The following is a 72,089-nucleotide window of genomic DNA, read 5'->3' as shown; positions in this document are numbered from 1 at the left end:
AGTATTTTGCAGCTGTGACTTATTAAACTGATAGTTCGGTAATTTTCACATCTGTCAACACCTGCTTTCTTTGGGATTGGAATTATTATATTCTTCTTGAAGTCCGAGGGTATTTCGCCTGTCTTATACATCTTGCTCACCAGATGGTAGAGTTTTGTCAGGACTGGCTTTCCCAAGGCTGTCAGTAGTTCTAAATGAATGTTGTCTACTCCTGGCACCTTGTTTCGACTTAGGTCTTGCAGTGCTCTGTCAAACTCTTCGCGCAGTATCATATCTCCCATTTCATCTTCATCTACATCCTCTGCCATTTCCATAATATTGTCCTCAAGAACATCGCCCCTGTATAGACTCTCTATATACTCCTTCCACCTTTCTGCTTTCCCTTGTTTGCTTAGAACTGGTTTCCATCTGAGCTCTTGATATTCATGCAAATCGTTCTCTTTTCTCCAAAGGTCTCTTTAATTTTTCTGCAGGCAATATCTATCTTACCTCAAGTGCTACGCACCTCTACATCCTTACATTTGTCCTCTAGCCATCCCTCCTTAGCCATTTTGCACTTCCTGTCGATCTCATTTTTGAGTCGTTTATATTCCTTTTTGTCTTCTTCATTTACTGCATTTTTTATATTTTCTCGTTTCATCAATTATATTCAATACCTCTTCTGTTATCCAAGGATTTCTATTAGCTCTCGTCTTTTTACCTACTTCATCCTGCTTTCACTATTTCATCCGTCAGAGCTATCCATTCTTCTTCTACTGTATTTCTTTCACCCATTCCTATCAATTGTTCCCTTATGCTCTCCTTGCAACTCTGTACAACCTCTGGCTCTGTCAGTTTGTCCAGGTCCCATCTCCTCAAATTTCCATCTTTTTGCAGTTTCTTCAGTTTTAATCTACAGATTGTGGTTAGAGTCCACATCTGCCCCTGGAAATGTCTTACAATTTAAAACCTGGTTCCTGAATCTCTGTCTTACCATTATATAATCTATCTGATACCTTTCAGTATCTCCAGGGTTCTTTCTTGTATACAGCCTTCTTTCATGATTCTTGAACTAAGTGTTAGCTATGATAAAGTTATGCTCTGTGCAAAATTCTACCAGGCGGCTTCCTCTTTCATTTCTCACCCCCAATCCATATTCATCTACTATGTTTCCTTCTGTTCCTTTTCCTACTCTCGAATTCCAGTCACCCATTACTATTAAATTTTCGTCTCCCTTCACTACCTGAATAATTTCTTTTATCTAATCATACATTTCACCAATTTCTTCGTCATCTGCAGAGCTAGTTGGCATATAAACATGGGCTACTGTGGTAGGAGTGGGCTTCGTATCTATCTTGGCCACAATAATGCGTTCACTATGCTTTTTGTAGTAGCTTACCCGTACTCCTATTTTCTTATTCATTAATAAACCTACTCCAGCATTACCCCTATTTGATTTTGTATTTATAACCCTGTATTCACCTGATCAAAAGTCTCCTTCCTCCTGCCAATTCCCACTATATCTAACTTTAACCTAACCGTTTCCCTTTTTAAATTTTCCAACCTATCTGCCCGATTAAGGGATCTACCATTCCACGCTCCGATCCATAGAACGCCAGTTTTCTTTCTCCTGATAACGTCTGCCTGAGTAGTCCCCGCCCGGATATCCGAAGGGGGGACTATTTTACCTCCGGAATATTTTAACCAAGAGGACGCCATCATCATATAACCATACAGTAAACCTGCATGCCCTCGGGAAAAATTACGACTGTAGTTTCCCCATACTTTCAGCCGTTCGCAGTACCAGCACAGCAAGGCTGTTTTGGTTATTGTTACAAGGCCAGATCAGTCAATTATCCAGACTGTTGCCCCTGAAATTACTGAAAAGTCTGCTGCCCCTCTTCAGGAACCACGTGTTTCTCTGGCCTCTCAACAGATACCCCTGTATTGTGGTTGCACCTATTGTGCGGCTATCGCTGAGGCACACAAGCCCCCCCCACCAACGGCAAGGTCCATGGTTCATTGGGGGGGGGGGGGGGGGGGGACATGTGTATAAATGTGTATACAGAAACAAAAAATCACTTTAAGGTACAGTTAACTTGTTTTGTCTAACTGACACTAATCAACATCATTTTAAATCGAAATTCAGTAGGAATTCTCGCGAGTTAAACGTCAGCCAGTAATATACTTTGATGAACATGACAATCTATTAACGGGAAACTTGCAGAAGGTTTTAAATCGTCTTTATTAGCTAACGACTAGTCTACAAGTATTAACTACAGGTACAGAATACAGTGTCTTTCTGTGTATTTTTATCAAATTTTGGAAGGCTTTATTTGCCCTTCAACGTGAAGAACACAGAGGCTTGCACCAGAACTTTGGCAGCAATTGAATTTAAACAACCGTACTGAGTGGCTTACAATCTAGGTTGCGCCATAGTGCCACACCAGTTGGTACATGCATACTTAATGTTGGCCTTAATAAAAACCAGGAAAAGTTTGCCTTTAACCAATGATTTCACGGCTTTGGAGTTACCCACAGGGAGACGCAAAGACCTTATGGTGGCTTCAGTCACTGTCCATATTTCGTGTTTCCATGCTATTCGGATGGAACCACAGTCCTATAGATTCCTTGTCCGCTATATACAGCAAGACGACCACTCATTCAGTTACTGACGAGTAATTCAACAGCATTCAGTAGTGGGAACAGAACATTAAAAGCGCCAATGTCTGAAGATACTAATCTCAACTAAAATTAAATTTAATAATGATAATGCGACAACATTTTACTTAAGCACCGATTCCTTAGAAATCGTGATCTGAGCTACACTTAGCGATCTTGTTCTGGCCACCAGTACACATAGGTACTGATGTTTTAATAAGCATAAGCTAAAGGTCGTTATAAGTGTACCGAAGCACGTACCCATTGAGTTGTTATTTTACTTTATTGCGATCAAGGCTATCAATATTTTAATGAACATTACAGATCACTGTACCTCCTTCACCAGAAGATGTCAGGTTTCACAAAAAGCTCAAAGTGTTAAACACTCTATAAACATATTTAATATTTATTTTATTCTATTCTATCTTTCTTTGTTTTTGTTTTTTGGCATCTGAGCAAAGCTGCTTCAGGCATCATCGCAGACATGAGGTTCAACACATCAACATAAATACAGAATTATATTGGAATCGTATTACAAGTTCACCTGATCTTCCACCAAATGGACATATAAAAGGATATATTTTTTCAAGTTTTCCATGCAGAACAGTGCGGTTGTACTGTGTCGGCGTGCACACCAGAGTCGTGTTTACGTTTAAGTTGTTAACAACAAGCTAGTCACTGTAGGAGACCTTACACTGTGTTTAACTAAGCTTCCTGCTGCGATACTACTGAGGTACACCTGCGTCCAGCACATCAGAAACTCTACAATATTTATAATAGAAGACTTCCTAAGTCGTTATAGCTGACTTTTCACGTCAGACTCCAGGATTCTTGACAATCCCAACAGTTTCTTATTGAAAGTTGAAAAAGTAAGTAAAACCCTGCTACATGATCCAACTCCATTTCAATGACTATGTTGCTTCTTGTGAGGAAGGGAAATTTAGGGTAAAAAAAGAACATATAACGAGCTTTTTTACACTACACTATGCAGGCTTAAAATACTGATGTCAACAATTCACTTATCACAGATCCTACTCGAGACTAATGAACTATTAATAAATCGGCTCAGTCCAATATTAAGAGGCAACACCTTTAGAGGCGAATATTTACTTATTAGCAAACACTTTGAAAACTCGCCCTAAAGAAATATGTAAATATTTTTCTTCTTTGTTGATAGCGATAAATATGGTCGTGGCAAATAAGTCGTATGTTTGAGCGTTTAGTCTCAGATGTTCCTCAGCTGGTACAGAGAATTGGCGATTTAATTTGACGTGGATTGTTTTTCTATTAATATTGGTATGAGAAAAACTGATCTATCTTTCTTTGTAATACGATGTAATCGAAATCGTAGTGAAATTTTTTTATTGTAAAATTGTTGTCTCTCCTTAATTCAGAATACTTGTTTCTTAGTTGGACATAACATATCGCAGCGGTAATGCAGCCTCCGATTATCTGTGATCAGTTTCAGTAACTTCGGAAAAGTATAACTTTCTAAATAAAATTCATTTCCAGTTAAAAGGGCTTTCAATTAATTTCCTTTAACGATTTTTATTTTTATTCAGTCGTTAATTACGTAATAATATCTCTTTCCCCACTTTAATTATGATAATAGCAAATGTACGGACAAACGACTTTCCACCGACCAGTGATATGAACTCTTTACTCGACATTAACCAGTTCTTCTCAGTTACGTTTCTTCTACATTTTCACCATCGTTAACGAAATTAACTCAACAATAACAATGGATTTGGCTTTCCTAGGTAAAAGTGAAATTTGTAAAACTCTTTTTCTCTTAGTAAAATTAAGTTACCTGACAGATAGTAGTATTTATTTCTAGTAGAGACCAAAAAAGTTACTATCCACGGAATTATACAATGAACACAAATTATTTTAGTTTACTTTTCTGCAACACAAGTAGCTTTCTATATTTGAACTTCACATATCTCACTTCTGTAAAACGTACCTTTGTGTGCGAGTGCCAGCAACAAGCTTTCCCCCCCCCCCCCCCTCCCTTTTTCTCGCCCACGAACGTTAATGAAAAGAGAAACAAAAATCCTACTTGCCTTCACCTCTTTGATCCCCAAAAATTATACAATAGAACAAAGCTCTGCCTCTTCAAGCGCTGGCGATTCGCAGCCCACTACAGTTCCTGAAATGAAATTTGGCCACTCGTTTTTCACAGTCAGTCAAGTCTCAGTTTTGCTACGTGCCGTTGGTGCGTTGATTTTTCTTTACTTTGTTTTACTTTAACCAATGGTCAAGCACAGGATAATTCCAGTTATTGTGAGCGTAAGTCAACATTAACTAGCCAAGTAATTACAGTCGCAATTTGCTACTCTTATAAATCCAACAATACGCTCTCCATTCTGTACCTCACTCGAAGCATCAAAAGACTATCCAGCTCTCCATAAAATAAGAGAAACAACACAGTTACGTCAGACACGTAGGATGACGACAAGCACAAAGTTCGGATGGTTTCCGATACAATCAACTGTAAACGAAGAACTGGTTGCTTCGGTTCCTTCCACGTTACACATGAACGATTAATCATTACTTCCTCCCACAAAATACTGACCATCAATAAAGATCTCCCTTGGCATTAGCAAAACAATTCGAAGGAGCGAATACTACCAGCAGAACCTAGTCGAACAACGTCAGTTATAAGTCGGCCTTGAGAAAAAAAATCTCGCAGCCACACCAGTTAATGGAAGTATCTTCACCATTTTAGCCTTACCGAATCCTTATACCTGCTTATCAGAAAGCCTGGCCCCACCAGACCGCAAATCAGACTTCAACCAAGTCGCTCTATGACCTATGGTCTTTTGACGAACTGACTATCAGGAAGCTCATACGTGGACTGCCTGTCCTTCTCACGTGAAAGTCGTTTTGATCCATCATTGCGAGCAAACATACAACGCCACCTCTTCTTTTGACAATGATTTCATTATTGTCGTCGCTTTTCGGCGAGCTCGAGCGGTGTCCTGCTAATTTGCAGTGTTGTTACACCTATGGTTTCTGCAACGACCAATGGCTGCTTCGCTGATACTTCGTACGTTAATCTCCTTTTGGCTTCCAACGGACCGTGTATTTAGCATATTGTTACGACAAACACTCACGGTATATAACACGCATATTTTTACATACGAGAACCTTGTTACTAGACCCATATGCACTCTTATGTGAAACAAGAGTAAAGGCGAACTTACACAGAGTCCATGACACAGCACACGTTGACGCATGTCGGTAAACAGCAGCCGAAAACGAGCAGACGTTGTAGGAGGTTGATTACGGCGCTGTATCTGCTTGTGTAGCCAGAAAATCTGTGACGGGCGTCGTCTTCTTCACAACAGTCCCACACTGAGGATGTGGCCAGACCAATACGATGTACATGCTTCCTGCAAACAGCCTCCACCACAGGGTAGTATGTCTGCTATTTCATTACCAGATGTGCCACAGTGTTCTTTTACGCAGTCCATGGTAACTTGCTCATTTTTATTTGTGGTTTGTAACATCAAATTCATGATGTCGTGTGCTACTGGTGACTGAATCTTTCCCTGTGCAGATGTCTTAATAGTCCCAGAGTGATCTGGAAACAGAGCGGTAATGGACTCAGAAACCAAATGCATGTAAATAAAAACCGGTTCAAAATTTTTCTGTACAGGCAAAGCTTGTACCGTGACACGTTACATAAGGGCTCTCGTTCGTAACGAAGAGAAGTTATTAAGAGCTCAGCGTACGTTTTTAATGTATTAGTATCAATCGCACACCTTTGTAGTACTGTAAGGGTGAGTTGTTATAATATGGCGTCCTATATTACACCTATGAGACCATGTTAGGTGCCATCTTTGTTGTGTGGCAGCATATAAGGAAAAATCTGTATGACAGAAAATGGTTGCAATATGAGGAAAAAAAGTCAGTGTTAACTTTAAAATCACCAGCAGCCATTTGATATGCACTGCTGGCTGAAGGTCCCCTCTAGACTTAAGTTATTCCTGTATGTTGACTAACAACATCCACTCATCTTCCATCGTCTTCAACAGAGTACTGTCTTGATCCATTTGCTGTCAGTTCATCTGGCTACGTTCCATTTCCATCACGGTCATTATTACGCCCTCCACTCCTACTGCATTTGTTTTACTGTCTCCGCTAGTAATTTCGAACATGCGTGTCTCCAGTTTTTCGTTTAGTTTTTTTTCCCTTCAGACATTAGCTGCTTTTTCCTTGAACTTCTTTTTGTTTTGTTTCATGTTACGACTATTAACATAACTAAACTATCTCGAAAGTGGCTCTCTAAAAATCGCTCATTGTCCTCCTAAATTATTTCAGCAACAGGTCCTCATGAGCATTTGCGATGAAGAAAATATTGTGTGTTAGAATGTAAAAAGAAAAAAAGTAGAAAAAACAGTTTCAGTAGCAACTATTTGTGCTTCACTGTATTACACAGCACATTTTGGTCTCCGTTGGCCAATGATAACACGTTATTTACTTTTCATATCATTTATCTTGCTGTTTAGTGAGATGATGGTATAGTTAAATTCATTTCTATTACGACAATATTGTCGCTGTATTAAACAGGACAACACTTCCTAATTTCGTGTAAAAATTTTGCAGAACATTAGAAAGTGTTTTCCTATTTAATGTTATTATTATGTTCTGCCAGTCAGCGATGTAAAATTCAGTTAATGCTAGAAGGTGGTCAGCTGATTTTTTTGAAAATCACATATGAAAGAAAACAAAAGAGTAGGAAACGAAAATGAGAAAGTGTAAACAACTAATCAATCAATCTGAAAGTCAAGTTCATTGCTGTTACTACCGCGTTCGGTTGAAAAAACTGTAATTCACAGTCGGACGATCACCTGTCACCTCGGCGAAGACTCACATATTTACCTATCGTTGAAAACAATTTACATATACTGAAACGTCCCTCGGAGTTTCCGTAGCGTTGGTGGATCGCTTTAGTAGCCACGCTCAGAATCAACGTAGCATGGCAGCTTCGCCAGGTAAGGTTACCATCGGGAATACAGAATATCCTAAGATCAGTGCATTTCGTAGCGGATTCGCTTCGTAAGCGTGAAATTTTTTTGTCTGCAGTACCACCATTTGTCTTATTCTTGTTATGTTTTATATTAATGGTTAAAATTTAATCAACATTAAACGGGCCTCTAGGGCTCTCGGTCGCTGAAGGTCTGTTGAGGTGTTGTGCTTTATTCATTGGGTTAACCTGCTTTGCCTGCAATTGCACATACAAGAATTACATATTCCAGAGGAGACTCGCTCTCCAACAAGGGAAGAGGGACTTAGAAATATGGAAAAGCCACAAAATAATTTCGGAAATTATGAACGAATTGGCAAAGTGCAACGAATTTTGAGATGGAACCGCCGACAAGACGTAACCATGACCGACATGTGACTCGCCGACACAATTATTTTGACTATAAGCTGTTCGTTACTACACGTAAATTCAAAACATTTAAGAATTCTGGCAACGACATTCATCCACAAGTGTGGCTTCATCAGTTCTCTTATTGTTTTCCTCTCAACTGGTCATTAGAGCACAGATTAGAATTTATGTGTGGCTATTTAGAGAATGAACCAGCTGTAAGAATGCGATCGGTCACTCACGATTGTCACAGTGAAGGAGAATAAATGTATCATGCCTTCCTCTCAGCATATTGGTCTCAAGCTACTCAAGACCGAGTAAAACATAGCATCATAATGATGAAACACTTTGAACAATCTTAATTTCCAAGTTTTGTCAAATATATTGAAGACATGTTGCACAAGAATCGGTATCTGTCAAACCCATACAGCCCCTCAGAACTCATCCGCATTTGCTTAATCAAATTGCCTGAATATTTACGACATATAATTTTGGCAGGACGTTGCAAAGACGACATTGAGGCTTTGTCGTATTTTGCTCTTCATACGTAGGTGCAAAACTATCCGTCTTGTGAAATGGATTATGTAAAAGGCCATTCGATCCTTGAAGAGCTGTTTTCGGAGATTTGGTTTCTTTGCATATTGTAGTAACTTCCACTCAACGCTCATGTGTAGCTGAATGATATTCGTTCGGATATCCCAGAGTTCTCTTCTCCAATCAATGGCTCTTCAATGAAGATAACGAGGCAGCCAGTTCATTTCCCGACGTTCGGCCGGGTTTCTTGACGCTACCTTCTTACTCCACCTCTGTTCTTTAATGTTGTCAGGTCCTGGAGAAATGAAGAAAATTAATCGTTATTAGTTGTGCGATGCTGCAGTGATGGAAGACTGTTCACGTGCTCTCTTGATTTTTCCGACTAGTGTTGCTGTAGCACCATATGTTAGTTCAATAGAAGTTCTAAGGAATCTCGAAAACTTGTCCCGGTTTGTGGTAAATTAAACTGGATTGAATGGGAGCTCAGTCGCATCCGTTACTTTTCCCACTACACAGTAGTTATTGGATGATAAGATGTTAATTGTTTTTAGTTCTGGGCCTATTCTCAAGTTTTCAACATTACGGTATCTGTCCGAGCATTTGGCTTGTATACGCTCTCAGAAGAGAAACGAAGTGCTTTGAGTTTAAATCTCCGCCCGAGTATGTAACGTGTCTTTCTGTATCATGAGTTACACTTACGCTTCAAACCAAATGTTGGGAACACGAAATATTACGATTTAGAAGCATTTGGATTGGTTAATTAATAGGTAACGGTGACTTTTAAATATCTCAAGTGCGCCAATCTTGTTCGCACAGGCGAATCGGACTAAGTTTCATATCAGTGTACACTCCGCTGCAGAGTGAAAATCTCATTCTGGATTACTATAATCTGTTTATTGGTTAGCAATACGAGGCTCTGACTACCAATCCATTCTGTGAATGCACTTCCCATTTCTGCAATATCTGCGCTGCACGTTTTAGGTGTTTCATCCTGTATACTTATTTTCTGGAATTAACTAACCTGCCTGAAGCAATATGAAACAGGATTTCCAAAATATAAATATATGCATTAACTCACACTAATAGTGTCTGCAATGAAATTAAATGCATACAAAATGCTTAACATTAATCTCAGCTGACTGTGACTGCACTATTCTCCTACTAATTAACATCTCACAATACACCGACGGAAAAAAGTCGCAGCTCCAAGATGGAGTTGTGCGACATAAACGAAAGTTGGTAAACGTGTTTCTACATCTGAAATACGATTATTGAAATTTGACGCCAGTCACACAAGAGAAGCGCTAGTAGCACCACACGAGCATCCAACTCAACTTTGCTTTAAATACGCGATGTAACGGTCATGTGCGTTAGTTATGTTTGAGATTGGACGTGGTAAGCTCATGTTTGACAAGAATGCCTTTAAGGCGGCCAAGACACCATTGTCAACACCTCACTGAGTCTTACGTCATGTTGTAGGGCTACGAGAAACTGGATGTTCCTTCTGCGATACTGCACAGAGATTTTCCAGGAATGTAGCCACTGTACCTGATTACTGGCAGCGGTGGTCACGAGAATCTACAGTCGCAAGAAGACCGGGCTCTGGACGCCCATTTGGGAACATCATCGTGTTCGGTGTATGCTTCTGACACACCGTGCTGCATCTGCAGCAGCAATCTGAGAAGCAGTTGACAGCACAGTGAACACAACGAAGTGTTACGAATCTATTATTTCAACGAGAGATCCGAGCCAGACACCCTGTAGCGCGCTGACCCCAAAACACCACTATTTGCGGCTGTGAACCGACAGCTCACCGGAGGGCAGGCTCGACGTCTGTAAGGTGGTTCTGCCTCGGTGTCAGTGATGACAGTGTGTTGATTAGGAGGAAGCCGTTGAGGGTCTGCAGCCAACCTGTCTGCGTGCTAAATACATGGACGTACATTTGGAGTTACGGTCTGCTGTGCAATTTCGTGGACCAGCATTTCGTGGTTATCTCACGTACCCTGACAGCAAATCTGTAAGTCAGTCAGGTCATTCGACCCGTTGTGCTGCCATTCACAGTCCCTGTGTTGACTGACCAAATGCAACAGGCGTGAAATTCCAACCCACAAATTGATATCTGGCACATTGCATGCACGTTTGCATGATTTTATTCAAGATTCTGGCGGTTATACTGGTTATTATTATATAATAGCATTTAAAATTTACAATGATATATCGCTCGCTTACATTAATCTGTAATCTTGCAATGTAAATGACTTACGTATGTTACCTAGACAAATCTATTGCCAAGATTTCATTTCTCCACCTTAATTATTTTGATGCTGCGATTTTTTCCGTCAGTGTTCAATATTTTGTACTAACACGAGTGAATCAAATATATACATTCATCAAACACTATATACAAGATTCAGTTCTGTTAGCTGTATGCATTGAAGCTATATACATTGCTGTATGGTACATACAGCTCCTCTGCCTTGTGCCTTGTTAGTGGAACATCTTTACGTCGTGATAGGGATATAGCTCCTTCTCTCTACATGGCTCAGGATGTACTAGCACATAAGTGCCGAGTTATGTTACTCTAGCCATTACATGAGGCCCAGCGCACAATAATTACTACTTTTCGTTCCATTTTGTCAGCAGAGTTGCTTGAGAACTTTGCCACCTGCTTGCTATATACGCATCCATCCTCTCCCACTGTCGAAATACTGCTTACATAGCCCAGCTTTGTCGTGTGCGCTCAACACTGAGATTATCAGTGCCGATACACATTCCTGCTTTGTCAGTGAGCATAATTTCAACATTTGTAAGTTTTTCCGTCTTGCATTGTTTCGTCACGTGGTAGTTTAGGGTTAGGCAAATTCTACTCATTGTTCATCAGCTGATCAAGCATTAAAACTCTCAGAGCGGTGTTGGTGGAAGAGTGAGGTGGCTGTAAATATAGAAAAATGTAAGTTAATGGGGATGAGTAGGAAAAACAAACGAATCATGTTCGGATTAGTAGTGTCGCGCTTGCCATAGGCACAACGTTTAAACATGTGGGCACAATGTTGCAAAGTGATGTGAAATGGAACGAACATGCAAGGATTACGGTAGGAAAAGCGAATGGTCGACTTCGGTTTATTAGGAGGATTCTAGGAAAGTAGGAAAGGCGAATGGTCGACTTCGGTTTATTAAGAGGATTCTAGGAAAGTGGTTCATCTGTAAAAGGAGACCACATGTAGGACACTAGTGCGACCTATTCTCGAGTACTGTTCGAGCGTTTGGGATCCGTACCGGGTCGGACTGAAGGAAGACATCGAAGCATGTCAGAGGCGGACTGCTACGTAGATTTGTTAACGGTAGGTTCGAACAACACGCAGGTATTACGGAGATGCTTCGAGAACTCAAATGGGAATCCCTGCAAGGAAGGCGACGTTCTTTTCGAGGGACACTGCTGTGAAAATTTAGAGAACCGGTATTTGAATCTGATTACAGAACAATTCTGTTTCCTCCAACATACACTGCGCGTTAAGAACTCCGAAGAGAAGATACGAGAAATTAGGACTCATGCAGAGGCATGTAGACAGTCGTTTATCCTTCGCTCTATTCGTGCGTGGAACAGGAGAGGAAACTACACTCCTGGAAATTGAAATAAGAACACCGTGAATCCATTGTCCCAGGAAGGGGAAACTTTATTGACACATTCCTGGGGTCAGATACATCACATGATCACACTGACAGAACCACAGGTACATAGACACAGGCAACAGAGCATGCACAATGTCGGCGCTAGTACAGTGTATATCCACCTTTCGCAGCAATGCAGGCTGCTATTCTCCCATGGAGACGATAGTAGAGAGGCTGGATGTAGTCCTGTGGAACGGCTTGCCATGCCATTTCCACCTGGCGCCTCAGAGGGACCAGCGTTCGTGCTGGACGTGCAGACCGCGTGAGACGACGCTTCATCCAGTCCCAAACATGCTCAATGGGGGACAGATCCGGAGATCTTGCTGGCCAGGGTAGTTGACTTACACCCTCTAGAGCACGTTGGGTGGCACGGGATACATGCGGACGTGCATTGTCCTGTTGGAACAGCAAGTTCCCTTGCCGGTCTAGGAATGGTAGAACGATGGGTTCGAAGACGGTTTGGATGTACCGTGCACTATTCAGTGTCCCTCGACGATTACCAGAGGTGTACGGCCAGTGTAGGAGATTGCTCCCCACACCATGATGCCGGGTGTTGGCCCTGTGTGCTTCGGTCGTATGCAGTCCTGATTGTGGCGCTCACCTGCACGGCGCCAAACACGCATACGACCATCATTGGCACCAAGGCAGAAGCGACTCTCATCGCTGAAGACGACACGTCTCCATTCGTCCCTCCATTCACGCCTGTCGCGACACCACTGGAGGCGGGCTGCACGATGTTGGGGCGTGAGCGGAAGACTGCCTAACGGTGTGCGGGACCGTAGCCCAGCTCCATGGAGACGGTTGCGAATGGTCCTCGCCGATACCCCAGGAGCAACAGTGTCCCTAATTTGCTGGGAAGTGGCGGTGCGGTCCCCTACGGCACTGTGTAGGATCCTACGGTCTTGGCGTGCATCCGTGCGTCGCTGCGGTCCGGTCCCAGGTCGACGGGCACGTGCACCTTCCGCCGACCACTGGCGACAACATCGATGTACTGTGGAGACCTCACGCCCCACGTGTTGAGCAATTCGGCGGTACGTCCACCCGGCCTCCCGCATGCCCACTATACGCCCTCGCTCAAAGTCCGTCAACTGCACATACGGTTCACGTTCACGCTGTCGCGGCATGCTACCAGTGTTAAAGACTGCGATGGAGCTCCGTATGCCACGGCAAACTGGCTGACACTGACGGCAGCGGTGCACAAATGCTGCGCAGCTAGCGCCATTCGATGGCCAACACCGCGGTTCCTGGTGTGTCAGCTGTGCCGTGCGTGTGAGCATTGCTTGTACAGCCCTCTCGCAGTGTCCGGAGCAAGTATGGTGGGTCTGACACACCGGTGTCAATGTGTTCTTTTTTCCATTTCCAGGAGTGTATTATTAGTGGTACGGGGTATCGTAAGGTGGATTGTACACTATCGTCGCAGATGTAGATGTAGATCATTTACTACCTCTTGTAAATTTCCTAGGTACTAGCAACAGTAGGTTCGAATGAACCGGTTAAACTCGTTAAACACTTTCTCGTATTTTTTTCAGGAGGTAGCTCTGCCTCTGTAGATATACACCTGTTGCTGTTGAAGGTACTGTCACATTGCTTCGGGCTGCCTAGATCGAGATATGTAGTCATATTTTCCTGATGAGTGTCTGTTTTATCTCGGTAAGGGTCACACATAATCGCACATACTTTGAAAATTTATCACGCATCAGGAACATTCCTGTTCTACTTTTGGGAAGGGGCCGCAGGTGTAGAGGCCCACTACCGGAAAATATTTCGTAGGTAGAATCGTGTGTACCTCACCCTTCCTACAGACGTTCTAACGTTTCACCTTCTGACAACGTAGACATGTTTTCAGTTGTTGGTGCAACTTTTTCCGCGAATTATTGAGATAGCAATATTTGCTCATTTTCTTAGCTCATTTAATCACCGCAAAATAATCCCATTTAGTGTGGCGAATGATTCTCTCTTTTGCCTCTGCAGATATAAACACGCACCAGGTATCACATTGAGGATTTCTCCTGTAGAAGATATGGTGCTTTGCTTGTGGTCTGAATGACTGTGTTTAGACAGGCTGACTTTTGGTTAATCACTTCTACCTTGTCAGATTTCATGTAACCAAAATGTGTGGAACATCAAAGTTGTGAAATCTGATAGTGAAAGATTTCTGTGATAAACGTGCTGATCCTTTGTCAGGAAGAGACTTGATTACAGAAAGTAATTCATTCACTTTTGAGATCCCCTGCTATATCCGGAGGACAGGACAGATGGTTTAATTTGTGGAAAGGGGCCAAAATGAGGAAGCCAAACATTAATTTTAGAACATAATTCCTGGCTAAATGCGCCATTCAATCTCACGCCTCAGGGGCAAAAAAACTTTAAAATCGGCTGAAGACTTCAAATGGTTCAAATGGCTCTGAGCACTATGGGACTTAACATTTATGGTCATCAGTCCCCTAGAACTTAGAACTACTTAAACATAACGACATCACGCAACACCCAGTCATCACGAGGCAGAGAAAATCCCTGACCCCGCCGGGAATCGAACCCGGGAACCCGGGCGCGGGAAGCGAGAACGCTACCGCACGACCACGAGTTGCGGACTCGGCTGCAGGCCAATAACTTAACAGTCGGAAGGCCTTATCTTCAAAAATTTCTCTAAAGTAGGCTGTAAGCCCAAACAATCTCACGCCTCAAGGGCAAAACAACTTTAATTTAAAATCGGCTAGAAGCCATGCATAAATAAACAACAACGACAAATAAGAAAAGGCAGCACATCAAATGGCGCCCAGAAATTTCCAAGCGTCAGACCGGAATTCAAACACTAACGCTTGCTTAGGTGAGACAGGCAGTCGGCCCAACAATCCGACGGCAACCCAACCGACAGACAGCCAATGGACCAAGTGACAGGATAACATCCGCTCCACCCGACCAGCACACAACAGGGAGTTCAATGGAACAACGCAGAAGGTATCGGCGCCCACAATGAATTACACATTCGGCTGTCAAACTACACGCCGTGCTGGACAGCCACAACACGAAGAGGAAAATACACTGCCTGAATTTACGTCAACAACCAGGGCAGGTAACCGGAACGTTAATGGCCACAAGGCAGAAAATTCCACTGGTGCACTTCAATTCAAAAATAATCAAGCTAAATTAAACTCCACAGGAGGGCGGCTAGAATTTCGCCAACTTGAAAACACACGTTGTTGCTTTCGGGAATGTCCCAAAAGCCCACAACGAAATTCAAACGACACAATGTGATCAGTTGGTGCTCGCTGGTAGATTGAGACTCAACTTTCATGTCCGGGATCGGTGAGCCACGGGTCTCGTAGCGCTGGGAACAGTCCCCTCACACTCCGACCGCGCGTAGACGTTGCCAGCCGCCCCGGCCAGATACGCGCCATGGAGACTTCCTCGCTGCTCCACGCCAACAGACCAACTACGTCACACGGCACAGCCGGAAACTACAGGGTGTTTCAAAAATGACCGGTATATTTGAAACGGCAATACAAACTAAACGAGCAGCGATAGAAATACAGCGTTTGTTGCAATAAGCTTGGGACAATGGTACATTTTCAAAATGGTTCAAATGGCTCTGAGCACTATGGGACTCAACTGCTGTGGTTATCAGTCCCCTAGAACTTAGAACTACTTAAACCTAACTAACCTAAGGACATCACACACATCCATGCCCGTGGCAGGATTCGAACCTGCGGCCGTAGCAGTCACATGGTTCCGGACTCCGCGCCTAGAACCGCGAGCCGGCAGTACATTTTCAGGCAGACAAACTTTCGAAATTACAGTAGTTACAATTGTCAACAACAGATGGCGCTGCGGTCTGGGAAACTCTATAGTTCGATATTTTCCACATATCCACCATGCGTAGCAATAATATGTCGTAGTCTCTGAATGAAATTACCCGAAACCTTCGACAACGTGTCTGGCGGAATGGCTTCACATGCAGATGAGATGTACTGCTTCAGCTGTTCAATTGTTTCTGGGTTCTGGCGGTACTCCTGGTCTTTCAAGTGTCCCCACAGAAAGAAGTCACAGGGGTTCATGTCTGGCGAATAGGGAGGCCAAACCACGGCGTCTCGTGTATGTTTCGGATAGCCCAAAGCAATCACACGATCACCGAAATATTCATTCAGGAAATTAAAGACGTCGGCCGTGCGATGTGACCGGGCACCATCTTGCATAAACCACGAGGTGTTCGCAGTGTCGTCTAAGGCAGTTTGTACTGCCACAAATTCACGAAGAATGTCCAGATAGCGTGATGCAGTAATCTTTTCGGATCTGAGAAATGGGTCAATGATTCCTTTGGAAAAAATGGCGGCCCAGACCAGTACTTTTTGAGGATGCAGGGACGATGGGACTGCAACATGGGGCTTTTCGGTTCCGCATATGCCCCAGTTCTGTTTATTGACGAAGCCGTCCAGGTAAAAATAAGCTTCGTCAGTAAACCAAATGCTGCCCACATGCATATCGCCGTCATCAATCCTGTGCACTATATCGTTAGCGAATGTCTCTCGTGCAGCAATGGTAGCGGCGCTGAGGGGTTGCCGCGTTTGAATTTTGTATGGATAGAGGTGTAAACTCTGGCGCATGAGACGATACGTGGACGTTGGCGTCATTGGGACCGCAGCTGCAACACGGCGAACGGAAACCCAAGGCCGCTGTTGGATCACCTGCTGCACTAGCTGCGTGTTGCCCTCTGTGGTTGCCGTACGCGGTCGCCCTACCTTTCCAGCACGTTCATCCGTCACGTTCCCAGTGCCGGCCGCGGTGATCTCGCGGTTCTAGGCGCGCAGTCCGGAACCGTGCGACTGCCACGGTCGCAGGTTCGAATCCTGCCTCGGGCATGGATGTGTGTGATGTCCTTAGGTTAGTTAGGTTTAAGTAGTTCTAAGTTCTAGGGGACTAATGACCACAGCAGTTGAGCCCCATAGTGCTCAGAGCGATTTGAACCATTTGAACGTTCCCAGTCCGTTGAAATTTTTCAAACAGATCCTTGATTGTATCGCTTTTCGGTCCTTTGGTTACTTTAAACCTCCGTTGAAAACTTCGTCTTGTTGCAACAACACTGTGTTCTAGGTGGTGGAATTCCAACACCAGAAAAATCCTCTGTTCTAAGGAATAAACCATGTTGCCCACAGCACACTTGCACGTTGTGAACAGCACACGCTTACAGCAGAAAGACGACGTACAGAATGGCGCACCCACAGACTGCGTTTCACATCACTTGCAGCGCCATCTGTTGTTGAAAATTGTAACTACTGTAATTTCGAAAGTTTGTTCGCCTGAAAATGTACTGTTGTCCCAAACATATTGCAACAAACGGTGTATTTCTATCGCTGCTCGTTTAGTTTTTATTGCCGTTTCAAATATACCGATCATTTTTGAAACACCCTGTATAAGCGCGAGGCCAAAGATAGTACAGGGGTGCGAATATCGATGCACGCTGCTGCTGCCACTCACGGAGAGAGAGGATAACAGCATAATCGCGATAACCGCAGGAGACTGATCACAGAATAGCAACCAAGGTTTAAAGCAAAGCATAACACGAGCCAGCCACGGCTCAACTTGTTCTCTTGAAAATATGCTATTCTAGTACTTATCAGTCAAGGATTCTGTACATTGGTCAAATTCATGCCGAATTCCATTATCACAGACTGTGATCGTGACTTCAATATATTTTCATGACTGAAAAATTTATTCTTCTAGTAGCACCAATCCATGTTTGTATACAATTAGGATATGAACTGCCGTTTAATCTTTCTCTAATAATAAATTAGCTTCTATATTTCAAAAGTAAATACAACTTAAAAGTAATTTTCAATACTTTTATTGACTCATTGTACTTAAGATAATATGTAAATCCTGAATGGCAGACAACAGTTGACAGTTGACTGTATATCATTACCATTTCATTACAGGTATTATTAGATTTCCTTTTTTTCTTTAAATTGCAATATGATAAACTGATGATCAATGAACGCCAGAGTTTCATGTCACTCACCGGTAACATCTTCTTACTATCACTGGCTGTCACGACGAACGTAGCAGCGCACAGTATAGCATCTCTGGCCGCAGCAGCGAAGATACTGGCGTCGGTGTATTGCATCACCCTCGGTCTCAACAAAGAAAACAAACATTTGCTCAATAAACACTTGCAATAGAAGTAAAACTGAGTGTTTTAGAAGTGATGCTCAATATTCAGGGATATGACAGGAATGATCACTCGAAACAAAAATGTCAAGTAAATATGGGCTCCAAAATGCACACCTTAAGAGCTATGAGCAATTCTTGATATTTGATACTGTGAAAGAGATATCTTCTACTGCAATCTCTTTGCATATTGGTAAGTGGTAGTATCGACCAAAACAAGAAAAAAATGTCCAGTAAAATGGGCTCTAAAATGCATACCTTAAAAGCTATGAGCACTTGTTCAGGAGAAGAGTTGTGTTTCAAAGTAGCGAAGATGAACAAGTGCCCATGGCTCTTAAGGAATGCGTTTTACATCCCATGTTTCGAATGATCATTCCTGTAATATCCCCGAATATTGACCATCACTTCTAAAACACACTGTATATGAATTCAGATGAATTGCCTTTACGAGCTGTAATTTGAATTAGGTCATCTTCTGTTTTACATTTGCCAAGGGGATAAAAACAACAGTGTGACAGCTTCCAGGATGCTGCTACACCACGAAGAGTACACTACCGTGTGCCTGATAAGGAGAACTGAGCTTTACAAATGCGTTCTCTAGCAAAAGCTTTTCGACTCTTAGCCAGTTCGGGTCAGTATCTTGCGTCTGTGCCATATTTCTGCATAGATTCAAGAAATACCGCTCAGCTGGTCTCATCTTTCAGTAGGTATAAGGGTAATGCCACTCTTCATCACTAACCATTTGTCTATAATCTAATCGCTCAAGAAGCTCAGATAGGGCGTGAGCCCTAATATTACCTTAGAACGTGACATGATTTTGAAACTGTTCTTCTGCGAAGCCAGCAACCATCTCACTGACGTGACATGTAATAGTTTACAGGTCAGCAGAAAACTGAGTGCTTGGTAGTTACAATATATATTAGCATAAAATCCTTTCAGCGCCCACACTATAGCCAGGTTAGCCGACAGCGCTACTGCGCTGCTTCCTGGGCACAGGTAGGCCGGCTGGCCCCGGATCGATTCTGCCTGGCGGATTAACGACAGGGACTGGTATGCTGGCCAGCCTGGATGTGGTTTTTAGCAGGTTTTCCACATCCCACTAGGTGAATACTGGGCTGGTCCCCACTTCCCGCTTCAGTTACACAACTCGCAGACATCTGAAACACGATCGCAGTATTTCATGGTTTACACTAGACTCAGACAGCAGGGGTACACTGATTCCGTCCCGGGGGTGTGGGGTGGCGGCAGGAACGGCATCAGGGCACCCCTTCAATTAACAATGCCAAATGCGATAGGAACCACGACGACCCTGCGAAAACTGTGGGACAAAGGCGCAATCAAATGCAAAAAAGCAGTATATCCAGAGTATGTAGTACTGTAGTGACATAGGATCTCTCACAGCAGATGAGAATCCTACATGCAAAATCAATGATACAGACTGTTGGCTTACAATCAGTAGAGCATACCTGAAATAGGCAGGCTCCAGACCAATATTCGCTTCATTATTTGACAGGCAAAAATCCTGGCTTATGTTAGTATGACACAGTCATAGATCTGGAAAGTGCTTGTTTAATTTTCTTCAAAGTCACATTGATATCTGCTTGACCAGTACTACTGTGCATGCTTCCTTAGCAAGTGTCAAAGAGCTTCTCTATTTAGTAACTCGTTTCACATGAAACTATGATAGAATGATAATAATATGAGGAACAACATTACTTCCTTTCCAGATCAGGAAGCAAGAAAATTTCTCACAGCACTTTACTGTTTGGTGTCAGGTTGCGTGATTCTCCGGCCAGTGGAATATGTCAACGTGACGCTCTAAGATCGATACTTCAGAGGTATTGATTTAGTGTTTTACCTGATACTTCCTGCACACGAGAAATTTCTTACCACACTTGAGACGTTTCGGTAATTTTCGTCAATAATTCAGTTTTTGTTGCTGTTTGTTCTTTTTACTTTCGTCTGTAATTCGTTTTTAGTCGGTTCCTGTCCAACTAGCGCCGTTTACATTGCTAATGTTGAGGTCTGTAATTTCTTTAACATTTCATTGACCTGTCTACCAGAGTTCACTGCTGGCGTTTCCTCGCTTTAAGATTCAGTTTTGACTAGATGTTAAATTTAATTCACAACCCACAAATCACTATGCAACAACTGTAAGTAGGCTGTTTAGGTTTTCTTACTGGTAACGCCGCTTAGCACTCGGTATGAAAAATCACTGGCTGTGCTGTGCGCAGTCTGTGTTTAGTTTGCATTGTTGTCTGCCATTGTAGTGTTGAGCTGCGGCAGCTGGATGCTAACAGCGAGTAGCGTTGCGCAGTTGGAGGTGAGCCGCCAGCAGTGGTGGACGTGGGGAGAGAGATGGCGGAGTTTTGAAATTTGTAAGAATTGGTGTCATGAACTGCTATATATATTATGACTAGTGAGGTAAATACATTGTTTGTTCTCTATTAAAATCTTTCATTTGCTAACTATGCCTATCAGTAGTTAGTGCCTTCAGTAGTTTGAATCCTTTATTTAGCTGGCAGTAGTGGCGCTCGCTGTATTGCAGTAGCTTGAGTAACGAAGATTTTTGTGAGGTAAGTGATTTGTGAAACGTATAGGTTATTGTTAGTCAGGGCCATTCTTTCGTAGGAATTTTTGAAAGTCAGATTGCGTTGCGCTAAAAATATAGTGTTTCAGTTTAAGCACATTCGTGTATAATAGTTCAAAGACGACGTTTCACATAGACCAGTCGTGTACAATTTTTCTAAGGGGACGTTTCATATGTCGACCCTTAGCCAAGGATACCTCACTGGAATCTCCAGATTTTTTTCTTGTAGTTTGTGTAATTAGTGTAGCTTTTGTTTATTGCTAGCGTGTAATCATAGAATTTCCTTTGTAGTTGCAGTCTTTCATTGTTGTACAGTAAAACAGTTGTGGCATGCATGTAGTTTTGCACAAAGTATTTCGCAGCTGTGCTTGTAATTAACTAGATATTATTTTCAGTGATATGTTAATGTGTTCTCTTATTTTTGCTTTTCAAATTGTGCTTTTTTTGTGTTTTCGTGTGAAATATTGTGACAATAATGGCGTGTGAAAAACGTAATACTAGGCTCCAAAGTAAACTGAGAAATGACAGTGAAGACGAAAGCAGTGTGTTAGCGCCACCATGTAATGAATTAACTAATGTTCAAAGTAGTAATTTGGTAATTGTGCATAGGGAAATGGAGAGGGTTGCAAATAATGGTGTAGGCAGTGAAACAATTAGTGAACAGGAAAGCGTTATCTATCGATCGGTCGGCAACAGTTCGCCTCAGGATTCCGAAATGACAGGACACAATGTTGCAAATACTGTACATTCAGGTTTTGCGTCCTCACCGTTTTCTCAAATAAGTCAAGACACATTTTCTGTTTTTCAAACTGCGAATATTGCCGGTGCAAATGCATTGCCGAATAGGACTACGGAACATGTTTCAGACACCAGTGCATTGTTATTACAATTAATGCAACAAATGGGACAAAAGCTTCAAAAGTTAGACACAATGGAACAAAATCTTCAAAAGTTAGACACAACGCTTGAACAAAATCAGAAACAAATGGGACAGAATCTTCAAAAGTTAGACGCAATGGAACAAAATCAGAGACAAACACAGCAAAAGCTTCAAACGTTAGACACCACACTTGAACAAACACGTGAAGATTTAACTAATGAGTTACATAACATCGAATCGAAATGTCAAAAAGTCTGTAATGACGTAAAAACACAAATTTGTGAGCATTTACAACCTATTTTTTCGCGGCATGAAAATGCATTACAGAATCACGAAGCAGCCATAAAAGAACTGCAAACTATTGTTCATGAAAGTCATGAGACCTTGCAAGCTAAAATTGACTCAGTTGCATCTACCGATTCGGTTACGCAACTTGCAAAAACTCAAGCGAACTTAAAGGACACAGTAGATACTCTGAAAATTGGTTCAGAAAGACACACAGAGGAAATAATTTCACTGTCGGATAAAGTAGCCGAACTTTCAGATCAGTTCACTAACTTATCTACGAAGGTAGATGATGATCTGAATGACACAAAACCTGTAGCCTTCACTGACACTGAAGAGTATGAACAAATTAGGAAATTCAAACAGAATCAAAATCAAATCAACACACAGTACAAAAGAGAAATGCGGGAAGTACAAGATCAGTTGGCTCAAGTAATACAAGAATTACATATTTCAGAGGACACTCGCGCCCCAGTATGGGAAGAGGGACATAGCAATACAGAACAACCACAAAATAATAACACAGGGCATTTCGGAAATCATGAAAGTAATTGGCAAGGTGCACCGAATTTTGAGACGGAACCGCCGATACGACGTAACAATGACCAATATGCTACCCGCCGACACGATGATTTTGACTATAAGCTGTTCATTACTGCACGTAAATTCAAAACATTTAAGAATTCTGGCAACGACATTCATCCACAAGCGTGGCTCCATCAATTCTCTCATTGTTTTCCTCCCAACTGGTCATTAGAACACAGATTAGAATTTATGTGTGGCTACTTAGAGAATGAACCAGCTGTAAGAATGCGATCGGTCATTCACGATTGCCACAGTGAAGGACAATTTTACCATGCCTTCCTCTCAGCATATTGGTCCCAAGCCAAACAAGACCGAGTAAAACATAGCATCATAATGATGAAACATTTCGAACAATCTGAATTTTCCAGTCTTGTCAAATATTTTGAAGACATGTTACATAAGAATCAGTATCTTTCAAACCCATACAGCCCCTCAGAACTCATCCGCATTTGCTTAATCAAATTGCCTGAACATTTACGACATATAATTTTGGCAGGACGATGCAAAGACGACATTGAAGCTTTTCAGGGACTGTTACAAGAACTGGAAATTGACACTGACAATAGCGGAACGCGAAAACAGGAACACAACAATTACAGGTCACACCTGTCACAATTCCGCAATGACAGAAATAATACACGACAAGGCTATTCGTACAACGTAAATCGTGACCAAAACAGACACCAACCGTATGACAACCACTGGCAGAGTAATAGTTACAGAGAAAGATCGTATTTCCGTAGTAATGAACATGACAGAGACAATCATAGAAACAGACAATATGGCAACCAGAACTATTATTATCACGGGAGACAGAATAACTTAAGACGCAACGGTCCAGCGCGCAGTTACGATTCAGGGAGAAATTCTCCACCACTTAACCGACAAGAAAGAAACTATGGAATCTACCGACATGACGACACACTATATGATCGGAACGACAGACCTGAATTGCAGCAGAACTGGCGGGATTCAAACAGAGCAGAGCCCTCTCGACAAGGTGAATTTGTAGAAGTTAGGTCTCCTAATCCCATTAACGACGCGCGCCAACAAAGAAACAGACAATGACTCGCACCGCAGGCAGCCGCGTGCGCCGGCTGGCTCAGAGAAAAATAACATAAGCTAAACTTGAGCAAAATTCCAGTGTTCCTTACCGACGTAACCACATGATAATTGCTTTACAGTTGACAGTCTGCGTACTAGGAAGAGTAAAGGTTTACACCACATTTCACATGTAAAACCAATTATTGAAAGATAATCTGCTTTTTAACTTTGTCTTTGCCATAAAACGTTTCACTTCACATTTCTAGTATGCTTTGTCACACTTAGAAACTGTTAACATGTAACAATGTTTTGAAGTTCACTATCTAGTCTAGAACCTACGGAACATATTTAGGCAGTATTTGCGAGTGCATTGTTATAGTGAACAGACATCACTGTGTTATTTCGTGTGTACATTCTTGCTTGTTAGTTGCACGATTACGTAACGACTATAAGGCTCACATACTTAGAACATTTACCAGTATTGCTAATGAGATTTTAATGCAACATTTTGGTTTACTTGAAAATAAATTCTGGATTTTAAGTACTTTCTGTGAGATACCAGATGATACAGTGGTCAGTTTATGTGACAGCTACACGATTTTATCACGACTCTACTAATGAGTGACAATTTACAATGTTGCTTTTGCAGTTTATCTGTTTTATATCTGCACAGTTTTTCTGAATTTTTCTGGAAAGTAAAACATGTTTTAGTAGTAACGTTTGTGGTATAGCTACAATGAGACAGCCTTTTCTGTAGCACAACAATACGTACAGTACAGTACTTACTTCATCACGGCAATAAGCGTAATAACTAAGATATCTATACGCAAAGCATTTCAATTTCGTTTATCATGAGGTAAGTACATTGGCTTCTGCAGAACTTAGCTTTCGGAGGACAATAACTACGACACTTCCACAGAGATTGTCTTACAGCAAGACGCACATTTAGCGCTACAGGACACGAATTAAACTATTTATTTTTCAACATATTTGAATTCCAAAGAAAGTTTTCCGTGATACATTTCATTCCATTGCTGTAATCTGTAACACCTGAGGATATAATTACATTAATCCTCAGGGGGGTACACGCCTACTTTGTGTACCATGTGTGTGGCAAGCACAAGGAGCCCTAGCTAATATGGTATTTGCTTATACAACTTTACACATCGGTACCGTATTTCTCTAACACATTAATTACACAGCTATCTGGTCATTTAACTGAGAGATAAACATTTTTTCTACTACATCATCAGTGACACATGTTTACGTAATTACACTGTTGGATAACGTCACACTTATGAAATTGTATTTGTCTGTACTTTGTGAACTGTTCATATTTTTTCGGAACCATTGTTATACTATGAGAGCTTTGAATGATGTATTTGGTATGGGATCACGATTTTTAAAGTACGTTTGAGGCAGATGACACTTTTGACATGAGCAGAGAATTTTTTTTTAGGTTTTGAAATTATTGGAGGAAGCTACGGAGATTTTGAGAATTTGACTGTGGTGTTATGATGTTATTATTACGATGACGATGTGAATTATGCTGCTGAGGTATGTTTAAGCTGATGTTATATGAGTTATTTGGTTATGCTACGTATATGTTATGATGAAATATTGAAGAAGTGTCGATGAATATATATGTGTGTAATAAGGTAAGAAATAATGAGTAGTGGTTAGGGACTCTGATTTGTGAAAAAGGATGTTGGAAACCGAGAATCGTACTTTAAGGGTTATGAAATGAGTGTATATGCGTGAATGTATCACTATGCTGGCGAAAATTATTTGGACACTATTCTATTTAAAGGCTTTTGTTTCTACATATTTGTAACGCAAATTCTTGACTTGTAAATTTTTTTATATGAGACTGCCACTGTAGCGGAAACTGGTGTCGTAAATATTTCGATAAGACAGTTAAGTGACCACCTGCATGTAATGCGTCGTGGGCACCCAGCTGCACGACAACCACCTCACAAAAGAAAGCCATTAGTGTGTGCCTGTCAGAGGCACAGGTGGAGAAAAAAAAAGACGTCATTATCCTCGCTATTGAGATTCCTTTGTAGAAAGCATCGCAAATACTACACGCCCAAACGTGAAAACATATGATTACACTGTGGAGCTCTTAATTTATGATATTTACTAAAATGCCTAATGAAACGACGAGAAACATTTCATGGCTATTGTCCTGCTAGTTGAGAGAAATGTCATGTGGCTTGCTTTATGCATTTATTTACTCATTTTGTTTAATATCTAGTTTCTAACTGCACTGAAGCATTGGTTAAAATAAATTTTATGGATGTACTAATATAAATATTTTATGCCTACAGATCCAGTAAGTAATAACTTTATGATGTACTTAAAAAAAAAACGAAGTAGCACAAAAAGACATTTCCCTTCACAGAAATTGCATACAGAATTGTCTTTTCAAGTACATGGTAATATTTTTTTACGATAAATTTTTGTGGTGCACCACTTTAATTACATAGACATTAAGATGTGACTATAACTTTCCCTTATCTGCATTGTTGTCTTTAGTATACTATTTTTTCTGGTTGTGGGTTTGTCATGTTTAGGTATAAGTTATTAAATTTATTGCTGCTTGCTTTGGTTAGTTGCATTTTTTTGTCCTTGTTGTTTGTGTTAATTGTTTTGTGCTGCTGCATTGCGTCGTCCCTTAGTTTAGCATCTGAGCTCAGTAGATTTAACTTAGCTTAAGAGGGGGTAGACCATATAAGAAACTAACTATGATGAATTGGAAGAAAAGCATTGAGAAGTTATAAGAAAATGGTTTGGCCAAAAAAGTAGTGTACAGTGGAGGGAAACTATTTTTGAAAGAGGATGAGAACAGAATGCAGAAAGCATGCTTGGATAGGATTTTTTTTTTGGCTGGAGCAAATGTTGAAATAAGAGGGGCGATCTATGGAATGACGTTTTCGGTTGGACTCCAGTACCAAATGTTACCCTGAAAACATACCCCATCCTTTCCTTTTGTGTTTGTGTACCCTTGTGTATTTGATCCCACTATGTGTTTGTGTATTTATTTTCTTCCTGTCTCTGTGTACTGTTTCATAGAATTTTTTCTGTTCTAATACTAAGCTACATTCACTATTTGTATCAATAATATGTTATTTACTTTGTAAAGATGTTTAGACATTATTTATTCTATTTTGTTCTAATGCTCATGTGTGAAGTTGATGTTTCAAAAGTTATTCTGATCTTTTATGTATGTACTTATGTCGTAATTTTTGTAACACTGATGTATTTGCTATTTCGATTCTTTTGTAAAGCTTGTACTACTGCAAATGTTATCTGTATTGTTATGTTCTTTAAAGATGTATTTTGTACCTTTGTTATTGTATTTTCATGTTATAAAATTGTAATTGACACCAGTTCATCAAATTAAGTAACTTGTAAATTACATTTCACTGCACACATTTCTGTTGGTCATAGTATATGGACAATATGTGAGAAGTAGGGACTGATAGTGTTTGCACGTGTGTTAATAATTCAGCAAGGGACTGGATAACAGCATTGTTGGTTCTAAGGACATTTCAAAAACAATTTTCGTGAGTGGACAAGTGGTGGTTTATGGACTTGCTTTATTCTCTGCAAGCCTCTTCAATAGTGATTGTGCGCCTGCACAGTCAAACCGATGGCTGCTGGCCATCTCTACCAGGACTACAGTGGGTCTGCTCTGTGATGACCTACCTACCGATAGTCTTCAATGTCGACTGACTCTACTGTGGCCCATTACCTGTCTGCATGTCGAGAGTCAGCACTGTCTTTCGTTGGAAGGACAACACTACTTCTTCAAGACTGCTTAGAAATCCACTACTTCCAAGTGCAATTTCTTTTATTGCTCAGACTTTGAAAAAAAAACACTGCAATTTTACTATGATGAACGATCAGGACTGTCTTTATGGACTGTGAGAAAATTTTAGCTTTTGACCAACATTGTATCAATAAGTGTGTGCATTTGATACTTTTGTTACAGTAATTATGAAAAATTTTATCAAATCATTATTGGCCACTGCCCAAAACAATTTGCAAAAATTTCTTGTGGGGAGCATGGGGGCTATGTAAGTAGGCTGTTTAGGTTTTCTTATTGGTAACGCCGCTTAGCGCTCGGTATGAAAAATCACTGGCTCTGCTGTGCGCAGTCTGTGTTTAGTTTGCATTGTTGTCTGCCATTGTAGTGTTGAGCTGCGGCAGCTGGATGCTAACAGCGCGTAGCGTTGCGCAGTTGGAGGTGAGCCGCCAGCAGTGGTGGACGTGGGGAGAGAGATGGCGGAGTTTTGAAATTTGTAAGAATTGGTGTCATGAACTGCTATATATATTATGATTAGTGAGGTAAATACATTGTTTGTTCTCTATTAAAATCTTTCATTTGCTAACTATGCCTATCAGTAGTTAGTGCCTTCAGTAGTTTGAATCTTTTATTTAGCTGGCAGTAGTGGCGCTCGCTGTATTGCAGTAGTTTGAGTAACGAAGATTTTTGTGAGGTAAGTGATTTGTGAAACGTATAGGTTATTGTTAGTCAGGGCCATTCTTTCGTAGGAATTTTTGAAAGTCAGATTGCGTTGCGCTAAAAATATAGTGTTTCAGTTTAAGCACATTCGTGTATAATTGTTCAAAGAGGACGTTTCACGTAGACCAGTCGTGTACAATTTTTCTAAGGAGACGTTTCACAACCAATATTCATCTCTACGAATGCGACAAATTCAACAGTGAAGCACACATTGTACTAATTACATATAATGGCAGCTAGTTGGCAAAAACACAATCTCGGAGCATTCTGGTTCGAGATGCTCCTACACAATATACCGCCATTATGCTCTAAACGGAGGTAGAATTAGTTCAAATGGTTCAAATGGCTCTGAGCACTATGGGACTCAACATCTGTGGTCATAAGTCCCCTAGAACTTAGAACTACTTAAACGTAACTAACCTAAGGACATCACACACGTCCATGCCCGAGGCAGGAGGTAGAATTAATAAACTTGTAAATTTTCAAATTAAGCGCTACTCTATGAGGAGATCTAGCTGTTAATAAAAAGAAAAATCCGGACTTCGTCGTTAGATTAGCTTAGATTAGATTAATACTTGTTCCATAGATCATGAATACGACAGTTCGTAATGATGTGGAACGTGTCAGGTTAATGAAAGATGTCTGTACAAGATATTACATTACACAAAATATTGCATGACACTAATGCTTAAGTTAGTTTTTTTCCCTCCCTTAATTTATATCTAAAAATTCAGCCAATGAGTAGAAGGAGTTGCCATCTAGAAATTCTTTTAATTTATTTTTAAATGTTAGTTGACTATCTGTCAGGCTTTTGATGCTGTTTGGTAGGTGACCAAAGACTTTTGTGGCAGCATAATTTACCCCCTTCTGTGCCAAAGTCATATTTAACCCTGCATAGTGAAGATCATCCTTTCTCCTGGTGTTTTAGCTATGCACACTGCTATTACATTTGAAATGGGCTGGATTATTAACAACAAATTTCATAAGTGAATATATATACTGTGAGGTTACTGTGAGGATCCCTAGATCCTTAAATAGATGTCTGCAAGATGACCGTGGGTGGGCTCCAGCAATTATTCTGATTACACGTTTTTGAGCAATGAATACTTTTCTACTCAACGATGAATTACCCCAGAATATGATACCATATGAAAGCAGTGAATGAAAGTAGGCATAGTAAGCTAATTTACTGAGATTCTTATCACCAAAATTTGCAATAACCCTAATAGCATACGTAGCCGAACTCAGACATTTCAGCAGACCATCAATGTGTTGCTTCCAGTTTAACCTCTCATCAATGGACACACCTAAAAATTTTGAAAATTCTACCTTAGCTACAGACTTCTGTTCAAAGTCTATATTTATTACTGGAGTTGTGCTATTTCCTGTACGGAACTGTATATACTGTGTTTTATCAAAATTTAAAGAGAGTCCGTTTGCTGAGAACCACTTAATAATTTTGTGAAAAACATCATTTACAATTACATCACTTAGTTCTTGGTTTTTGGATGTTATTACTATACTTGTATCATCAGCAAAGAGAACTACCTTTGCATCCTCGTCTGTACAGTCTCGGAATGTCGCGATCTTTCTTTCTGCTTGGTATATTTCGGCCGCAAATACGTGTTCACAAATTCGAGAAAGCATACAGAGATATATTAGTATACAGTAATGTTAGCCCCTTAACCGATCGCCAGTATTTCGTCCGTTGATCAAACTTATTTAATTATTAATTACCATATTACTCTACTGCAATTATTAATTGCTATATTTTAATAGTAAAAGAAGTTCAGGTTCATTCAGGATAGTAATGAAAATATTAATCATATATAATCTCCCACTCAGGTCATTCATGTGCATCCATGTTTTTTCTCTTTTAACCTCAGTTAACAATACTGTGTGTCTGAGTAGTCTCTCTTTTATGCTTGAACAAAAGTTGTAGTTTGCGGCCCAAAATGTTCTCATGGCTTTGAGCTGTCGCTGTTACACAGCATCGCTCACCACAATAGATAAAACACTGAAGAGCCAAAGAAACTGGTACACCTGCCTAATATCGCGTAGGACCCCCGCGAGTACGCAGAAGTGGCGCAACACGACGTGACGTGGACTCGACTAAAGGCTGAAGTAGCGCTGGAGAGAACTGACACCATGAATCCTACAGGGCTGTCCGTAAATCCGTAAGAGTACGAGGGCTGGGAATCTCTTCTGAACAGCACGTTGCAAGACATCCCAGTCTGTCTGGGGAGTTTGGGGACCACCGAAATTGTTTAAACACAGAAGAGTGTTCCTAGAGCCACTCTGTAGCAATTCTGGACGTACTGGGTGTCACAATGTCCTGCAGCATTTGCCCAAGTCTGTCGGAATGCAAAATGAATGAATGCAGGATGCAGGTGATGAGACAGGATGCTTACATATGTGTCACCTGTCAGAGTCGTTTCTAGACATATCAGGGAACCCATATGACTCCAGCTGCACGTGACTCACACCATTACAGAGCCTCTGCAAGCTTGAACAGTCCCCTGCTGACATGCACGGTCCATGGATTTCGAAATTGTCTCCATACTCGTACACGCCCATCCACTCAATGCAATTTGAAACGAGACGCGTCCGACCAGGCAAATGTTTCCAGTCATCAACAGTCCAATGTCGCTGTTGTTGGGCCCAGGCGAGGAGTAAAGATTTGTGTCGTGCAATCATCGAGGGTACACCAGTGGACCTTCTTCTCCGAAAGCCGATATCGATGATGTTTCTTTGAATGGTTCGCACGCTAACGTTGATGGTCCAGCAATGAAATCTGCAGCAATTTGCGGAAAGGGTGCACTTCTTTCCCGTTGAACGATTCTCTTCAGTTTTCGTTTGTTTCGTTCCTGCAGCATCTTCTCCGGCCGCAGCGATGTCGCAGATCTGATGCTTTACCGAATTCCTAATATTCATGGTACACTTGTAAAATTGTCTTATGGGAAAGTCTCGGTGATGCTATGTCCCACCGCTCACGCGCCGACTATAGCACTACATTTAAACTCATTTAACCTGCCATTGCAGAAGCAGTGAGCGATCTAACAACTCCATCAGACACATGTTGTCTTATACAGACGTTGGCGACCGAAACGCCGTATTCTGCCTGTTTACATATCTCTGTATTTGAATACGCATTCCTATACCATGTCCTGGGGCTTCAGTGTACTTTTTACCACAGAAATCAGGTTGACCATCGACAGCGATATGTTCATGGGATACAAACTACGGATAGTGAACGCAGCTTGAGCTTTAATCTTAGTAGACTCCAGATGAACACTCTTTAACTGTATCATAGTACATCAATTTCGCGCCAGAGAACGCCATTCGCTTGTGCTCATTACATACAGATGTGGCGACATATGTATTCAACGTGCGTAATGAATGATATTATCACGGGATACGAGCTAACTGTAGTCACCACAGCTTGAGGTTTTACCTTTGTTGACTCCAAATGAACAATGTTTCATGGTATTATAGCACAGCAATTTCTCGCCAGATACCCAATCGACTGTGTTCATTATGTACGGATGTACCATACATGTAACCAACGTGTATACTGAATTCAGATCAGCCACGCTCGCATCCTGCTCCTTCGAAGGCAAAATTCCAGCAGAATCGACAAAGACCACTCCTCTCTCGGATAACGAAATTAACAAAATATGAACGAAATTAACGATGTGACGTTCTTAGCTTTGGCAGTTACTGAGCTACATGGAGCTAAATGGAGCTGAGCTGAATGGAAATGTAGCAATGTACTAGAAAAATCGTGTTGTGGGGACACTGGGTGTAGTACTGTGAAATAATATTGATCAGGAAGGTTTGGTTGTGGCTATACGTGTGCATTGATGTGCAAAACGTTTGCGACAGTAATACAAAGGACACTTGCTATCAGTGCATTATCGACACTGAAGTGAGAGAGCTGGGTTTGGATACCATAGTTAGTTCAGTCACACGTTAACGACATTCAAAATGAGTAAATTTTGTAAAACCGTGTTAACCAATACCGTAGTGGGAGGTAGCTTAAATACTATTCCAGACTTATAATCGCTTTAGTCCTAGGGCTTTTCTGAGCCGTCCCTACAGATGAGTCACTGGGGGCGAGATGTGCTGAGGCATTCGAAACATTCAAATTCTATACACAGTATTGTTGCTGTGGTTGAATGGTGAGTATGAGATCAAGCACTGTCGTCGGGAGTTGTCGAAATTGTAGGGTATATGACATTTCATAGGAAATTGGTCACTGTCAATCTCCTTTCTATGTAATGCTCCAATATTGCTCCTTTTGCAGCTCAACATAGAGTGAGGATGACTTTTACTGTTGCGCGGAGTGGCCGTGTAGTTTGAAGCACCATGTCACGGACAGCGCGGCCCCTTCCATCAGAGGTTCGAGTCGTCCGTCCGGTATGGTTGAGTGTGGAAATTTTTTGTTCTGGCGAAGAAACAATTCCTAGGTCGATCTTTCCGTTTCAGTTTTGTGAAACACACTTTCATCTCCGCTACGAGTCGTATACAGATATTCACTACATTCAATTATGCTAAAGTTCCTCACGGATACGAATTCGACCATCTCTCAGTTCACCAGTCAACTGATGTGGCACACATCTTGCGGGCAGTTCATTAATTCGCAGCACTTCGTCGACAATATTCTGTGCTGAACCAACACGGCTCACGAGCTCTTCCACTGTGACAATGTTTTCGTCCGACACGACGGTATGTGCCAGGCCCGGGCGCTGAGGGTCTCCCACGGATGTTATTGCATGTTTTTAAACTTGCTGCACCGCTCATACAGGGTGACATTTGTTGAACTATATGAATAAGAAAAAAAAAATTGTTGCGAAGTACGGCGTGACACACTTTATTCAACGTACAAACGTCATTAAGATATTCCGATTTAGGCTATGACATGTTAGATATGCCTACCGTCATTGGCGATGATGTAGCACAGACGAATAACGAGATTCCACATGACCCGCTGAAGTGTCGGAACATCGATGCTGTCGATGACCTCCTGAATGGCTGTCTTCAGCTCAGCATTGGTTTTAGGATTATTGCTGTACACCTTATCTTTAATGTAGCCCCACAAAAAGGAGTCGAATGTCTTCAGATCCGGAGAATATGGCGGCCCATCGAGGCCCATACCAGCGGCCTCTGGGTACCCCAGAGACAGAATGCGGTCCCCAAAGTTCTCCTCTAGAACATCACTCTCCTGCTCCGATGGAGTCGAGCGCCATCTTGCATGAACCTCATCTTGTCGAAATCATGGTCACTTTGGATAATGGGGATGAAGTCATCTTCCAAAACCATAATGTACCATTTAGTAATCACCGTGCTGTGAAGGAATGTCGCACCTATTATTCCGTGACTGGACAGTGCAAACCACACAGTCACCCATTGATGGTGAAGAGACTTCTCGATCGCGAAATGTGGATTTTCAGTCCCCCAAATGTGCCAATTTTTCTTATTGATGAAACTATCCAAATGAAAATGGGCTTCGTTGCTAAACCAAACCATATTCACATCAAAGACATGTTCGTCAATTCTGTGGACAATAGTTTTAGCGAAACACAACCGCTGTTCCATGGCCATGGGGCTTAACGTCTGATGGATTTGAATTTTATATGGAAAGAGATGCAGGTCTTCAACAACAGTTTGTCACAGTGTCTCCCGGTTGGTTCCCACCTGTTGTGCAGCTCGTCTGATCTATTTCCTGTGGCTGGTTTGAAACACAGTGGGTGTCTTCTCGATGTTTTCAGGCGTTTTCACCCTTTTTAGACGACCGACATTGCCAACACTACCCATTCTCTCAAACTTGCGTATTAAATCCTTTATTGTTAGCACACTTTGACTGATTGTCTTCAGCCTGAACTCGGTTGCAAACAACCTTTGAGCCACAGTTGGGCTGTTATTGCTCGCATAGTAGGCCTTCACAATCGCATTTTGCTCAGGCACGCTGTACCTTGACATTTTCACGTTCACGTACAAATGGCCGACAACAACAAGGCGCGAGCCCAAGCGCATACTAATTCCCATCATGCCACACGGCCAACCGTGGAGTTTGAACGCCCTGACGCGAACCGTTCTGAAGTTATGACTACTTTATTTCATATGGCACAATAATTGTCACTCTGGATATTGGCTGAAGGGACACACAAGGCGCTGTATAATTCTTTCATCGTGCGACGCATTTCCCCAAATGTAACATCACTATTCAGAAAACAGAATCAAAAATAGCTGCTCCAACGGAGCGCAAGTCGATATGGGGCGGGCGTCCCACTGACACAATGTCCGTGTCCTTAAGCAACAACAGGCTACCAGCTGTTGGTGATTTGTCGAAACACAGTGATAGGTGCTGTGAACTACCAAACTGATAGTACAACTTTCAGCAATCTGACTGCACTCTTTTCATCTGAATCACCCTTACAGAGGGTATTACTTGTGTAGTGCTTGATACATCAAATCTATTAGCAGCTTCGCTCTCAACAGATATTATCTTCCACGGGTTGCTTTCGAGGAGACTCGAACCATGCAGAACAAAACCTAAGTGGCTAGCACAGCTTTCTCTATATGCATGAAGAAACGGGCAGCCCATGAGTCAGGAGAATGCATCAGTTGCGCTGGCCAGCTGCGGAGACGGTTATAATAGAAAGCCTAGGAGAGAGGGAAACAGGAGAACAGATGGCGGAAGAAAGGCGGAAACGCGTCGAGAGCTGCTATAAAAGCGGCGCCCGTTCTTCAGGGCGTTTCGTTTCGTAACAGCACCGTCTCCAGCAATGCAGATCACCGCCCTGGTAAGAGACGTCACTACTCTATCTCCACCGTTGCCACTGCAGGTGTCAGTTGTTTACCGACTATCATACGTCTCAGACGAAGAAGAGTGTCTCATAACATGGGTGTTCCGTATATGCTGCTAACAAGAGATAGACTTGCATGCTTTTAGTAAACTATGTAGCGAGCACATTGCGGTATTCCTGAATGTACAACAACCAACGAGATAGACACTCATGTCGTTTGAAAGTCATTGCTGAAACACTGCAACAGATATGTATTTTCATGTATAGGACTCTGCGTTCGAGAAATGAGCCCCATTAACAAGTGCAAATATTTACATTAGTATATTATGTTTGCGTGAGTTGTTCAAATTCTCTTGTACTGCAGTCGTATTTTTTGTTTCTACTGCAATCAGAAAATGGAAAAACATAAATTTTGTGTTTTTCCAAGGTTCTGTTAGAAACTAGTATTTCTTGTCTGTCTACTTATAATTAGTGCACCTCTTTCATTGTACATAAATCCACACACACGAAACCCATCACTCAAATGGTTTATTTCTGTGAAATCAAATTATATTACAAATGTATTACGACAGTTTGGGTCCCTAAAGAGTTTAAATACAAAGTTATCCAATTTATCTTACATTACATTATTTAGAATAAGTTGCTAATTATGACTTATATCCTAACACTAAAAAACTATTTAAATTATCGATTATGATTTATATTCTATTATATATTATTTTTTTGCAAATATTGAGTACAATGTAGGAACGAACGAATATATTTTTGGATTTTCTGTAGCTGTTACATACAGTAGAGATATTTGAAGAAATTAATTGATGCACCATCAGAATTATCACTGAGAATTTTTTCTCCTTGCCTTTTGTGGCGTACAAAGATTTCTTGCTCCACCATTGGCTCCAATGGGTCTGAGCACTATGGGACTTAACATCTGTTGTCATCAGTCGCCTACAACGTAGAACTACTTAAACATAACTAACCTAAGGACATCACACACATCCATGCCCGTAACAGGATTCGAACCACCGACCGCAGCGGTCACGCGGTTCCAGACTGTAGCGCCTAGAACCGCTCGGCCACCCCGGCCGGCTGCTCGACCATTAATCCATGGTATGTGCAATTAACAAGTCATGGAGTATCTTAAGATATCTTCTTCGAATGTTTTTTTACTCACATCTGTGTTGCTCAAATGGTTCAAATGGCTCTGAGCACTATGGGACTCAACTGCTATGGTCATCAGTCCCCTACAGCCTAGAACTACTTAAACCTAACTAACCTAAGGACATCACACACATCCATGCCCGAGGCAGGATTCGAACCTGCGACCGTAGCAGTCGCACGGTTCCGGACTGCGCGCCTAGAACCGCGAGACCACCGCGGCCGGCATCTGTGTTGCTATGGCTGATTTTGTGAATTGGTTGTGTTTGCAACAGTTGATGTGGGTTGGGTTGGGTTGTTTGGGGAAGGAGACCAAACAGCGAGGTCATCGGTCTCATCGGATTAGGGAAGGATGGGGAAGGAATTCAGCCGTGACGTTTCGGAGGAATCATCCCGGCATTTGCCTGGATTGATTTAGGGAAATCACGGAAAACCTAAATCAGGATGGCCGGACGTAGAATTGAACCGTCGTCCTCCCGAATGCGAGTCCAGTGTCTAAACACTGCGCCACCTCGCTCGGTCAACAGTTAATGTGTTCGATGTATGTAGTATGAAAGTTCCTGCCAGACTGCCCCATGTAGTAGGTTAGCACGTTTTACATGAGATTTTGTGTATACCTGAGTCTGATAATTTATCTTCTTTTTGTTTAAGATGTGAACTAATTTCTGTTGTAGTTTGTGGAGAAAGCTTATTTCCCTTTTTATGATCTAAGTAGGTTTGTTTTTTGGAGGGGAGTGGGGAAAGGGCAAATATTAGTTACAAAAAGTATTCCGGTAACCAGTTCAATTGAATCCATATAAGTAGTTTCGTCCATAGAACGAGCGATTTCATTTTCTTTCTACATTTTGTCTATCATTGAGTAATGGAGCTGTGGAAATCATTAGGCAGTAGAATTTGCTTAAAAATGTCCAACTGTGTTTCTTTGTTCAAGGGAACTTTCGTTTCTTTTGCAACCTTTTTGTGTGTATCTGGGTGACGTGATGTGGCAGGAGTTGTGGTGCTGAAAGATATTATTTTCCGTTATATCTTGACATTGAGCCAGTTGTTGTGATTTTCCTTGCACAAATTTAGAAAATTAAGCCTACTAATTATCTGGTATACAGACACGGAATTTATTTTCTTGTTTACGTTACTGAACAAGTTTATGGTGGTTAGTGGCGTTATTGGTGTGACATCTGACTAAAATTAAGGTGTCGTCTATGTATCTTTTGAAGTATACTAGTTTTTGAGCAGGTTTCCTGGTTTCTAACTATTTTCTGTTCTAGCTGATTAATGAAAATGTCTGCAATTGCCCCAGATATGGATGAGCCCACGGCTAACCCATTTCGTTTTTGATCAATATCACCGTTGAATGTAAAATAATTGTTGTTGAGAATTTAGAAGTGCATCGTGCTATACGTGAAAAAACGTAAATGTTGCAGTGTATTGTTATTTACGTCATGACACTCTCATTATCTACATTCTTTGTATGAGCACTGCACACTTTGAGTTCATTATCAGCAGCCTTAGAGGCAGATTCGCGCATTTCTTTCAGTCTCCCGGATCTGATAATGAGCAAGTATTGGAAACATGTCCACTAGATACAAGCAAGATTATCACAATGAATTCAATCATGTCTGACGTACCGCCTTCAAACGTTTTGCTTCCTCCATCTCTCCTTCAGTCAACCGATCTTTCTCCTTCCTTGTTTTGACTTATAATTCAGCAGTGGCTTAAGTCTTCTTGTTTGTTTATTACTTGTTACAAATTCTTTTCAGTTGTTCTGTTGTTTCTTCATTCAGGCCGCGCGGGATTAGCCGAGTGGTTTATGGCGCTGCAGTCATGGACTATGCGGCTGGTCCCGGCGGAGGTTCGAGTCCTCCCTCGGGCATGGGTGTATGTGAAACTTCCTGCAGATTAAAACTGTGTGCCCGACCGAGACTCGAACTCGGGACCTTTGCCTTTCGCGGGCAAGTGCTCTACCATCTGAGCTACCGAAGCACGACTCACGCCCGGTACTCACAGCTTTACTTCTGCCAGTACCTCGTGTCCTACCTTCCAAACTTTACAGAAGCTCTCCTGCGAATGTATGTGTTTGCCCTTAGGATAATTTAGGTTAAGTAGTGTGTAAGCTTAGGGGCTGATGACCTTAGCAGTGAAGTCCCATAAGATTTCACACACATTTGATTCTTCATTCAAATTAAATATGTTTAATTCTTTCCTGATATCTTCAGTTCCTTCTTGTTAAGTAATGTGTAGTCGGCTACTGCTCTTATAAATCTCATCACTGTACATTGCATCATTTGATTTGTTATTTAATATGTGTGCAACACTAACGTCCACAAAAGAACGTTAGTATCTCCATTGCTTTACAAGCTTTAAGCAGTATACCTTTTCTCCAATCTAGAAAACGCCGTTTGTGTCACACAGATATTACTGTGCTTTTCGGTTCACATCGTCATTTGATAAACGAATACTGCTACACCCAAGATACAGGAGCTTGCTAACGTATTTTGATACTCTGTCCTTAATGACTACTTTGGCCCTAACTCGTTCATAACCTCTAAACGATCTGATGTTTCCGACCTAAATACATTAGAGCTGTAGAGGAGGAAGTGTCGTACTTGGGGGGACAGTGTTCCTACGTTTCAAGCTAATGATGGACTTTAGAATCACGTGAAGGATTATACACTGGAAAACGACGTAAACAGTTTCCCACGTTTTACACTCCCCCTTTTTTTATTTTATATTTTATTTTATTTTATTTTTTAGAGATATGTGGTCGTGGTTTGTGCAGCATCTGTAAATATCTCGAGGAGTTCTACACATTTAAGTGAAGTGCTACTGTTTAGAAGATAATGTTAATTTTTCAGTTGCACAATTTTACGGCAAGTAAAATTCTATATATTTTATAACTAGTTTTATAACGTTTGGACAGCTGAGTCATACTTCGTCGGCCATGCACCGTCTTGAACCTTGAGATGGAAGGAGGTCTTAAACAAGGAACATGTGATATTTGCACGTGCAAGGGTTCCCGGGTTCGATTCCCGGCGGGGTCAGTGATTTTCTCTGCCTCGTGATGGCTGGGTGTTGTGTGTTGTCCTTAGGTTAGTTAGGTTTAAGTAGTTCTAAGTTCTAGGGGACTGATGACCATAGATGTTAAGTACCATAATGCTCAGAGCACTGACTGTCGATTTCTGGTAAAGTTATCATGTAACAGGCGGCCTATTAAACACAATAGTGACAATGTTTTCTCGATAGCAACATCTTCAAATTTCAATGGAATATTTGTTTCTCGGTACATGGCCATGCTATACCTTGGACTCTTTCTTTGAATTTGGAAAAAACTTACTTTCCTGGAGTAATTTTATAAGAAGACTGCAGCACAAAAAATTGAATACCATCATTAAAAGTAGAATAAGAAAATACATTTTAAATTTTTATTACTGGAATGGCTATAGGCATAAGCCCGAAAATAAGTCTGAATGTGTTGGAAGGGAGAACACTGTCCCCCGCTCATTTGCTTGTTTCACAAGCAGGTGCACGCAGGTCTTCTCCGGTTACAGATAAAATCACTCGGTCGCCAGCAGAGAGCATTGTGTCTTGAGGAACGTTATTATTTTTAATGTAATAATTATTGTCATTTATTTATGATACAACAACATATAAATTTAACTGAGAAGATAACAGAGGCTATTTCCAGTTGCGTTGTATATACACTCCTAGAAATGGAAAAAAGAACACATTGACACCGATGTGTCAGACCCACCATACTTGCTCCGGACACTGCGAGAGGGCTGTACAAGCAATGATCACACGCACGGCACAGCGGACACACCAGGAACCGCGGTGTTGGCCGTCGAATGGCGCTAGCTGCGCAGCATTTGTGCACCGCCGCCGTCAGTGTCAGCCAGTTTGCCGTGGCATACGGAGCTCCATCGCAGTCTTTAACACTGGTAGCATGCCGCGACAGCGTGGACGTGAACCGTATGTGCAGTTGACGGACTCTGAGCGAGGGCGTATAGTGGGCATGCGGGAGGCCGGGTGGACGTACCGCCGAATTACTCAACACGTGGAGCGTGAGGTCTCCACAGTACATCGATGTTGTCGCCAGTGGTCGGCGGAAGGTGCACGTGCCCGTAGACCTGGGACCGGACCGCAGCGACGCACGGATGCACGCCAAGACCGTAGGATCCTACGCAGTGCCGTAGGGGACCGCACCGCCACTTCCCAGCAAATTAGGGACACTGTTGCTCCTGGGGTATCGGCGAGGACCATTCGCAGCCGTCTCCATGAAGCTGGGCTACGGTCCCGCACACCGTTAGGCCGTCTTCCGCTCACGCCCCAACATCGTGCAGCCCGCCTCCAGTGGTGTCGCGACAGGCGTGAATGGAGGGACGAATGGAGACGTGTCGTCTTCAGCGATGAGAGTCGCTTCTGCCTTGGTGCCAATGATGGTCGTATGCGTGTTTGGCGCCGTGCAGGTGAGCGCCACAATCAGGACTGCATACGACCGAGGCACACAGGGCAAACACCCGGCATTATGGTGTGGGGAGCGATCTCCTACACTGGCCGTACACCTCTGGTCATCGTCGAGGGGACACTGAATAGTGCACGGTACATCCAAACCGTCATCGAACCCATCGTTGTACCATTCCTAGACCGGCAAGGGAACTTGCTGTTCCAACAGGACAATGCACGTCCGCATGTATCCCGTGCCACCCAACGTGCTCTAGAAGGTGTAAGTCAACTACCCTGGCCAACAAGATCTCCGGATCTGTTCCCCATTGAGCATGTTTGGACTGGATGAAGCGCCGTCTTACGCGGTCTGCACGTCCAGCACGAACGCTGGTCCAACTGAAGCGCCAGGTGGAAATGGCATGGGAAGCCGTTCCACAGGACTACATCCAGCGTGTCTACGATCGTCGCCATGGGAGAATAGCAGCCTGCATTGCTGCGAAAGGTGGATATACACTGTACTAGTGCCGACATTGTGCATGCTCTGTTGCCTGTGTCTATGTGCCTGTGGTTCTGTCATTGTGATCATGTGATGTATCTGACCCCAGGAATGTGTCAATAAAGTTTCCCCTTCCTGGGACAATGAATTCACGGTGTTCTTATTTCAATTTCCAGGAGTGTATTATGTCACACAAACTTTGTAATCGTCTTATTCAATGCTGACAAAAAGACTTGAACAGTAAGACTTGAAATAATTTGATTCTGATTAACTTCTGAAATGTTTTATCGTAATCAGTGAGTAAGTATATACTGCGCTCGATGTATTTCAATCAAATTGTGCTATGGTGAACACGCAATCTGTTCACGATATGCCTTTCCGGAACGGTACATGAAATAGACGCCAAAGCTCATGCTGTTAAAAGAAATTGCGTCCTATTACCCCTGTTGTTGTAACTGCGACCGGGACGGTGCGGGGTAGAAATGAGCGAAAGCGTGGCGGGACCCGCGATGAGACCCGCAAACAACAACACAACGGGAGAGGATGGACACGACCAACGAAGGACAGAACGAACAACAACTAGATCGAACAACGGAGTCACAAGGAAACCTAACAAACACGTCCACTCGTACACAGAGCAAGTAAGTAAGCTGTCTAACGCGAGGCGATGTGTCAACAGACGTACGCGAGACTAGACTGGCTGGCTGAGCTTTTTTTTTCCTTTATTGATTTTCAATTCCCCCCGAAGGGGGCGGGCTGGCAGCAGCTTATTACGCTGCTCTACAGACTACAGACTTTTTTAAAAACGGAAGAAGAAAGAAACAAGAAAAACAGGCCATAAAACGGTGACTTAAAGTGTAAAATGGCGGGAAAATGCGGAAAGTTAAAACAGAAAGTAAAAGGGGTTGGCAATGTTAATAAAAGACACAGGAATGAGACAAGTAACATAGTACACACACGATTAAAAAACACGACGACAGTCTGGTTTCTGTTACAAGAGAGAAAAAGCACACCCAGTGGCAGTATGATGGCCATTCGCAACACTTCCAAAAAAAAAAAAAAACACAACACGGAACACTCACTGTAAGACACTCACTGTAGAACACTGCACGAAAGTGGCGGCACAAAGATGAAGCTCCCGAGCCAGAGGCAGATGGAGGTGGGGGGGGGGGGGACCTGGAGGAGCGGGAAGAACAATGAGGGAGGGAGGAAAAAGAACGAAAAAAGGGGGGGCAACCAAGGAGGGAGAGGACTAATAAAGGGGGAGAAAGGCAGATGCGAGATGGAATGAGAGGAGGCAGAGAAGGGATATGCAAAAGGACTCGGGGGAGAGAAGGGGGCAAAGAGAGGGGAGGTGGGGAAGAAAGAGGATGGAAGGGGGGAGAGGGAGCCCGGGAAAAGGACTGAGGAAAGGAGGGGGAGTGAGGATCAGAGTTGATAGAAGGGATAAATGGAGGGAGAGAGAGCATCATCTGGGAGGGGGAGTTGATGGAAGCCACCTTGGGAAATAGAGATGGAGGGTAGGGGGGACACAACAGTGAAGACGTGGCAGGGGGCGGGGATGGGAGAGGAGAGGAGCAACCAGAGGGTGAGGGGGTTCAAGGCGGCGGGAGGTGTAGAGGATGCGGATATGTTCGAGGAATATGAGCAGATGGGGGAAAGGAATCAGATCATAGAGGATCCACGTGGGGGACGGGAGACGTATACAGAAGGCGAGGCAGAGGGCATGACACTCAGGGATCTGGAGGGACTTATAGAATTTGGGGGGGGGGGAGGGGACAAATATGAAGGCAGGACTGGCATAACAGAGGATGGGACGGATTAAGGATTTGTAGGTGTGGAGGATGGTAGAGGGTTGCAACCCCCATGTCCGGCCAGAGAGGAGTTTGAGGAGTCAGAGGCGGTTGTGGGCTTTGGTTTGGATGGAGCGGAGATGAGGGATCCAGGTGAGGTGACGGTCAATGGTGAGGCCAAGGTAGGTGAGGGTGGGGGAGAGGCGGACAGGTCGGGCGCAGACAGTAAGGGAGAAATCCAGGAGCCGGAAGGAGCGAGTGGTACGACCTACAATGATTGCCTGGGTCTTGGAAGGATTGATTTTCAGGAGCCACTGGTTACACCATGCATCAAAAAAGTCAAGGTGATTTTGGAGAAGGCGTTGGGACTGTTGGAGGGTAGGAGCGAGGGCGAGGAATGCGGTGTCATCAGCATATTGCAAGTGGTGTAAGGAGGGGGGGAGGGGGGGTTGGGGCATATCTGCCGTGTACAGGAGGTAGAGGAGAGGGGAGAGGACAGAGCCCTGGGGCACACCTGCAGAGGGGTAGAAGGTGTGGGAGTTGGCATTATGGATGGTAACATAGGATGGGCGGTGAGAGAGGAAGGATGCCATCAGACGGATGTAGTTGATAGGAAGGGCGTAGGTTTGGAGTTTAAACAGGAGACCGGGATGCCAGACACGGTCGTAGGCCTTTTCGAGGTCAAGGGAGAGCTGGCTCAGCGCGAGGCAGGCGCTTAAGTACTCTATCGGGGGCGCCGCTATTGGCCGCTGGGACCACGTGTTCCACTGTGGCGCCCTCACACTAAAAGCGGGCCAGGAGGCGCGCTCCTCCACAGCGTACGGCGCGATGGCGCAGAGACCTCTAGGGGTCTTCGACGTTCATGACGTCTGGCGCGGATTCCAATTCCGCGGCGCGCGGTACCAGACCTGTTGCCAAAACCGTGAAGTGACACTCTGTGGCACAACCTTCCCTTGCAGACTGTTAGGTGTGTGCCCTATTTCAAGGCGCATAATGAGGATTCAACCCGGCAAAACAGTGTCCAAATATCATCTTAATGGTATTTCACTGGAATCATCAATGAGATATTGTGAGGCGTATTCGAAAAGTCATAAAAGTAATGTTTCTTAGGGAAACAATTTAATGATGATTTCAGTGTCTACAAACCTGCTTTACTTTTGCACATAATCACTGTTCACTGTAATCATTTCCGTAGCGTTGCACTGGTTTCTTCAGTCCTTTGCATGGAAGTTATCCACCTGGAAACTGAACCAGCTGATGGAGACGGTCTTCAATTATTCGTTCTCTTCAAAGTGTCGTCTGACAAACTACTGTCTCAATTGCAAGAAGAACCTTATGCTTGTTCGGGCAGTGGAGTGTCGATACTCGTTGTCGTGGAGGGAGACTATTTCGGTAGACACTTTCCCGATTTTCGGTGGCACGCCTCAGTCTGCTGAGTTCATTCATGTAGGTTTAGTTCAACTTTAGATAAATAACAGCAGCTGTAGATTCGTATGCACACAGAAATCGATTTATAGCGTGAACTACGCAACTGATGAGAGCAACGATTTTCGGTGTCATTGTTGTTTGCTTTCATCCAAAGTCAAGCTACTAACCAATCAAAAAATCAAAACTATGATTTCCATGGGTTTATAAAAAGTCAGTTGGTTATCTTGCATTTGTACAATTTCATTTTTGGGTGCTAATTGGTATGTTCCAAAACGCCACATGTAAAAATGGAATTTTGCAGGGTTCGTATCTCTGGTTCTGCTGGTGGCAGAAAGGTAGGATCAAGTGCTTTGGACAACCCAAAAGTTAAGTCAAAATAGATTTCACACACATTTGAACATTTTTGAAATAGACGCGCGTCCGGCTGCAGTGCGATGCAGAGGGAGAACGCGACTGGCCGCCGTTCGCAGCGGGCAGTATTAACAAGAGCGGCCTCGGGCGCGAATATGTCTCTTTTCATAGCTCACCATGGAGCCTTTCGATACGACCGTAATTAGCCGGTATTAGGACGTCAGACACGGTGATGATGGGTTCGCGTAGCTTGCGTGCTGTATAATCCGCCTTTGTTAATAAAACTGTTTAAACTTCCTTCTCAGTGTTCGCATATTGCCGTACCTCAAGGACACACCGCTTACAAATCCTGACAAAATATTCGTGTAATCATCATCCGGGCAACAACACAAACTAACCCCCTTATAATGCTAAATCACTGTGCACGTAAAATCCAGTCTGAGGTGAAAATTAGTTTTGATTTTTTTAAATTCCACTAAGTAAACTATCACAATTTTGCTGTCCCATGAAGTTGTTTTCGTGTGAGTGACATGCCCTTTTGTAGCAGGGAAGAGAAAGAAACCAGCAGAAAAAGGAGAAAAGTGCTCCTATAGATGCATAAAAAAGAAAAATAAAGCTCCCGTTTAAAAGCACTGACGGAAAAGTGGAGTACCAGTTGCCTCACTCTACCTTCCTCACCAACCTTAACATTTTTCTCGTCGTGGCATGCGAACATGTTCGCACTTTTTTACGCTGTGACAGAAGGATACAGTGGCAGTGGGGAACAGAAGGAAAAAGTAACAAATACTGGAAGACAGTAGACATTGGTTGTGGTATAGAAAGAGAGGAGAAGACAATGGAGGTGTGAGGTGTGAGAGAAAAAAATTTCATCTACATCTACATCCATACTCCGCAAGCCACCTGACGGTGTGTGGCTGAGGGTATCTCGAGTATCTCTATCGGTTCTCCCTTCTATTCGAGTCTCGTATTGTTCGTGTAAAGAAAGATTGTCGGTATGCCTCTGTGTGGGCTCTAATCTCTCTGATTTTATCCTTATGGTCTCTTCGCGAGATATACGTAGGAGGAAGCAATATACTGCTTGACTCATCGGTGAAGGTATGTTCTCGAAACTTCAACAAAAGCCCGTACCGAGCTACTGAGCACCTCTCTTGCAGTCTTCCACTGGAGTTTTCGCGATTACTAAATGATCCTGTAATGAAGCGCTCTGCTCTCCGTTGGATCCTCTCTATCTCTTCTATGAACTCTATCTGGTATGGATCCCACACCAGTGAACAGTATTCAAGCAGTGGGCGAACAAGTGTACTGTTACCCACTTCATTTGTTTTCGGACTGCATTTCCTTACTATTCTTCCAATGAATATCAGTCTGGCATCTGCGGATGATTAATTTCATATGGTCATGCCATTTTAAATCACTCCTAATACCTACTCCCAGATAATTTATGGAATTAGCTGCTTCCAGTTGCTGACCCGCTATATTGTGGCTAAATGATAAAGGATCTTTCTTTCTATGTATACGCAGCACATTACACTTGTCCACATTGAGATTCAATTGCCATTCCCTGCACCATGCGGCAATTCGTTTCAGATGCTCCTGCATTTCAGTACAATTTTCCATTGTTACAACCTCTCGGTATACTACAGCATCATCCGCAAAAAGCCTCAGTGAACTTCCGATGTTATCCACAAGGTCATTTATGTACATTGTGAACAGCAAAGGTCCTGCGACACTGAAATCACTCTTACGTCGGAAGACTTCTCTCCATTGAGAATGGCATGCTGCGTTCTGTTATCTAGGAACTCTTCAATCCAATCACAAAATTGGTATGATAGTCCACATGCTTTGTTCATTAAACGACTGTGGGGAACTGTATCAAACGCCTTGCGGAAGTCAAGAAACACGGCATCTACCTGGGAACCCGTGACTATGGCCATCTGAGTCTCGTGGACGAATAGCGCGAGCTGGGTTTCACACGATCGTCTTTTTCGAAACCCATGCTGATTCCTACAGATTAGGTACCAATAGGTAATGTAACATAGTTGAAAGTGATAAAACATTGCTAGGAAAAGAGTGAATGAGTGAGTGGCAGTGGGAGAGAACGAAAGAGAAGGAGAAAGTGAAACTGAGTGAGAGCCAGTGATAGTGAGAGACAGATTCTTTGACACTGACAAGGAGCAAGAGAGAGATAGTGACGGAGAGAAGAATCAGCACTAGTGGAAAGAAATGAATTGTATAGGAGCAGCGAGAGAGCAAGAGGGAGACAGTGAGACTGAGAGGAGACAACAGTAGTAGAACTGAACGAAGTAGAACGTGGCTATGAGACAGGAGATAGTGGCAGTTAGAGAGACACAGAGAGATAATGGCAGTGAGTTGGCCTGAATGAGTGAGTGAGAATGGGCAAGCGGGAGTGGATAGGTATGAACGAGTTAAAGCGATGAACTAGTGGGTGTGAGCGAATTAGTCACAGAGGACATGTGGGAGCGAGAGATGAGTTGGTTAAAATGAGCGTTAGCATGTTTGCATGCCAAAATTTTGCTTATACGCCTTTTTTTATCCTCCGATAGGAGCACTCCCCCCTAACATTAAATATAAGCAAACGGCCCTTACTTTGCGTATGAGTCTTTTAGTACTTAGTCCCAACGAAAATGTAACGCTACTAGGGCACTGTGTGTCTAAACCAATGCTTTTCGTTCTCTTTAAGCAAACGTCTGTTGGAAATCGAGTAGCTTTTTCTGTACTTATATCTCACTTCTCTTTGTGAGGAAATTGTCACGATTATTTACAATTAGTGATTAGTTTTCGCATTCCCTTTCCCTCTTTTCGTGATTAACCTTATCCTTTTGGTTCTAATGCAGCTTTAGTTATTACAAAGCGATTCATCATTTATGCTGATATTTGCGTGCCCTGGAAACTGAAATATGTGATTCATACAGTGAAGAACTCTCTCATATCTTTAATGTGTTTCTATCAATTCTTGAGCCATGCCAAAAGTAGTAAAAATAAGGAAAATAAAGATATAACAGGATGGCGTTTCGAACTTGATGCTTGCCTCTGTGTTCAGGTGCGCGTGTTGGCGCTGCTGTTGGCTGGTGCCATGGTCTGTCTTTGCGGCGGTTACGGTGGTGGCAAAAAGTAAGTACCTCCACAAATGTAGCATAAACAACACAAAGGACATTTTATATTCATCCACAGTACCATCTTCGTACAATTTTCGTGTTTACGCTACGGCCAGTAACGGAAAATATATCAATCGATCACCTCCCATTCCGTTCTCCAAAAAAAGGTTCAAATGACTCTGAGCACTATGGGACTCAACTGCTGTGGTCATTAGTCCCCTAGAACTTAGAACTACTTAAGCCTAACTAACCTAAGGACATCACACACATCGATGCCCGAGACAGGATTCGAACCTGCGACCGTAGCAGTCGCACGGTTCCGGACTGCGCGGCTAGAACCGTGAGACCACCGCGGCCGGCAATTCCGTTCTCCTTTCAGCTCTTCCTCCCAGTATTCTCGCCTCCTTCGGTGTGCCTCCTTGTATTCCATAGTTCACGTCTCACTGCTCTTTTTCTTACCTTTTGGGTGAAAATTCTTTTCTTTAGAGAGCAATGCTTCAAGATACTATGTTCAAGTTCTCCTACTTCTCCGAAAGAGTATTTTCCGGTTTTATAATTCAAAAGTTAGACAACGAGTCGATAGGAACGATTTCATTTACGACCATAGAAGAAAATCTTCCTCCGAATTATACTTGTTACTTTATTCACATGTATCTTCTGCCACATGAATCTCTTTTTCGACTAGATTTAGTATCTCACTCAGACTCATCATTACTGTACTGCATAGTATGAGCTTGGCGCTGATGGACACTGATTATTTGTTGTAAACATCTTTCGTGTGGTGGTACTGATACGTCCAACGAAGGCGGTGCCGGAAAAATACCCAGGTATAAAGTGAGCATTAAATTTATGGTAACACACGGAAACAATCTTCTCCGATAGGAGCTAGTCTGGAACATAATAACTGAAGACAATTCACTTCTTGAATTTTAAAGAACAATAATAATGTCAGAAGGCTGAGCGCCTGAGAAGTCACAGTGAATTGAAAGTCCAGAAATTTAATGTCCATGCAATAAGCATGGCACAAAGTCCGAGGAGACGCCCGAAAGTTAAAGTCCTGACAGGACAAGCACGAGAAAAGCTCGACAGTGATACACAAAACTTTATATCCGGTGTATTGCTGATGAAAAACAAAGACAAATATTATGACGTCCAATAGCTGCCCACTGCGTCGGCGGCTACACTTAAGAAAGTGTAGAAGCCACAGACGGTGGAGGTCCATAGCTGGCACTCCTGGAAACAAAGGTTGACAGTGGAGTCGTGGCAATGGCTCCAGAGTAAGATCCTGATTGTGCGAATGCTTTTGCAATCGTTGCTGTCCCAGGAAAAACACTCAGAACGAACTGGTAGCCCTGTCACCAGATACTGTAGGTACTACTTTTGGTCACATGACCAGTGTAGGAGAAAAAGTCTGTGGGGCCAAAGACCTCGGCCGGTATTTGGGTTGCTGCCTGTGGTGACGTGGAAGGCTAACAAAAAATGGCTCAAATAGCTCTAAGCACTATGGGACTTATCATCTGAGGTCATCAGTTCCCTAGACTTAGAACAATTTAAACCTCACTAAACTAAGGACAACACAAACATCCATGTTCGAGGCAGTATTCGAACCTGCGACCGTAGCAGCAGCGCTGATCCAGACTGAAGCTCCTAGAAGCGCTCGGTCACAGTGGCCGGCACGGAAGGCTAGCCATCCCTTTTCTGATCTCTAAAGAAATGTCCCCTGCAAAGTCCACGCTCACATAACCTGTCTGTGTTGTTGGTCGCTGGCTGAGTGGGTGCAAGGTCTCCACACATCACATACTTCATTTCCATCTTGTTGACATTTGCCCGAAGAGTCTCTTTAAAATGTTTTTGGGCTCCATCCGATTTCTTACATACTTAGACTTTTCTACTGGTTCCATTACTCAGTACTTTACCATTAGGCCAGTGGACAATGACTTACTGAACTTTCTAGACTATTTTCTAAACTGATATTCTGGGTCCTAAACTTGTAGCTTTTTTCTGAAGTATCATAAACTACTTAGCAGCTGTATCAAGATAACCTGAAAAATTCTCAACATCATTTGTCCGAGGTAAATAATGTATGTCAGGTTACTGTTATTATAATGTAATCTGTACACATAATCAATAGAATCTTTACTCCATCTTTTGCAGCTCTCGTAAATAACACTCTCTAGAAAAAAACTAAAGATGAGAGTTAACAACATTGCAACACTTCTATCTAGATTTCAAAGCTGTCCACAATCTCTTCCCCATAATTTATTTTACATGTTGTTTTCAATGGGTTATTTGAACGATTGTTCATGTGTTAGTGTACAGATCTTATTCTTTCAGAAAGCGGGTTAACATGATTCACATTGCGAATCTTTTTTATGAGTAACGTCACGTAATTCTTACTTAACGAAATCTGTGATATAGGTCAGGGAAGTGACAGTCCTGTGGTAGGCTGGAAGAATGTTTTCGTAGAAAAAAAGACTTTCTTAGATATGTTATCGCGTTAATAAACTATGTTGTTAATCCATAAACTATGTTTGTTGGACCCAAATACCATTTTACTATGTTTCAGACTCTTTTAAATTCCTAGATGCCACGACATTTCAAGGAACCAATTAAGACATTAAATCCAGAGCGTTGCAGGTTCTATCACGTGGCAGCAGTACTAGCGTCAGTAGCGCAGAAGTTGTGACTAGTTACTACTGTCCCGCGATTCAAAGTAAGACATTATTTGACACTTATAAGGGCACAAAAAGTGCGACAGCTAATGAAATATTGTCTTTACCGAGCTTGAGGCAGTCATCTTGGACCTACTGATAACAAACAGACCCGAACTTTCCGACTCTGTAAGTACAGAACAGGGAAGACCGTTGCAGCATCCCTGAATACGGAAGTTAATGGGAATATAAAAAAAAGGAGGAAGGTTTATCTGTTTAGCAAGAGTAATAGAAGGCAGACTTCAGACTACCTAACAGATCAAAACGAAAATTTCTGTTCCGACACTGACAATGTTGAGTGTTTATGGAAAAAGTTCAAGGCAATCGTAAAATGACTTTTAGACAGGCACGTGCCGAGTAAAACTGTGAGGGACGGGAAAAACCCACCGTGGTTCAATGGTTCAACAACAAAGTTAGGAAACTACTGCGAAAGCAAAGAGAGCTTCACTCCAAGTTTAAACGCAGCCAAAACCTCTCAGACAAACAGAAGCTAAGCGATGTCAAAGTTAGCGTAAGGAGGGCTATGAGTGAAGCGTTCAGTGAATTCGAAAGTAAAACTCTATGTACCGACTTGACAGAAAATCCTAGGAAGTTCTGGTCTAACGTTAAATCAGTAAGTGGCTCGAAACAGCATATCCAGACACTCCGCGATAATGATGGCATTGAAACAGAAGACACGCGTAAAGCTGAAATACTAAACACCTTTTTCCAAAGCTGTTTCACAGAGGAAGACCGCATTGCAGTTCCTTCTCTAAATCCTCACACAAACGAAAAAATGGCTGACATCGAAATAAGTGTCCAAGGAATAGAAAAGCAACTGCAATCACTCATCAGAGGAAAGCCCATTGGACCTGACGGAATACCAATTCGATTCTACACAGAGTACGCGAAGGAACTTGCCCCCTTCTAAAAGCCGTGTGCCGCAAGTCTCTAGAGGAACGGAAGGTTCCAAATGATTGGAAAAGGGCACAGGTAGTCCCAGTCTTCAAGAAGGGTCGTCGAGCAGATGCGCAAAACTATAGACCTGTATCTCTGACGTCGATCTGTTGTAGAATTTTAGAACATGTTTTTTGCTCGAGTATCATGTCGTTTTTGGAAACCCAGAATCTACTCTGTAGGAATCAACATGGATTCCGGAAACAGCGATCGTGTGAGACCCAACTCTCTTTATTTGTTCATGAGGCCCAGAAAATATTAGATACAGGCTCCAGGTAGATGCTATTTTCCTTGACTTCAGGAAGGCGTTCTATACAGTTCCGCACTGTCGCCTGATAAAGTAAGAGCCTGCGGAATATCAGACCAGCTGTGTGGCTGGATTGAAGAGTTTTTAGCAAACAGAACACAGCATGTTGTTCTCAATGGAGAGACGTCTACAGACGTTAAAGTAACCTCTGGCGTGCCACAGGGGAGTTTTATGGAACCATTGCTTTTCACAATATATATAAATGACCTAGTATATAGTGTCGGAAGTTCCATGCGGCTTTTCGCGGATGACGCTGTAATATACAGAGAAGTTGCAGCACTAGAAAATTGCAGCGAAATGCAGGAAGATCTGCAGCGGATAGGCACTTGGTGCAGGGAGTGGCAACTGACCCTTAACATAGACAAATGTAATGTATTGCGAATACATTGAAAGAAGGATCTTTTATTGTATGATTGTATGATGGCGGAACAAACACTGGTAGCAGTTACTTCTGTAAAATATCTGGGAGTATGCGTGCGGAACGATTTGAAGTGGAATGATCATATAAAATTAATTGTTGGTAAGACGGATACCAGGTTGAGATTCATTGGGAGCGTCCTTAGAAAATGTAGTCCAGCAACAAAGGAGATGGCTTACAAAACACTCGTTCGACCTATACTTGATTATTGCTCATCATTGTGGGATCCGTACCAGGTCGGGTTGACAGAGGAGATACAGAAGATCCAAAGAAGAGCGGCGCGTTTCGTCACAGGGTTATTTGGTAACCGTAATAGCGTTACGAAAATGTTTAGCAAACTCAAGTGGCAGACTCTGCAAGAGAGGCACTTTGCATCGCAGTGTAGCTTGCTCGTCAGGTTTCGAGAGGGTGCGTTTCTGGATGAGGTATCGAATATATTGCTTCGCCATACTTGTACCTCCCGGGGAGATCACGAATGTAAAATTAGAATGATTCGAGCCCGCACGGAGGCTTTCAGACAGTAGTTCTTCCCGCGAACCATACGCGAATGGAACAGAATAGGGAGGTAATGACAGTGGCACGTAAAGTGTCCTCCGCCACACACCGTTGGGTGGCTTGCGGAGTATAAATGTAGATGTAGATGAATCGGAAGTACTGCGTGGACGTTCTGTCGATTTAGCCGAAGGTAGAGGGCTGATTCACATACCTCTCCCATCTTTTCAAATTAGATATGTACGAAGGCTATTCGGTCGTGAAATGGAAATCACAGTCAAAACCAAAAATGTTTTATTTGCAACAGTTAGCTATACTTTCCATCATTCCCGTACATAGTCGCTGCTCCAACTAAGACATATGCCGTAGTGTTGTGCCAACTTTCCAACACCCTCGTTATAGAATGCAGCCGCCAGTGGTTTCTGGCACTTGACAGCGCTGGTCTGCAATTCATTGTCTGTCCCAAAATGTTGTCTTCATAGACAGCGGTTCATGTGAGTAGAGATGAACATCAGAGGAATCAAAGTCTGGGCTGTGTGATGGGTGATCAAGCACTTCTCATCATAAATGCTACAGGAGAATTCTCATTGCCCCTTCAGTGTGCGGCCGAGAATTGTCATGAAGAAGGAAATGCATGACAGATATGTTACGTGGAGTTGCGTGAAATCAGGCAAAACCTCACGGCGGGCACCCATTCAGCAAGAGACACAGTTGTTCTAGGCATCTTTTGTGCTCACTGTGCATTCAGAACTGAGAAAACGACGTGACGTGACGGACAGGCTTACTAGAGGCAATGCCCAACACATCTGTGCAAATCTTCATCGGATTTTCACCGTCATTTCCATTTTGTGACCTATCGAATCTTACTTTCCGAATAGCCCTGTATGTAAATGCCTGTACATTTGATTCATACCGTGTTTTTCCTTAAACTGTAATCGAATGACATCTTCCATATGCTTTTACAAGTGATCCACAATTGAATAAAACTGCTACTGTCACTATTACTACAATTACTTATCGAGTTTCGCAACTCCAGACGCATAGTACAATACCTGAAGTTATTTTTTCTGCAGATCAGCAACGACTTCAGTTACTGCTGTGAAAAGAATTATTGCGCCCTTCGTTGTACTTGTTTAAATCTACATCTACATCGTAAGTCTCAAACTACTGTGAAGTGCATGGTAGACGGCACTTAACAGTATACCAGTTATTATAGATTCTTTCAGTTCTACTCACATATGGAGTACAGAAAAGATTATTCTTGAATGCCTCTGCATGAGCTGTAATTAGTCTCATTAGTCTCACCTTTTATTTGCGATCCCTAAGGGAGTGATTCCTTGAGGGTTGTGGTGTATTCCTAGATTCATCACTAAAAGCTTGTTCCTGAAACTTTGTAAGAACGTTTTCACTGGATAGTGTGCTTCTGTCTTTTAGCATCTGACAGTTCAGTTTTTCCAGCATCTCCATGGCACTCTTACGTCGGTCAAACAGATCTGTGGTCGCCCCTACCAAGCTCGCATAAAATATTTCTTTATTTAAGACGACCGGTTTCAACAGACTTTGCTGTTATCTTCAGGTATCAAAATCTTATGTAGTAAAACATGTTCATTTTACGCTGAACCTCACGCTCAAGATATCAAGTGGATAAAAATCAGCACATTATAAAGGTTTTTCAATGCTAAAATATTTAAAAACATAAAACACCTTATACAAGAAACCATGATCATACACATATTGCTCACAGATGCTTGTTGCATCATACAAACACGGTACACGAAGTGGGTTCGACTGTTTATAATATGCCCAGCATATGTAAACAGAGGTTCTATTGTGTACCGTGTTTGTATGCTGGAACAACCATCTGTGAGCACTATGTATTTTGACATGGCCTTTTGTACAATGTGCTTTTTGTCTTTAAATATTTTAGCGATGACAAATCTTTATAATGGGGTGATTTTTATCCACTTGACATCTTGTGCGTACGTTCAGCGTAAAATTAACATGTCTGAAAATATTTTAAGACCTGAAGATGGCAGCTAAGTCTGTTGAAATGGGTTAAGTAAAAAGATATTTTATGCAATCTTGGCTGTTCAACGGTTTTTTTTACAGTTAAAACAGTTCGCCCTTCAGTACTCTCAAAATGAGAAAATTCAAAACATACTAGAATTTTTGGCAAGCAATCTGCTTTATAGACTTATAGAATGTCGCTAGTATTCTACCAACGAACCGAAGTCTGCTTTCTCCTTTACCTACAACTGGGACTGTGTTCTCGTTCCATTTCATATCCCTCCAAACTGTTACACCTAGGTATTGCTTGAGTTGACCGATTCCAATAGTGACTCACTGATTATGTAGTAGGATACTACAATATTTCGTTTTTTGAAGTTCGCAGTTTTACATTTATGATTATTTAAAGCAAGATACCAATATTTGCTCAACCTTGAAATCTTATCAAGATCTGAATATTTTCAGACAGTATGTCGTTATACATAACTGCATCACCTCAGTCTGGGGATACTGTCTGCAAGGTCATTAATATACTAGGATTGTCCAGTAAGTAAGTTCCGATCGGTCGCTAAATCGAAACCACAATGAAAATCAGAAACAGAGTTACCTACACTTCCCAGATACTTCCCTACATAGCCGCCGCTCCGACTTAGACATTCGTCGGAGCGCTATCCCAAATTCCCAACACCATCGTCATAGAAGGCAGCTGCCTGTGCTTTCCGATAATCCTCTACGCTGGTCTAAAGCGCGTAGCCTGCGCCCAAGTGTTGTCTTTGTATCCAGCGTTTCATGTGAACAGAGATGATACTCAGGACGAGCCAATTTGGGCTGTGTTGTGGGTGATCGAACACTGCCCATCGAAAAGGCTGCAGGAGCGTCTTCACTGCCCCTGCAGAGAATTGCCATGAAGAAGTAAGTGCGTGGCAGTAGTGTTAGGTGGGCTGCATTCATTAAGGCGAAGCCTCTCAGCGGGTTATCCTACTCGGTGGGAGACATCGTTGTTGTAGGCACCTTTACTCGCTCACAGTGTACTCACAACTGAAAAGAGCATCTTGATGCGATCGACGGTCATGTTAGAGACACTACCCAACACATTTATGCAAAGCTTCATCGGGTTTTCACTGTGGTGTGCATTTTGTGACCGATCGGAACTTACTTTCTGGACAACCCTTGTAGAATACGCAACACACTTCGGTGGGGCACAGCCAAAGTTACTTCTACATTTGCCGATGACTCTCCGTCCATGATAACATACTGCGTCCTTCTTACCAATAAATTCTCAAATAAATCACAAATTCCTCTTGTTAGACTATACGACCGTACTTACGATAATAAACATATATATGCTACTGAGTCAATATGCATCTGCCTGACGGACATGATTCAGGGCTTTCAGGACATACATCATATGACTAACCACGAGTTGGATTTCGTATGATCATTGTTTTCGGAATCCCAGCTGCTTGAAATGGTGGAGGTAATTCTGCGCGTTACTTTTGAGATCATAGTACGTTCTAAGTCTCTATAACAAATCGGTGGCAGCAACAGTCTGACACTCCCCAAGTTTGTCCGTCGTTAACCATTAATCAGATATAACTGAACTTACAAAGCAACAGTTATAGAATAAGGGCATTTGGACAACAAATGATTGGTCTGCATAAAAATATCGAATTCGTGTCCCTGTAAATCATAACGCCACACTACCGCTCCTTCACCACTCATGATTGTTCAGCAGGGTCTTCGAACGCCTCTGTTCGTCCAGTGTACGCTAAGTGCAAGGTGTCACATGAATGCAACGAGCTATGTGCTGCTTCTTCACATTTCAAAGAACATTGTTTTATTGTGTGTTATGTGCTGAATAAATATAGCAATTGACTTAAGAACCGCTACTTAGTGTCCTTAACATGGATAATACCAAAAGAACTAATAGCATTTTGAGCACAATGTTAGGCCCTAACACTTTATGGAAGTGTTTACGTGACGAACAAAAATGGATTTAGCTGCTTATTTTCACTCTCAAATTACTTTTAAACAATGCTGTAGACGTGAAATGATCTGATACAAATATGAATTCATAATGTTACAAGTTTTCATCACATCCTTCATTCTGTTATGTTATCTGTTATATGGTGTTCTATTATAAAAGTTCTGTTGACTGAATAAGGTTACTATTTTGGTAGCTGTTTCACATTACATATACTCATCAATGTCTACATAGTTAGTAGCATTTCTCTCCTTTTGTAAAAACGCTAGGACTGCAGTGTAATAATAGTCTCACCAGACACAATACATTGTTTTACGTGGAAACACTGCTTATCTTTTGAATAGTATCTTTCTACTGCTTTCACACAGGGTGATATTTTCCACAGTTTACAAACTCCATGGACTGATCGATGAGAGGGTACGAAGCAAAAATGATCCAATGAACTTATGTCTGGCAATACAGCGTTTCCATGTTGGAGACAATTTATTCAATCACACATTGTTATAGACACTGCGGTCTAATACGTGCTGTGCCATGCAGCCTTAGTTACAATACGTGTTGAAAATGGTTTCCATGTGCATCAAAGCATGCGTATAAGCGCTGTAGCATGTTGTGTCTCACACGTTCACATGGGCCAGGCTGCTTCCCAATAGTGCCAAGGGCATGAATACGCTGTTACAGTGCCTCTTCATTTGGAATGGACTCTGCATACATGATACTTTTGAGATGGCCCCATAACGAGAAATCGCGCGTGTTGAGATCCGGCGAACGAGCAGACCATGCAACTGAACCTCCTCGTCCGATCATTAGAGCACGGAAGACATGATTGAGGAGTGTCCGGACGTTAACGGCGAAGCGTGCTGGAGCACCACCATGTAGCAGCCATATAAACCTTCGAATCAGCAATGGCACTTCTTCCAGCAGGCGAGGCAAAATCGCTGGCAAGATATGCCGACAGTTGCGGCCTGTTAGGCGACGTGGAAGGCAGACTGGTCCCAAAATACGCTCGCCAATTATCCCGGACAACTCATTTCGGCTGCACCGATGCTGAGAATTCTGCATACTATCCCACAGATGACTGTTATGGAAGTTGAAGATACCACTCCACGTAAAGGTGGCCTTAACTGTGAGTAATATGGACAAGACAAATCCTGGAATCGTGGTTGCCTGGTGAGAAAAACCAGTGACAAAACTATTCCGATGTGGAAAGTCTGTCTCTAGTAAGCCCTGCACAGGCTGAAGTGATGAGAGCAGTGATAATTGTCATGGAGAATGATCCACACGGTAGTCAGACTTCACCTGTACAAGCGGGCCATCTGCCTAGTTCTGATACGGCGGTCGCCTTCCACAGTGTTAATCACATTTTCCTCCAAGTCTGGTGTCCGAACATTAAGAGTGCGTCCTTCATGATTTCCTGCTTCCTAAAACGACCCTGCCTCAGACAAATGGCGAAACACTGTTGAAAAAATTGAATGTGGTGGTTGTTGTCGGCACGGTAGGTCTCCTGATACAACCTTGCTGCCCGCCGTCCGTTGCCATTTGCCTTTCTGTCCCTAAACACCATGTGCCAAGCTCTCGATTCGAATACAGAACCGCTGAGTACAATGCTGCATCATATACACTACAAGGTGAGTCAGCAAGGGAAATGAATCGGATTCAACATTACCAATTACTATGGCAGGAGAGGGCGCTAGGGTATGACGTATGAGAAACAATACCACCCTCTCGGAGGTAACCATGTGTACTGTAACTGTGGCTGCATGGTACAGCCTGTATTATACCGCAATCTCTGTAACAGAGTATGATTGAATAAATGGTCCCTACCATGGAAACCGTTCATTTCCGGACAGAGGTTCATTAGACCTTTTTTGTTCCATATCGTCTCATCGATAAGTCCCTACAGGTTATACACGGTGGAAAATATCACCCTGTGCAATTCGAAATCGCATTTTACACTTATGCTCTCCAAAATTTTCTAACTCGTCCAGTTTTTCACAAAAAGTGCTTACTAATGCTAAATTAAAATTTATTATGCCAATACCTTCAAATTGTGATTTGTTAATAGTGATAGTTCAATAATGATTTGACATTAATTTGCGAAATATACAGAAAGTTAGAAACAGTTAGTATATTAGTTAAAAGGATCTTTTCGCTTTGTTGATTTTCTTCAGTAGCTGTAATCAGGGAAGTGTCGCTAGACCTGTATCACGTCTGTGTACCACCTGCCCAGATACCCCAATTTGAAACGTCCCCTTAGAACAATTTATACACGACTGTGCTTAAGCTGACACACAATATTTTTAACACAATGCAATCTGACTTCCAAAAATCCCTACGAAAGAATGGCCCTGACTAACATTAGCCTATACATTTCACAAATCACTTACCTCACAAAAATCTTCGTTACTCAAGCTACTGCAATACAGCGAGCGCCACTACTGCCAGCTAAATAAAAGATTCAAACTACCGAAGGCACTAACTACTGATAGGCATAGTTAGCAAATGAAAGATTTTAATACAGAACAAACAATCTATTTACCTTAATAGTCATAATATATATATCAGGTCATGACACCAATTCTTACAAATTTCAAAACTCAGCCATCTCTCTCCCCACGTCCCCACGTCCAACTGCGCAACGCTACGTGCTGTTAACATCCAGCTGCCCAACACTACAATGGCGAGTATTACAACAATGCCAACCAGCCACTGACAGCACACAGCACAGCCAGTGATTTTCATACAGAGCGCTACGTGGCGTTGCCAATAAAAAAAACCTAAACAGACTACTGACATAGCCCCCATGCTCCCCACAAAAAAATTTACAAATTGTTTTGGGCAGTGGCCAATACAGATTTGAAAATTTTTTTCATAATTACAATAACAAAGAAATGAAATGTACAGACTTATCGATACAATGTTGGTCAAAAGCTAAAATTTTTTCACAGTCCATAAAGACAGTCCTGATCATTCATCACCGTAAAATAGCAGTGTTTTTCCCAAAGTCTGAGCAGTAAAAGAAAATGCACACGGAATTAGAACAAAACATAATAAATAATGTGTAAACATCTTTATGAAGTAAATAACATGTTATAAATGCAAATTGTATTTGAGGATAACAGTATTCCTCATCATAGTGAATGTAGCTTAGTATTAGAAGAGAAAAAATTCTATGAAACAGTACACAGAGACAGGAAGAAAATAAATACACAAGGGTACACAAACACATAGTGGGATACACAAAAGGAAAGGACAGGGTTTGTTTTCAGTGTAACATTGGTACTGCAGTCCAACCCAAAACTTCATTCCATAGATCGTCGCTCTTATTTTAATATTTGCTCCAGCCAAAAAAAAAAAAAAATCATATCCAAGCATGCTTTCTCTATTCTGTTCACATCGTCTTTCAAAAATAGTTTTTCTCCACTGTACACTAGTTTTTTGGCTAAAGCATTTTCTTATAGCTTCTCAATGCTTCTTTTCCAATTCATCATAGTTAGTTTCTTATATAGTCTACCCTCTATTAAGCTAACTTAAAATCTACTGAGCTCAGATGCTAAACTAAGGGACGAGGCAATGCAGCAGCACAAAACAATTAATACAAACAGCAATCAAAAAACATGGAAGTTGTCAAAGCAAGCACCAATATTAAAACTAATATGAGGCAATGCACAGCAAACAAGAAAAATAAATCTGTAGTAAAACTGGCTTAACAGAGTAATACAAAGTCAAATTCAGTAACATTATGCCTGGCAAACAGCAACAGCAAATGCAATAACTTATATCTAAACATGACAAAGCTGAAGCAGAAAAAATATTACAGTAAAAATGTTTAATACCTATGTCACATCTTAACATTAGAGTGATGCATCACAAGAACATACGCTAGCAGATAAGCTACCAAATCGCAAAAAAATTATTTTTGCAATTCCTGTGAAGGGAAATGTCTATTTGTGCTCTCTTTTCTAAGAAAGTACATCATAAAATGATTCTTTACTGGGTCTGTAGACAGAAAATAGTGATATTAGTACATCTATTAAATTTTATTTTAAACAATGCTGCAGTGCAGATAGAAACTGGATATTAAACAAAATGAGCAATCTCTCAGCTAGAAAGACAATAGATATAAAATGTTTCTCATCATTTCATTTCAGTAAATGTCATAAATTAAGAACTTTACAGTGTAATCATGTTTTCAAGTTTGAGGGTGTCGTATTTACGATGCTTTCTACAAAGGAATGTCAATAGCGAGGATAATGGCTTCTTTATTTTTTTTTTACCCGTGCCTCTGAAAGGCACACACTAATGGCTTTTTTCCCAGGCGACTGTCGCGCAGCTGGGTGTCCACGACGCATTGCGTGAAGGTGGTCACTTAACTTTCTTACCGAAATATTTACGACATTAGTTTCCGCTACAGTGGCAGTCTCATATAAAAAATTTCACACGTCAAGAATTTGCGTTACAAATCTCTAGAAACAAAATCCTATTGATATAACAGTGTCCAAAAAATTTTTGTCGGCTTTGTAATACATTCACATATTTACATACATTTCATAACTCTTAAAGTACGATTCTTGGTTTCCAACAACCTTTTCCACAAACCAGAGTTCCTAACCACTACTCATTATTCCTTGCTTTATTCGTCGACACTTCTTCAATATTTCATCATAAAAGATACGTAGCAAAATCAAATAACTCATATAGCATCAGGTTATTGATCGTAAACATACCGCAACACCATAACACACATAGTCATCGTAATAATAACATCATAACACCTCGGTCACCTCTCAAAATCGTCGTAGCTATGTAAGTAGGCTGTTTAGGTTTTTTTTTATTGGTAACGCCACATAGCGCCCTGTATGAAAATCACTGACTGTGCTGTGTGCTGTCAGTGGCTGGTTGGCATTGTTGTAATACTCGCAATTGTAGTGTTAGGCAGCTGGATGTTAACAGCGCGTAGCGTTGCGCAGTTAGAGGTGAGCCGCCAGCAGTGGTGGACGTGGGGTGAGAGATGGCGGAGTTTTGAAATTTGTAAGAATTGGTGTCACGAACTGATATATATATATTATGACTATTAAGGTAAATACATTGTTTGTTCTGTATTAAAATCTTTCATTTGCTAACTATGCCTATCAGTAGTTAGTGCCTTCAGTAGTTTGAATCTTTTATTTAGCTGGCAGTAGTGGCGCTCGCTGTATTGCAGTAGCTTGAGTAACGAAGATTTTTGTGAGGTAAGTGATTTGTGAAACGTATAGGTTAATGTCAGTCAGGGCCATTATTTCGTAGGGATTTTTGGGAGTCAGATTGCGTTGCGCTAAAAATATTATGTCTCATTGATCTTGTACTTCCCGGATTTCTCTTTGCTGTTGCGTATTAATTTGGTTCTGATTTTGTTTGAATTTCTTAATTTGTTCGAACTCTTCTGTGTCATTAAAGACTACCGGTTTTGTGTCATTCAGATTATCATCTACCTTCGTAGATAAATTATTTAGCTGATCCGAAAGTTCAACTGCTTTCTCTGATAATGAACTAATGTCCTCCATGTGTCTTTCTGAACCAATTTGCAGAGTATCTACTGTGTCCTTTAAGTTTTCTTGAGTTTTTACAAGTTGCGTAACCGAATCGGTAGATGCAACTGAGTCAATTTTAGCTTGCAAGGTCTCATGATTTTCATGAACAATAGTTTGCAGTTCTTTTATGGCTGCTTCGTGATTCTGTAATGCATTTTCATGCCGCGAAAAAATAGGTTGGAAATGCTCACAAATTTGTGTTTTTACGTCATTACAGACTTTTTGACATTTCGATTCGATTTTATGTAATTCAGTAGTTAAATCTTCACGTGTTTGTTCAAGCGTATGTTCCACTGAGTCTAACTTTTGAAGATTTTGTTCCATTGCGTCTAACTTTTGAAGATTTTGTTCCATTGTGTCTAACTTTTGAAGATTTTGCCCCATTTGTTTCTGATTTTGTTCCATTTGTTGCATTAATTGCAATAATAATGTATTAGTGTCTGGAATCTGTTTTTCTATGCTTTTTGGCAGTGCATTTTCACCGGCAACATTTACATTTTGACAGGCAGAAAATGTGTTTTGACACATTTGAGAAAACGGTGAGGACCCATAACCTAAATCTACAGTATTTGCAATATGGTGTTCTGTCATTTCGGATTCCTGAGGCGAGTTGTTGCCGACTGATCGATCGATAATTGTTCCCTGTTCACTACTTGTTTCATTGTCTACACCATTATTTGCCGCCCGCTCCATTTCCCTATGCACAATTACCAAATTACTACTTCGAATGTCTGTTAATTCACTACACAGTGGTGCTGATAAGCGGCGCTCGTCGTCACTATTATTTCTCAGTTTACTTTGGAGCCTAGTGTTACGTTTTTCACACGCCTTTATTGTCACAATATTTCACACGATAACACATAAAACCACAATTTGAAGAGCAAAAATAAGAGAACACATTAACATAGCACTGAAAATAATATCTAGTTAATTGCAAGCGAAGCTGCGAAATACTTGGTGCAAATCTACATGCATGCCACAACTGTTTTACTGTACAACAATGAAAGACTGCAACTACAAAGGAAATTCTCTCTATGATTACGCGCTAGCAATAAACAAAGGCTACACTAACTACACAAACTACAAGAAAAAATCAGAAGATTCCAGTGAGGTATCCTTGGCTAAGGGTCGACATATGGAACGTCCCCTTAGAACAATTTATACACGACTGTGCTTAAGCTGACACACAATATTTTTAGCGCAACGCAATCTGAGTCCCAAAAATCCCTACGAAAGAACGGCCCTGACTAACATTAACCTATACGTTTCACAAATCACTTATCTCACAAAAATCTTCGTTACTCAAGCTACTGCAATACAGCGAGCGCCACTACTGCCAGCTAAATAAAAGATTCAAACTACTGAAGGCACTAACTACTGATAGGCATAGTTAGCAAATGAAAGATTTTAATACAGAACAAACAATGTATTTACCTTAATAGTCATAATATATATATATATATATATATATATATATATATATATATATATATATATATATATATATATATCAGTTCGTGACACCAATTCTTACAAATTTCAAAACTCCACCATCTCTCTCCCCACGTCCACCACTGCTGGCGGCTCACCTCCAACTGCGCAACGCTACGTGCTGTTAACATCCATCTGCCCAACACTACAATGGCGAGTATTACAACAATGCCAACCAGCCACTGACTGCACACAGCACAGCCAGTGATTTTCATACAGACCGCTATGTGGCGTTACCAATAAAAAACCTAAACAGCCTACTTACAAATTCCATGCTCTTTAGGTCTTGGTGCAATCGCTTGCTACACTCTTCAGCGACCAAATTTGATCGAAAGGCACTTAATGTGCTGAGAAGAAACTGCACATTTACGCTTATGTTTTCTCTTAACCGTTGTATTGACATCAGCAGTGTTTCAACTAAAACCTCATAATTGATTGCCCATATGTTACCAAGTAGGTTCCTCACTGCATTACGAAAAAGTTCACTAAGCATCTTTCTCCAAGGTTACTTTTCTTCAGGCAGGTAGGCCTACCACAATCTAACAAATCTTCAGAAATGACAATATTTTCCGCCTTACATTGTGAAAATGATGGCGTGGTATTATTGGCCGGAATACACGCCCGGTGTTGTTCGGCGGCCTGTTGCAAGTCTTCCTATTTGACGCCACTCTGTCGACCTGCATGTCGGTGAAGACGAGAGGAAGTGATGATGAGAACACAATTACCCAGTCCCAGAGCGAAGGAAGCCTCCGACCCGGCCGGGAATCGAACCTAGGAACTCGCAATCTGGAGGCAGTAAGTACTGTTCATTTTACACTATTGTCCTTTTCTTGGCTAGTATGCCTTAAGGGATTTCTAAAATCGTTCCGGAAATGGCAATCAAACAGCTGTTCAACTCTGTATGCAAAATGTATGAATATGGAGAAATACCATCAGACTTTCAGTAAAATATCATGCACACAATCCAGCAGTCACTATGAGCAAACATGATGTGATAACTATCGTATATTCAGCTAACAGCTTATGCTTTCTAGCTGCAGACAAAAATAATACTGTAAGTCATTTTCGCAGTGAGAGGCAAATTTATTCCTAAACTCAATAATATACAGAACAATAGAAAAGAGAAGTTAGAGCTGTAGTGAAGCTAAAGAAATCAGAAAGGAAGCTCTTACACTGAGAGACTTAAGAAAAATAAAGACAGTTTAACTGGATTTGTCGACCTGGAAAACAGTTGGACAGTGAAAAATGAACAGCGAAAATATACATCTGCATGTATACTCCGCTAGCCACCAAGTGGTGTTTGGCGGAGGGCACAATTCGCGCCAAAGTCATATTTCCCCACCTCTATTCCACTCGCGGATCGCGCGAGGGGAAAAGGACTGTCTGAAAGCCTCAGTACGAGCTCTAATTTCCCTTATCTTTGAATGGTCGTCATTGCGCGATTTTAAAGTTGGTGGTAATAATACATGCTCTACATTCTCGGCGAAGATCAGATTTCGGAATTTAGTGAGCAGCCCCTTCCGTTTAGCGAGTCGTATATCTGCAAGTGTGTCCCACTTCAAACTTCCTATGAGATTTGTAACGTTCTATCTATGGCTAAATGTACCAGTCACAAATGTTGCCGCTCTTCTTTGGATCTTCTCAATCTCTTGAATCAGACCCTACTGGTAACGGTCCAATACAGATGAACAATACTCTAAGACTGGAAGAACTAAAGTATTGTAAGCAATTTTCTTTGTTGAAGGACTGCGTCGCTTCAGGACTCTACCAATAAACCGCAAGCTAGAGTTCGCCTTGTGTAATCTGATCATTCCATTTGAGATCATTTCGAATAGCCACAACTAGATACTTGACTGATGTTACCGCTTCCAACAACTGGGCATTTATTTTGTACTCGTACATTAATGGGGATTTTCACCTTGTTATACGCAGTAGGTTACATTTACTAATATTGACAGATAACAGCCAGTCATTACACCAGGCATTTATTTTCTGCAAATTCTCATTGATTTGTTGACAACTTTCGTGTGATACTACTTTCTTGTAGACTACAGGATCATAGGCAAACAGTCAAATGCCGCTATCAATACCATCAACCAGATCGTTTACGTATGTCGTAAAAAGCAGCGGACCTATTAAACTACCCTGGGGCACACCTGAAGTTACGCTTGTTTCTGTTGAAGTCACCCTATTCAGGACACAAGAATAGGTACAAGTTGGTAGAAGCCCTAGTGGAAGACGTATTGTACACAGTATGTACAAGAACCAACAATTTGTCCGTCTTTAAACATCAGTCAAATATACTTGAACGTACAAAGCAGCTAACAGAGAAGTGATCTGATCAAAAAGGTTTTAAGGTATGACGTAGCTTATCTGCTCTAGGGTTCAACTTGTACGTCGAAGAGGCGATGAGGGAAAAAAAAGAAACAAGTTTCAGAAATGTGATTAATTTTCGGGGTCTAAGGGTATCATTGATAATATTCAGTGATGACACAGTGAATCTGAGGCAGTATTGCATGGCCTGTTGAATGGAACGAACAAACTAGTGAGCACAGACTGCGGATTGAGAACGGAAAAGAGGCGAAAGTAATGAGGAGTATCAGAAATGAGATTAGCGACAAACTTATCAAAATTTGGACCACGAGTTACACGGAGTGAAAGACTTATACTACTTTTGAAGTAAATCACACATAACGGACAAAACGAGGAAGACATAAAAAGCTGAGTGACACAGGCAAAATTGCATTCCCGACCAAAAGAAGTCAGCTAGTATCGAACAACGGCTTTAATTCAAGGAAGAAATTTCTGAGAATGTACATTTGGAGCACAGCATTGTATGCAAGCGAATCTCGGAAAGACGGGGATTCGGAAAAGAAGAGAATAAAAGCGTTCCAAATTTGGTACTATGGAAGGAGGTAGAAAACACGTGGACTGAGAAGAAAATAAATGAGAGTGTTCTACGCAGAATAGTCGAGGAGAGCAACTGCGTAACATGTTGACCAGAAAAAGGGACAGGATGGTAGCACATCTGCAAAGATATCAAAGATTTAACTTTCACGGCACTTGAAAGAGCTGTAGAGGGTGGAAAATGTGCGGCAAGGCAAACATTGGAACACATCCAACAAATAACTGAGCACGTAGTCTGCAAGTGCTGCTCTAAGATGAAAGGATGGGCACAAAAGAGGAATTCGCGGTGAACCGCATCACACCAGTCAGGAAGCTGCTGAAATAACAGCCATTATGCTTACAAGAAATCATGTGTACTATTGGTACAAAATTAATTTCAAAGTAGTAGCTGAGACGAAAATACTCCCCAGCGCAAGTTGATCGCTCCGTTAGTTCATTTTATCACAACTGACTAACACTGGGGAGTGTTCTCGTTTCAGCTACTGAGTTTATACCAGTTATACACATGGTTACTTTTCCTAAGTTCTATATTTGTCTCCCGTATGCTGATGTCTGGACAGCTTCGTAGCACATCCTCAACTACATCAACTACCGCTTTATAAGGCGTAATAGTCGAAACTGGTCAATAGTGTGGAAAATACTAATTACAAAGAAATATGAAAAATGTTGTCATTTCAGAAATATTCCCATGTTATTCATGATTTCCAACAACAAAAATGTTTTTCATCAGAGGTTTAATTGAGGGCCATCAAAATTGCCGGATTTCAAATTCTCATGCAGCCATGGTCGCAACAAGCACCATCTTTTCCCAGAGCTCGCACAAATTGATCCATCAGGCCCAACTTGATATGGATGATCGATATGCCGGACGAAAGGGGGAGAATAGTATTTTGTTGCGGTCAAAATGAGGCTCGTGCGCCATATTGTCGCCAACAGGCAATGTATACCCTCGCAGGCCATGTTCTTCTTCTGTAGTCTTCTTCCGTTGCACATGTGTTCCATAACTATGTATAACAAGAATATTTTGTGTACTCTCTCTGTTTACCCAACAGCATCCATTTTACCTTTGCGTCACCACAAACATTCCGGCACTGACTAGATTACTTTATGTTATGCGAAATTACGAGGTCGTGCTTAAAAGTAATGCCTATGAATTTTTCATGTGAAAACTCTTAAATCTTATTAAATAAAACAAACGTTGTTAACACCCTACATATTTTTTCTTCCTGTGTAGATATTTGTAGCCCTCTGCCAGTAGAGGCCACAAAATTGTAGCTTGTGACATGGCGGTGTATAACGTATTGTGCGAGAGTACAGCATGCTGAAATCGACTTTCTAACAGCAGAAAGAGGCCTTTCTTCAGCAAGACACTGCCGGACCACACACAAGCATTGTGACATCTGCAGCAATCCGACGCCAAGGGTTCACTGACTTCGATCATCTTCCCCACTGGATTACCAAAACTTAACGAACGTTTTCGATGCCTTAACCTTGATAATGATGGAGCGATACAAAGAGAAGAGAATTTGTGGCTGTGTTAAGAAAGTCAAACGTTCTACAGTGACGGTATCAACAAATAGGTCTCTCGTTGGGAGGAATATACTCGTCTCCAGGGCGATTGATAAATAAATTTGGAGACATGAAGAATAAAGTTGTAGAATATTAATAACGTTAGTTTTACTTAAAAAGCTTCAAGAGTTCTCACATTAAAAATTCGCAGCGTTGCTTTTCATTGTTACGTCGGTTATATTCATTTCCACTGAGTGACCAGCAGGATCAGATGCCACTCCGTTGCCATCATTCAACAAGACACACTTCTCTTCGAGCTGTCAAAGAACAGCTTATATTTCTCTGCGAGATTCGCACATCCTACTGCATCAACCCGCTCATTCACATCGATTCAGAACACAAGTTGTTCGTCTATATCATAATGCACTCCTGGAAATTGAAATAAGAACACCGTGAATTCATTGTCCCAGGAAGGGGAAACTTTATTGACACATTCCTATGGTCAGATACATCACATGATCACACTGACAGAACCACAGGCACATAGACACAGGCAACAGAGCATGCACAATGTCGGCACTAGTACAGTGTATATCCACCTTTCGCAAGAATGCAGGCTGCTATTCTCCCATGGAGACGATCGCAGACATGCTGGATGTAGTCCTGTGGAACGGTTCGCCATGACATTTCCACCTGGCGCCTCAGTTGGACCAGCGTTCGTGCTGGACGTGCAGACCGCGTGAGACGACGCTTCATCCAGTCCCAAACATGCTCAATGGGGAACAGATCCGGAGATCTTGCTGGCCAGGGTAGTTGACTTACACCTTCTAGAGCACGTTGGGTGGCACGGGATACATGCGGACGTGCATTGTCCTGTTGGAACAGCAAGTTCCCTTGCCGGTCTAGGAATGGTACAACGATGGGTTCGATGACGGTTTGGATGTACTGTGCACTATTCAGTGTCCCCTCGACGATCACCAGAGGTGTACGGCCAGTGTAGGAGATCGCTCCCCACACCATGATGCCGGGTGTTGGCCCTGTGTGCCTCGGTCGTATGCAGTCCTGATTGTGGCGCTCACCTGCACGGCGCCAAACACGCATACGACCATCATTGGCACCAAGGCAGAAGCGACTCTCATCGCCGAAGACGACACGTCTCCATTCGTCCCTCCATTCACGCCTGTCGCGACACCACTGGAGGCGGGCTGCACGATGTTGGGGCGTGAACGGAAGACGGCCTAACGGTGGGCGGGACCGTAGCCCAGTTTCATGGAGACGGTTGCGAATGGTCCTCGCCGATACCCCAGGAGCAACAGTGTCCCTAATTTGCTGGGAAGTGGCGGTGCGGTCCCCTACGACACTGCGTAGGATCCTACGGTCTTGGCGTGCATCCGTGCGTCGCTGCGGTCCGGTCCCAGGTCGACGGGCACGTGCACCTTCCGCCGACCACTGGCGACAACATCGATGTACTGTGGAGACCTCACGCCCCACGTGTTGAGCAATTCGGCGGTACGTCCACCCGGCCTCCCGCATGCCCACTATACGCCCTAGCTCAAAGTCCGTCAACTGCACATACGGTTCACGTCCACGCTGTCGTGGCATGCTACCAGTGTTAAAGACTGCGATGGAGCTCCGTATGCCACGGCAAACTGGCTGACACTGACGGCGGCGGTGCACAAATGCTGCGCAGCTAGCGCCATTCGACGGCCAACACCGCGGTTCCTGGTGTGTCCGCCGTGCCGTGCTTGTGATCATTGCTTGTACAGCCCTCTCGCAGTGCCCGGAGCAAGTATGGTAGGTTCTTTTTTCCATTTCCAGGAGTGTATTTTAGCAGACCCTTTTCTCTTGACATTTTTGTCTCTTGACAACTGTACTAGGGGCTAACGTATTTCTCTCCTTTCTAGTAAATTCCAGTAAACGTGAGGGTGCCTGACGACTATGAAGATCACGCACAACGTCATGTAATTCGCCTTGAGGGAACAGCTTGCACAGACATCTCGAACAGTATGACCAGCATGGATTCCGAAACATCAACAGTGTGAACCACAACTTGGCCTTTTCTCACTTGACATTCTGAGAGCCATGGATCAAGGCAATCAGTCAGATGCAGTATTCCCTGGCTGCCAAAAAGAGTTTGACTCACTAACGCACCTACACTCGCTATCAAAAGAACAATCGCATGGGCTATCAAGCGAACTTTGCGACTGAATAGAGAATTTCTCCAGTAGAGTGTAATTAGGATACCTCGTAAATATCGCATTTTTATAGAGTGTAATTATTGCGAACTATCGCACTAGAACACAATAACGAATACCTTTGCCATTCAGATCACTTCCGCTATCAATTTTATAGTAAAAATAAGTCTCATTATGTTAAAGACATTAACACAGTGTGGGATTGAAGATCTTTTCCACTTAATTTGCAAAAATAATCGCCTGTGATGACAGTTAAGTGCTCTTCACTTTATTATATCATGTCCGATTTCGAGGCTTGTAGCTTCCTCATCAGATACACTAGAAGACCCTAAATGACTCATGTCACAATAAAATGAAGAGCAGTTTCTTTTGTTAATTAATTCATACAGTTGCGTTTTCACAGTCTCATCACCACCATCTGTGGTGATGCAATAAAGTATCAAGGGCTGACTCGCTCAGGAAGAGTTATTTCATACCTGTCTGATCGCGGCTACTGACCCGAAAACCTCTATCAAAATCTCAGTAACCCTGAAGAATTATACACGTTGAAAACCTTTATTGCTACAGGCTGGTTCCTGAGATAAAAGAAAAGCAAGAAATAATAGCCCTAAAAATATTTCCACCGCTGTTGAAGCAATCCGAATAAAAACAAAATCCCTAAACCTAACCGAACATCCGGAGGAGAATCACTATGTTAGTTAACTTAGTGGGTCCCAGTGCTTAATTCTGCTATGTAGAAACAGCTCGTCTACTGTACGTCTAGCATAGGATGTTCATGCTATCTGTGGCAAACATCTTGCTTTTCTTTATTTTAATACCATCTGAGAAGTATTCATGCTCAAATAAAATCTGCACAAGGAACCGTATTGGAAGCTTCACTACCTCGTTATGCTGTCCAGTAGCCGTTCACCATGGGCGTTCTTGTTGCAGGCACCACCACATCATCATCCAAGTGCCGTACCACGTGAAGAAGATCCACCACACGCACACTGTTTACAAGATCATCGACCACGGAGGGCACGGAAACCACCACCACGTGTTCCACTGAGTTTAGTGACCACCACCACAAACGCTGCAGTTACTTAACCCAGATACTGGTTGCTGGTTGTACCGATATCTTCTAATAGTAGTATATGGCGACCTTCTTCTTCGAGTGCAATTGGCTGTGCTCATTGTGTTGGAAGACCTAATCAAAAATTGTTGACCATAAATAAAAAAAAATATTTTTAGTTTACAAGGACTCTGTGCAGATCTTGTGCACAACATATCCTAAACTTTAAGACAATCTCACAAGTCTTATAGCTACATTTGTTGATAAGACACAATACACAGACACACATTTTACTGTAAGAAAATAGTTCGAGCAGTACGCAACAACACATAAATTTCTGTAGTAGATAATCTGAGAGATTTTATACGAAAACAGGAGTCTACAAAGGGGAATATATACATTCCGCTATTCGTTCTTCAAGAGAAAAAGATTATCGATGGGAAGTAATTTTCAGATACGGGGGAAACCTAGACAGTCAAGCGACGATGTAAATGAAGAAGGAAGAGTACCGATTGAAAGATAATGTGATTTATAATTTTGTTTGGACATGGGTTCACAACTATGATACATTTTTGAAACGTAAACAGTGTCCGTTATGGGCTGCAAAATTTTCAAATTTA

The 72,089-nt window shown here is 42.1% G+C and overlaps 1 long non-coding RNA gene across 1 annotated transcript; it reads left to right on the top strand.

Annotated features, from left to right (window-relative positions):
- Positions 1–35,037: 35,037 nt before the first annotated feature.
- LOC126266977 (uncharacterized) lies at positions 35,038–71,620 on the top strand. Its single transcript, XR_007548952.1, has 3 exons — positions 35,038–35,106; positions 47,837–47,907; positions 71,349–71,620. It is a non-coding gene; the product is annotated as an uncharacterized LOC126266977 (long non-coding RNA).
- The last annotated feature ends 469 nt before the right edge of the window (positions 71,621–72,089 follow it).

The sequence above is a fragment of the Schistocerca gregaria genome, chromosome 4 (genome assembly GCF_023897955.1).
Source record: "Schistocerca gregaria isolate iqSchGreg1 chromosome 4, iqSchGreg1.2, whole genome shotgun sequence".
In the NCBI taxonomy this organism is placed as follows: Eukaryota; Metazoa; Arthropoda; class Insecta; order Orthoptera; family Acrididae; genus Schistocerca; species Schistocerca gregaria.
This window is presented reverse-complemented; position numbering and strand designations above follow the sequence as displayed.